The sequence below is a fragment of the Capra hircus genome, chromosome 2, assembly GCF_001704415.2.
Source record: "Capra hircus breed San Clemente chromosome 2, ASM170441v1, whole genome shotgun sequence".
In the NCBI taxonomy this organism is placed as follows: domain Eukaryota; kingdom Metazoa; phylum Chordata; class Mammalia; order Artiodactyla; family Bovidae; genus Capra; species Capra hircus.
Genome location: NC_030809.1, coordinates 115,485,889 through 115,540,286, shown reverse-complemented (window position 1 = coordinate 115,540,286; position 54,398 = coordinate 115,485,889). Strand labels below are relative to the sequence as shown.

Sequence of the window (54,398 nt, the reverse complement as noted above, 5' to 3'; positions counted from 1 at the left end):
TAGTAACAGATCCCAAACCCCAGCATCAGCGCTGGCTCAATGGAATAAGCTGTGGTATAATCTGGACTCTGAGTTGCTACCCACTGGGCCTACAACTTCAGTCTTTTGCGAAGTTCAAAGCTCTCCCAGTATCTTATCAAGGTTGTTTAGAGCAAGATGAAGCTAGAATAGCCTAGCCTCTCTGAAATGAAAGAGAGCTCCCCCCCCCACCTCGCATTTATTTATTTTTATAGCAAGGGTGCAGGTAACCCCCCTCCCACCTTTAAAAAATCAAATAGATGCTTTAGCAGGATGCTGCCTTCCCATGAGCCCTGGAGATTGTTCCTGACTCAGGAAAAGGGTTATTGGCGGCGCTCAAAGACACTAGCTCTAGAAAAAGGATTCATTTCTTTTATTAAGGAGCTAGCTATATTCTGCAGCGGTTGTTTACACTTGGACTTTTCTGCATTTGCTCTCAAGGCTTGTTTCAAATAGGTGAGGCCAACCTGGAGAACAGCAGAGGACGTACCAACCGATATCTGAGATGCACACAACAAGTTGGCTCACAGTGGTCGTGCAAACAGAGAGAAGAGAATACAAAATAAATATGGCACCTCCTCAGAAAAAAAAAAAAAAAAACACAAAAACCGGAATCACAGCGGCGGTCACAGCACAAAGACCTAGCAATTGCAGGCGATACCAAGCAAGCACAGTTCAAAACGAAAGCAAATTCAGAAAGGAGAGGTGTTCCACAAGGTGACTTGCCAGACTAAAAAGTATCTAAGTGAAAATGTTATAATTGACTTTTCAAGTATTCATTCACTCTAGATGATTAAACTGCCATAATCTGTATAAACTATAGAAAAATTATTAAATGTCAACTTTGACATTGTCCTGAAACTTCTGTCACTAGCCGAACATTTTCCCCAAGTTTAAGGAAGCTGCAGAGCCAGGACTATACATTACACTCTTAAGCTAACATGTGCTTTTCTCAATATTTGGCCCACACTTTTCCCAGAGATATTACATTTACAAAATTCTCAAAGAAACCTTTTAGGAGTAAACAAAAGGCACCCGAACCATTCATTATAAAAGCAGAAAAAAATATAAATAACACATTTTAATCAAATAATATAAAGTAAATATTCTGCGGGCATAATTTTTTAAAATTAATAAACTTCTTTTAATTTACTCACCATAAAGAAAAGATTTAAAATGTTCAAGTGCACTTGTTTGATTAATAAAGCATTTTATATTCAATTATTTAGTGCTAATCATTAGGAAGTTTACGTTGTCGAGGCAAAATCACCAGCTCAGACATTAAAAACTACCATTATAAAAATATAGCTACAAGGTCAGTATCAAATTACTCTTACATAGGACAGCTCAAGGGCTGTTTCTATGCGGCACTAGAAACATTTTTTTTTTAAACACCCAAATCCCTCTCAAAGCGCAGAAACCTCAAGAGCAGTGACATGAAGGTAGCTTGAAACACAGGTAAAGTCCTTTCCAAAAAAGAAAACAGGTGGTGTCCACCAGCATATGCTGATCATTAGTTTTAATAGTCTGCGGTAAATTTTTAAAGGTAGAAGTCAATTTGTCGGGCCTTCAGCTCGGTCTTCCTCCAGCTCTTGGGCTTCCTTTTTGGTTTCCCCATCCTTCGCCTCCTGTCTGGAAACCGGAAATTTGTCCTTGTTGTTCTCCTTTTTCCATTTCATTCTCCTGTTCTGGAACCAGATTTTTACCTGTCTCTCGGTGAGGGCTAAGGCATGGGAAACCTCGATTCTTCTCTTCCTGGTCAGATAAGGGTTAAAAAGGAATTCCTTTTCCAACTCTAAGGTTTGGAAACGGCTGTAGGTTTGTCTTCCCCTTCTTCTACCAGGAGCTGCTGATTAAAACAAAGAGAAAAAAAAGAGGAAAATAAACATTAAAAATGTAATGGTGCGTCTGCAGGTTGCTGGGGGTTTCTGAAACAGGTCTAAGGGGTGAAATATACACAACTCTCCTTAGGTCTGATATAATATATAGCATGGGCAGGCAAGAGGGACAGCGAGAACATCCTAGCAATTATTATGACCCCCATCATCTTTTCATGGTTTCTACTTTAAAGAAAAAAAAAGTCTGTACTACTTCATGAATAAAAGTCACTGTAAGCTACACGAAAAGAAAAAGGAGAGGGAGAGAAAAGGGGAGTTTTAAAGCAATTACGTGAGATGAAAGCAGATTTCTCCCCCTCTCCCCGCTTAAAAAAAAAAAAAATTGCATCCCAACCTTGTGGTCTCATCCAGGGAAACATTTGAGAAGGAGACGAGCTCTGATTTAAGTGGTCTGGGTCCTCGCCAATATTACCACTGGACGATTTACAGTCAGGATATTGTACCAGCTCGGCCTCTTGCTGGGTCGTAAAAATCGGCTGTCTCTGTAAGTTATCGTATCCGTAAAACTTCGCGGGCTCCCCGTGACAGGCAATCCCACCGCAGGGGGGAGGCGGCGGCGGAGGAGGTGGGGCGGCCTGGTAGGCTGCGGCTGGGCTGCCCCCGCCGGGGTGGAAGTAGTCCTGGCCGGGACCCGGGCCGCCCCCACTACTGCAGCCCGGCCCGGCGGGCGGCGGCGATGGGTGCGGGTGCGGGTGCGCGTGCGGGAAGCCGGCGGCGCTGTTGCCATAGAGCTGCAAGGCGGCGGCAGCGGCGTGGCGGCCGCCGACCTCGGGCGCGAAGTGACAGTCGTAGTAAGTGGGATTGATGGCTTCGCCCGCCGCGGCCGCCGCCGCGGCCGCCGCCTTGTACTTGGAGTACAGCGGGTTCACGAAGTACGAACTCATCGAGGCGGCGGCGGCGGCGGCCAGCGGCCGGGGGCCAAGGTAGGGCGGCCCCGGGCGGGCGGGCGGCGCGGAGCTGGCAGGGAGCGCGCCTCAGCGCCACCGCACTGCCGCGGGGGCCTCTGGGGCGGCTGCTCGCGCCACTGGGGCCGCCGGGCTACGTTGCTGCTGCCACCCGCCGGCCCGCCGCTTCTGAGACCCCCGCAACCGCGGGCACTCCGCTACTGGGCGCTCATGCTCCTCTCTCGCGCCCGCCGCCTCGACCTCGCGCCGCCTCCCTCGCGGGTCGCAGGGCCTCACCCAGCCCCCGCGTTCCACTGCCCGCCCGGCCTCTCCCGGCGCGCGCCGGCTTGGCCGCAATAAACTCGCCAACACCCGGGTGACCTGCCCCGCTGCCTCCACTCTTTCCTCTCAGGCACCAGGCGGCCCTGAGCGCACCGGGACAACAAAAAAAAGTGCGCCCGGCCCACGGAGACACTCTTTGGCTTCGGTTTACAAACCCCCGCTCTGGAGGGAAAAGGAAAAAAAACACCCTCTGCCCGCCGCCACCTCTCACCTCGCCCCCCCCGCAGCCCCCTCCCACCGCTCTCGCCGCCGCTGCCGAGGCTGCCGCCCCGGTGCGCCCCGGCGAGGCATTTTCGCACCACGCCACTGCCGGGAGAGGGAGCGAGATGGACGCGAGATAACCGCGCGGAGGGATCCGCGCGGAGGCGACATCACTGCACCCGACGGGACGCCTCACGCTGGCGCGGAGATGCCTCCGCCAGCCTTAAAGGGGGCCCATAAAACCGCACTGCCAAGGGCTCGCCGTGCCCCCGGGGCCCAGGGAATGCGGGCCATGGCCGGCAGGGCGGGGGCACCGCAGAGCCTTACACTTGGGGGTGGGGGAGCGGGGAGGCAGAGAGGCCACTCCCAGGAGACTGTGGAGCAAATGACTCCCTTCCCGGCCCCTGGAGTAACCCCTCAGAGGTTGGCCGTGGCTTTTGCGCCTCTGGACACGCGGGCGCAGCCCAGGGAACGAGGACAAGCCGTGTAGACGATCCGGACTGAATATTTGAGTTAGGTCCTATCCAAGTGGCTTGATTAAAGGCCACAAAGGTGACCTCAATACCAAAGTGCATTATCAAAGTGAATCTAAGTAAGCCCTTCTTTTCCAGCCGAGCGGGCCTTGTGGAAATGAGATGTACATTTACCCTTGACGCACTGCACGCCTGGCTGAGGCTCCCAGGTTAATTGATACTTAATGGAAATCATGCCCATGAATATAGTTTCCATCATTTCACCCTTGATAGACGTCAGTACCAGGCGCAGGGGGCAGCCTGAAGAATGTGGGGAGGGGGAACATTAGCGTTGCTGAGGGAGTAAATAGAAAAGCAGAGAGAAATGTTCCATGCCGCTAAGGAGGACTCACGCTGGGAGGCTGGTATTTTCTCCGGCAGGACGTGCGGCTCTGGGTCTCAGCCCCTTCGTGGAGAGGACCTCGGCAGGCGGTGGCCCCGGGCGGAGGTCGGGGAGCTGACCCCCGGGAGCCCCCCAAGGAGCCTCCGGGCCTGCGTTCGGAACATGCCGGTTGCAAGCAGCTGCAGGCGGCGCCCATCTAACGATTCTAGTTCATGCAACAAGCCTGTGAAGTCAGTGCCGAGAACAGGCGCCGTGTTCAACTTAAAAAGTTAACTAATTTTTCCAAAGGTAAAGAAAGAAAAGTCAATCTATGAAGGACAAGGAAGAGAAACGTCCCATGTCATGTGGGCAAATCGAGTGTGAATCGGAAAAATATTCCTGATTTTAGAAACTGGCTCTGAAGCCTCTTGGCTTTACACCACCAATTCGCCTTCTCTTTCCCCTTCTTCTTCCCCCCACCTCTACTCCTGTGTTGATGATGTTCAATGTCCAATAAATGTAATAGGTCTCTGCTGAGTGTGTTTTCCTTTGCCTACTCTGCCTTTTTCGTGGGTCTTTGGGTGACCCTTTTTCTTGGGATAATCCATTGTTGTTGAGGGCGCCAGGCCCACGGGAGCCGACCTCAGAAACACTCTCTCAGCCCACCTAGGACGCCCCCGCTAAAACTTAAACACACCTTGCTGGCTTTTCACGCCAAATGAGAATGTCTAAACCCCCCCCTCCCCCCGAGAGCTCCCAAAGGCGTAGCAGGCGACTGATTTCAACTACCTCTTGCCCCTTGTGGGGTGGCCCAGCTCGTGGTTGAGATCCTGAGGTTAGTCCGGGTGGACAGAATATTATTATTCTGCAAATGGAGAAAATAAGGTTGAGACGGAAAGGCATAACAAGATAATGTTTTATTTCTACAGGGAATAGCTGAAAATAGCGAAGGTAAACGGATTGCTAATGAATCTGCAGATTATAAAGGCATATCTTATTTTTAAATTAGTAGGGAGTGCAAGGAGGCTTTTGCTGTGTGAGTGGTGATGGGTCCGGTTTTTGTTGTTGTTATTGTTGTTTTCTGCCAGTTATCACCAGGTTAAAAACTTCCTTTAAATCCCTAAGTGAACGAAATGATTCGGACAGTTAAGGGTTTGTACTCCAATCTTGCAAATACTCAATTAAAAGAGTAACTATTTTCAATAAAGCCTTGAAACAAACTTTGTAATCGTGCCTTTTAATTTCACTGTTTGGCGTGTGTGTGTGTGTGTGTGTGCGCGCGCGCGCGTGTTTAAACCCTCAATAGTGGATTTTGGAATGGAATGGGGGGAAAGAAGAGAGAGCCCAGATCTCAATAATACAAAGCACTTTCTAGAACTTTGTGATTCCTGAGGGGGCGAAAAAGAAACACAAACACCAAATTCATTTCTACACACATTCTGGCCTAATTACGAAAACATTGTAAGACAACATTTCCTCTTGGGACAAAACAGTTTTATTTTTTTTCCTTCAAGCATTCCGTTTATAATCTGAATGGGAACACAGTGCGATTAACTTCGTAAACGTATGCTTTTACACTTTTCTGTTTTGATACAATGCATTAACGTAACGTTTTCAACTGTGCTATAGTCCAAATTTTCTGAAATCCTAAGCCAAATTTTATACGTAATAAAGACTTCTAGAGAATGTAATAGTGCACATTGATTCTTTTTGGTTAAATTTATCCTAATTTGGAATCTAACATAGGATTGTATCCTTAATCAAGCCCTTCTTCCGCCGCAACGCCAGCTTTACGATCACAAAATGGAGCAACGGCGCTCTCTAGTGGCCAAATGCCACCTCTAACCGAACGAGCTTAACTTCTCTTTATTCAACTCAAACCAATTCCAATCTTGTTCTTTAGTTTGACTGGGGCTTGGATCGCTGACACTAATAATGCTTTCATCTCTTTGACTGTCGACAAGTCAAGTGCAGAAAACAGGGGCTCCTGAATGCCAAAGATATTTCTGCTGCCGAGAGCTTCCAGTAGTGTCTTTTTCAAAAACTTCCAGCCCTTATTTGCCAGATACAGTAAGTCCCCATTCTGTAATCGCCCACAATTACAGGATGGGCTAGATTCAACGAGATCAGAACTTTCTAAATATCAACTGCTGTAGGCCTCTTTTTTTTTTTTTTTAACAGTGGAACCATGGACTTCGAAAGCTAAGAAACTATATAAGTTAAATTGGTTCATTTTTTTTTAAAGCTGTTACATGTAGCATTAGATCCTGAATGTTTGCTACTTTGTAATTTTAATGCTTAAGGCCCATTTCACTGGACAATGGGGGTGGGGATAGAAGGCAAATTAGAAACTTTTTTGATTTATCTCTGAATGCCTGTCTGGAAAGGCCCCGTTGGGCTGTGTTCATTGGAATGTCTAAGCACAATAAATGAGATATTAAATTTATATCAAAAATCACAGAGTGAAATGAATTAGCTAAGCATTCCATTTGAGTTTTTTTTTTTAAAAGCGAAGACGTTAATCAGTTTAGGTGTTTCCTAAGAGGCTAATCTTTTTTCTCATTTTCAAAAATGCTTTCCTCCAATTCAGCTGTAACGATTAATTTATCTATAAGCAAACAGATAATTTCCAACAATATTTTTGCTCCGTGTTTGGAGTGGAGGGCTACATATTTTTGTGAAAGGTCATTTAAGTGGTAACTTCATCTCTTTCCGTCGACCATGCGGCTGGGAGATGCTCGGCCTAAGTAAATGACCCAAGAGCACTAACTCTCCCACCCCCAAATAACAGACATATTTTCCTTTTTTAAAAAGAAGGAGCTGGATGGCGGCCATAGTAAAATATTATTGAGAGCCACCCACTGGCTTCTTCTATACCCAGCTTATTTTAAAAATCAGAATTGTATTGTCTCCTCCCTACTACCATTTTTATTTCCTAGGTGCTCACACCTCATCCGGGGTTCCCCAGCCCGTCTTCTTAGTCCAACGGGGTCCTGTTTATATTTTATTGTCCAGATTTTAAGAGACCCAGTTTTGTCTGCATTTTTCCTTTCCTCCCACAAACACAAACATCAAAATGAGATACTTTCAAAGCGAAGCGCCGGGCCTGTTGTAAACTCATTACCTCCAGACGTCTCGCCGACTCGATGGCTTTATGACACCTTGGCTCTTCCTGTTTTCAAAGAGCCCAAGGTATCGGGTTGGCCGCAGGGGCGGGGGTACGCAGCACCTTCTGCCGGATCTGGGCCTTGGATTTCCCTCCCTGCCCCCCTCTGCTTTTCCTTCAAGTCCCCTCTTTCATCCGGATCCCCCCAAAACTCTGCCATCGCCCCCGCCTTCCGCCCAGCCCAGGCCGCCCGGCGCCGCCGCCTCTCGGGCCTGCAAAGGCCGTGTTGGGCCCAAATCCTCACTTACAATGACCTTCATTTTAGCCTCTGAATGCGACCCTCAGAGGGCCGAGCTGGGGGCTAAACACACAGAAACTGGGTGGGGGAGGGGGGAGCGGGGTGGGGATAGCTGCGGAGGAGAGCCTTGACCATTTTGATCTTCTAAGGTCACTTCGGGGCTCCTGTGGGGAGGGGCGGAAGCTCATAGCCTAACCGGCTCAGCCCTCCCGGAGCCAGCCAGCCCCGCGCAACTGGAGGAGTTGCCCCAGGGTGCTGAGTTGGCCTTTCCCTGGTTGCGTGGTGGGGGGGGGGGGCGGGGAGGGGAGCGGGGGTGTTAACGGCTGCGACTCCGTGAACAGAGGGAGATACGGGGTGCGGTATGTCAAAGCCCCAGAAAGACGGTCCCTTGGTTTCTGGGGTCCATGGGCTCTGCCGGTTCTGCTGCAATGCTGACACTGGGTCCAGGGTCCAGAGTTCGCCGAGGCACTGGAAGCAGGCTGGGACAGGACCGCCGAGGGCTCCCCCGGGGTAGGGGTGGGGGGGAGCTGTGCTCTATGCTGCAGTCTGCCCAACCAAAGCGAAACTCAGAGGCACATCAGAGACCTCTCAGGTGGAAGGGCCATGGATTTTTAGAAGTATCCTTCCCAGAGATGGGGAAGAAGTCCCATACGGGTGATATTTTGCAAAGAGGCAGAGAAAGCAAGCACACAGTGTTCAGGGCCAGCGTCTGGGCTCCATTTGATCAGGTCAGCATTTATTGGTAGGAAGCGGTAGCATTTACAACTGGTCCTCAGGCAGGAACCGGGAGGGCCTACACCCGCGGCCGCCCACGCGAGCCAAACCCTCCCAGGGAGAGTGCGGCTCCTCCAGTGCACTGAGAAGAAACCCCTGACCCACCGGAGGCCCTGGGCTCCTCTCTTGGCCTCATTCCAGATCTCAGTGGAGGGCCCACGGCCTCCCTGAGGAAAAGGGGCTTTCATAACCGGTGGGCAACACGGCCAGGGCTCGGCCCGAGCGGGCCTCCGCACCGTCGTCGCTGCCTTCGCTCTCGGAAATTGGGTGCGCTTTGCCCCCGCTTGAGCAGCGCTAAGCAGCGCTCGGGGCTAAACTACAGCACTTTTCAGAAATATAGGAGACATTTACACAGGAGAGGACTCCTCAAACCAGCGTGCACTCACAAAATATGGCATTTCCTAAGGAACCAACGGAACAGGAAAAGAGGGGAGCAGGATAGGGCAAAACCCCAAAGCCACTTGGTTTCTCCAACACATAAGCGAGCAAATACAGAGTCCCCCAAATTACCTCACAGAAACCAACCACACAGTCACTTCTACATAAAATGGGGTGGGGGGAATGTCCGAATGGCTGGAGAAGTTCTGGAAATCAAGCACCCACAAAGAAAAAAACCCCACTGCCATTGCAAAGCAGAGCAGTCCTGCCAGCGCGCGCCGGGTCAGTCTCCCTTGGGGCATTTCTCCTTGCTCATCTTTTTCATTTTCATCCTACGATTCTGGAACCAGATTTTGACCTGTCTCTCTGTAAGGTTCAGAATCCTTGCCACCTCATAGCGCCGGTCCCGAGTGAGGTACATGTTGAAGAGGAATTCCTTCTCCAGCTCAAGCGTCTGGTATTTGGTGTAGGGACAGCGCTTTTTCCGGGTGGAGCGAGCGTGGATCCAGTTTGCTGCGGGGTTGTCTATGAAGAGGGGGGTTTGAAGAAGGGGAGCGAGGGGCGGAGGGGAGGCAGGGAGAGACAACGGGGTGGGGGAGAGACGAAATCGTTAAATTAATTTCACCAAGGATGGCAGCTTTTCACAACTTGGGGGGGAATTATCATAAAAAGCCTTAATGCCCGCGCTCTGTTTACCGTACAAACCGCGTGCCCAGGGTAGGTGGTTATGGGACGCTTTTTTTATGGATGCGTGTAGCTCGCCCAGGCTAGGGTAGGCGTCTAGACGTTTTTATAGGTTAGTAAAACTATCAGTTTTGCACATTCGAGCCTTACAGGTTTCAGCAATAAATCAGGGGGCAATTTCTTTTGCACTTACTTGGGTCAAGTTGCTGCTGCGGCGCCTGCGAATGCTGCTTCTCTTCCTCCTTCAGCGGACAGCCCGGGCTCGGGTGGTCGCTGCAAGCTGAGGGCTCCGATGAGCCGCCTGCCCCGGACCCGGATCCGATCCCCGCCCCGGGCCCGGTTCCCCCAGCCGCCGCCGCTGCCACCTTGTCCCGTAGGAACGAGTTGCATGAGAACTCGGGGCCGCCGCTCCCCTGGGACTCTCGGGCCGCGGAGCACTCAGTCCTTTTGGAGGAGGAAGACGAGGAAGTGGAGGAGGTGGAGGTGGTGGCGGCGGCGACGGCGGGGGTCGGGGCCGCTCCGCTTTCAGGCTTAATCCCGTAGTGGCGCCCGTTAGGTGGGCCGCTGGGGCCGGGGCTGGGACCGGGGCCCGGGCCACCGCCGCTACCGCCGCCGCCGCCGCCGCCGCCGCCGCCCGCACCGCCCGGGAAGCCGGGCAGCGGCTCCATCCAGGAGCGCATGTAGCGGCCGGGCTCGGAGGCGGAAGCGGCCAGGGGCGGCGGGGGCACGTATGGGTGGTAAAGGCCGCTCATCGCCGCCGCCGCCGGGGGCTGGGCGGGCACCGCGGACCACGAGGCGGAGAACACGGCCGATTTGGGGGCAAAACTACACGAGGCGAACTCGGCGGCGGCGGCGGCCGGGCTGTCGGCCACACCTGCGGGCCTGCCCTGCGTGCCAGGCCCTGGAGGTCCGAAGCGTCCGGCGAACACCTCGTCTCCCTCATGGCCTATGAGAGAGTCCACGTAGTAGTTGCTGAGGGTGCCACTGGAGGACATTTTGAGGCGCCCCGCGCTCCCACCCAAGGTTACACTGCCCGCCGCGGCGCCGCTCCCCGCCGGCGCCCGAGCCGCCGACTAGTTCGCAGGCTGCAGCCTCCACCATTGGTCGCGCGGCCCACGTGATCATATTTACCAATACCAGGAGTAAATCAGTCCGCTAAACTGGGGGCTGCTGTGATTTAAAAAAAAAAAATCATCATCAACATAAGAGCAGCAATTAGAGCCCACGGGTCCCGGCCCGTGAGCCGAGCTCGGCCCGGCCTGACTCGGCCAACCCGGTGGCGACTGGGACCACGCGCCCCGACCGCGGCCGCAGGAGGCGCTGGGGACTATTTGTTCGCCTCTTCTTGCCGCCCTCGGTCTTGCAGTCCGGACTGGGGCTGCCTCCTCAAGCGTCTGGGCTCCGAGCTCCCGGCCGCGACTTCTGGGCGCACCGAGCACTTGGCAGAGCCCAGAGCGGCCGGGGGCGGGGAGCGCGAGCCTGCACGGCCAGAGGCAGGCCGGCCTTCCGAGGCGGCCCCCTGGCGCCCAAGGGGAGTTCTCCCGGTGCTTCTCTCCCGGCCCCAGCCCACCCCTGCCTACGCACACCCACACCCACACACGCTCTCTCACAGCTTGTCGTGTTGTTTAAAACAGGTGGAAGACCTCTGTAATGATATTATGCCTTTCAATAAAAATTTTATGAGGTGTATTTGATTATAGATTAATGTGTCCCTAATAAAACGGACGGATGGAGCAGCTCGAAAGGCCCCCCTCCCCCTACCACACTCACACACGCCCGCGCAGACACACACCCCCGACGTGAGGCTGAGCACACGCTGAGGCCGGAGGGTTGAGCTGGGGCGGCCTGGCCCTCGGGCTGGGCGCGGCCGGCGGCCACCGCCCGGGCTCTGTCTGCCTTCGGAAGTGTCCGCAAGCTGGCAGTCAGCACTGCGCGGACCTTGGCGGCCAGGGTGCCTTGTCTTCTCCGGGACTTCTGGAAAGGTCCTGGAAGAGAACATGCCATAGGGCAGAACCCAAATGGCAGCGCAGGCCCGCACCCCGCTGCTGCCCCGACCCTGCCTCAAGAATGGCCATCGGAACAGCATTTCCCTGGGCCAGGCCGCTCCCCTTGGTTCTCACTTGGATGCCTCCAAGTGAATTCCAGACATCTCTAAAAAATGCCCTGGTCCTTGGGCTAGTCTTACGAATTCTTTTCTTTCTTCCTCTCTCTCCTCCCCACTTTTTTCCCCCCAGTCTCCAAAGGTAAGGCTAGGCAGCCTTGAATCTGAGGGAAATGCCCATTGTCACTCCCAAATCCATGGTACAAAGCCTCGGAAGCCCGGCTGGGAGCCGAGACAAAAAGCAGTCGGGCGTCGGCGACTGGAGGATATATTCCTCGCCCTACAAGTTGCCCAGAACACCCTTGCGGGGCACCCAGCCCACCTTGAGCCCCTGAAAGGAAGGGGGGAAATGGCTACTTATGGTCTGATTGATTGCCTTTGCCAAAGGCTTTCTGATTTTATTCCAGAGGAGCTGCCTCTGCCTGTAGCCCAGACTTTCCTCTGAGACATGACCCCTTGTCAACAACGAATGGTGCTCCCCACATCGCTGGAGGTAAACTGAGAAGCTAAAATTGCCTTCCTTCTCCTGCCCAACCAGTGGAGGTCTGGGCAGATCTATTCCAGTGTTCCCAACCTGGCACTGATGCCATCCATCTTCCACCCTAAGAAATGGCTCCCCTAAAGCTTTCTCTCTTGGACCTGGAAAATAATCTGTTTTCGGCAGGAAGTTTAAAACTCTGAATAATTACTGAGTCTCCCAAGGACTCTTGGTAGAGGGTTTTAAGGCTGAGACCTCCTTAAAGAGATTGTTTTTAGAGGAAAAGTGGGGGGGGGGCACAAAAAGGATTTGTCATTTTCATTTGTCCTTTGACAAATCCAATCCAAGGATTTGTCAAGGAAGCTGCTTGAGTCTACTGGAGACCTTTTGAAACCACAGTACAACCTGGGGTAACGAATTCTCTGTCAGCTCATCCCCTCAAGGCCTCTCCTCTTCTCCCTGGCAGGACTAGAAAAGGATGGACTCTCGTGGGCTGAGGATCCTGCAACCCATTAGTCAATCTATCTATCTATCCATCTATCTATATGCACACTCATACACCGAGAAAAGACAGCTGGAGTTTTCTGTGCCATGGTAACAACTGGAACATTGGACTTCATGGAAAGTCATGTTCATCTGCAAATTCTTTGGGTCACCTTTCGTACATTTTCTTGCCTCCCAGATACAATGGCTCCAACCAGCAGTTTGTAATTAAATGCAGGGAGAATTAACTGGTGAAAACCTTTCCTTCCTTTAATTTTTTTTTTTTCATGTAGGCCACCAAAAGGTAATGACTGAACATAAAATCCTTCCACAAGGAAACCAGGGCAAAGTGGGATGAGAAAACTCACTCATCCTTGGCTTCACTGTGGCCTGGCTATCTTGTGCTTGGGATAGGGGTAGGGATAAGAACAGGGGAGCAGAAATGGATCCGATGCAATGCTAAGCTGCTGCTTGTCTTTGCTCCTGTAATGCAGGCCCCGCGGCTTCCAGGTGGGGCAAGACTGATTTCGACCTAGTCCCTGACGATGGTACACCAGCTAGAAATCACCAAGACTCCACTGAAAGCATTAAAAATAACACAACCGAAACGAAAGAAAGGAAGACACACAAGTGGGGAGCTGCGAGGAAAATGCGGTTTGGGCACAGGTTTACTTACCAGGCTCAGGCTACAGGAAAGTTCACATCCACTGACAAATCAATTATGTTACTATCATGAGGGGAGGGGAAGACAGGACCCTCCTTCTTCCCAACTAGGAAAACAGCAGGCACAGCCTGGATTATCACTCCCCCACCACTGCCAAATTTCGGCACTAAAGGCCCCCTTCAGCTTTTCTCTCCCATATTCCTCCCCCTACTCTCTACCACCCCCGCAACTGCCCCAAACAAGCAGTTTAACAGGAAGATAATCTCTCCAAAGTCTTTCATCTCCATCACAACATATTTCCATTTCAGAAAGCAGAGGGAGTGCACTCGTTTCCAGAGTTTATTGCATTTTACATGCGACCAGAACATGCACAGAAAGGACAGGTTGCTGTTGTACTTCTACCAAACCACAGATGCACCACAAGGATAAGGCTACAAGGCAAAGTCAGTCAATATTCCATCTCACCAAGGACAACTGCTAAACTCATTTGCAAAAAGATACATTGTAATGTGCTTTTTTAGTCCCCCTCCCCCCAAAGCTTGTGGGTTTTAATCTTTTTAAATATATATGTAATTTAAGTACTTTTAAGTACTGGATGTATTCAAAACGCCATGAGCTCATGGACTAACCACACACACAGACCTTTTGTGTTAGGAAAAACATGAAAAAGTCACATTGCTGGATGGACGAGTGGATTGATGGATGCTCTACAGTTCCAATAAGTTAAGAGCCAAATGAAAATGCGCAGTAATAGTTACCCTGCATTACGATGAAAAAAAATAATAAATTACACGTGCTAGTTTTTTATATATATATATATATATATACTCATAGGGATTACAGATCACTTGCAGCACGAACAGAATGACCCCAAAGTCACATTCTAGCAGGAAAAAAAAAAATTCAAAAAACAAAGAGCATTGAAGGTTTTGTTTCCGCCTTCCCAGTCCTCCAGCACTCGGCCCTGGAACTCGGCGCCCGTCTCCGATCCTAGCCTCTGACAGGCCTCGGACCTAAGAGAAGGTGAGGTTGGCGGTCAGTTCTCGGATCCGGTTCTCTCGGCTCATCTTCTTGAGTTTCATTCGGCGGTTTTGAAACCAAATCTTGACCTGCCTGTCGGTGAGGTTAACGCTCTTACTGATCTCTAGGCGGCGCTCGCGGGTGAGGTACATATTGAACAAGAACTCTTTTTCTAATTCCAGCGTTTGGTGCTTAGTGTAAGGGCACCTCTTCTTTCTGCCACTCTTTGCAGTGAGCCAATTGCTGGTTGGAGTATCAGACTTGATTTCCTCTAACAAAATTAAGGGGAGAAGAAGAAAAAAAATCAAGAATTTTTTTTTCTCTCAATCTGTTCAAATTTACCCTTGGCCATGACCCCGCTGGCAGCCAGGCCGCTTTGGGAAATGCTTGCATTAAACATTACTCACATGAGGCGGGCCCTGAAAGATATTTGTAAATGATGCCAGGTTAGTTAAAGTACCCAAAATGACACAAATGGGTGGGTATTCTTGCTGTCTGTGTCAGCGTTCTCTCTCTCTACTTTCTGACCTGCACAAAATATTAGTACAATAGTAAACTTTCAGGATCTCACCAGCAACGTTCTAAATGATCATCTCACAACAGGGCTCGAGTGGAAGAAGCAAACCACAGTCTGACAAGCCTACGAATCCCACTGCTGCCTCAGATCCCCAAACCTGCCACTTCTTCCCCACTTCTCCCAGGCAGGCGGGGAGCCCCACAGCCAGACTTAGAGATACCAATTCTCTTTCAAAAGATACCAGAGGAACCGAGTACACCTTCTCCACCCTGCCTGGGCATCGTTTTATGCCCCAGAACTTCCTGAATTCTTGTGCTTTCTTGTTCCCACACAAAAGCATTCTCCCAGAAATGAGAAATGTAGCTCCTTGCTGTGGCCCAACTCTGAGCACTAGGGCAGAGGATCAGGGGCAGAAAAGCCAGAGCCCCTGGCTCTCTGCCCTATCCAGCCCTAAGGCTGGCCCTGCCGGGTGGGCCATGCACATTCCATTCTCCCTCCCTTCTGCCTTTGCCCCCTTTGCAAAAGGACTGCAAAGCTTTCGGCACTTTCCCCAGACAAAGCCAAGGTTACCTATCCCCGCAGAGGCAGGGAGCCCTGTTCTCCAGTCCAAGCACCAACTGGTCCAGCCATTTCATTCCCCTTGCTGTCCCCAAGCTCGCAGGATGCGGGGTTCATACACTTGAACACGAACACGGTACCTTGGACCACCTTAAAATCATCATTGAGTGAAAGGCATGGCTGGGACTGCAAATCTGAGCGGGAGAAAGGAGGTTCTGGGGCCGCGTTTACCAGCGGCAGGTCTCATTTGCGCTCTTTTGTTGCATTTCAGGTCTAGCTCAGGAAAAATAAACCCGGCAAGCCTTTCCTCTGCCCGGGCGCCATCAGCTTGGGGCCAGGACTAGCCAGGAGGGTCAGGGCAGCGCGGTAGAAGAGGAAACCATCTCGGGATTAAGATTGCCCCTCTAAAAGACGGGAGGAGAGGCACCTGCCAGTCGGGGCCCCAGGCTGCCGGTTCAGCACTGGGGACCCGGGTGTTCCCTCTCTCTGCCGGTTCCGGGGCTGCGCGCCCCGCTGGGGTGACAACTCTGCTCATACCGACCTTTGCTTTCCTTCTCCTGTACTTCGGGACTGGACACGGAGACCTCTGCCAGGCAGCTCCTCTCTTCCGGAAGACCGCCCTTGGCTTCAGGGCTCTCCACCTGGGAGACTTTGGTGGGCTCCTGGCCACTCGCTGGCTCGTTCATCTTCTTTTCCATCTGCAGCTGGGCGGCCGAGAGCTGCGGCTTGGCCGCGCCGCGAGGGTTGAGCTGGAGCATGACTGTGGAGCTGCCTTCGGGGCTGTTATTGTACTCTTGGGTTTTCCCGGTGGCGTAGGTCTGACTCAGTCTAAAATATCCAGGGACAGGAACCTCGGGGTTCTCAACGGGACAGGACTCAGGGACCAGCCTCTGGTACGAAGGGACCTCAGCAGAAATGAGTTTGTTGCGCTTATCAGAATACATGCAGCAATTGGATTCTTCCTTAATGTTGGTGGTGAAGGAGCAAGTGGGGACTTGCTGTGTAACAGGTTGCTCTATTCGACAAGATCTGTTCGGGTCTGTCCAACTGTCTACTTGAGGTATATAAGGATGCACATTCATACCCATATTTTGGTGGTTCACTTCTCTTTTGGCCAGAGACGGGAGCAGTCCACAGGTTTGCATTCCATAGGTCCCCATGTCTGCGCTAGGTGGTGGCATGTACATGCTGGCGCTGCTCGAATAAAAACTGTCACTCCTGCAGGCACTGATCAAGGAATCTACTAAAAAAGTATTAGCAGCAGGAGAGCTGTTGGGAAAGGACATTTTGGGGAGGAATTTGAAGAAGAGAGATTGTGTCCTTTGTAGGCTGACATCTCTAGGAAAACATTCCCCGTGTAATTGTGGATGCCTCTGCCGACCACATGACAACCAAGCCAATGAGATTTGAAAATGGCCTTGAGCCGCAGCCTCCTCGCAGGTCACGTGCTCCAGAGCCCGGCCAGCCGGCCGCGTAAGCGCGGACAACAGCGACATCTACTACGCGCCCGCGATAGTGCGCGCTGGAGACAACCGGCGCAGCGCTCTCCGCCGCCCGCCGGGCTCCTGGGGCTCGCTCTGCCCGCCCGCCCCACTCGCGTCCCCCACTCCAGCCTCTGGGCCCGCGGGCGGAAGGAAAGGCTCGGCCCGAGGGGTCTCCGGGAGGACACACGCGGGGAGGGACGCCCGGGCGCCGTGGCGCCAGCACACAGAAGCATTCCCCGCACACACCCAGGCAGAAGGCGCCCGAGAGGGCCGGGGCCAGGGCGGTGGGTGGGGGCCCAGCCTGGTTCATTTTGTCCCGGACAGCCTGGGAAGGTGAGTTGGACTCCCCAGACTCTGAGACAGCCCACCCCAGGAGTCCACAGGAAAGAGCTCTGGCGCCTTAGACGCGTCAAGATATCCTGGGGAGTGGAGTCGAGAAGGGCCGCGAGGGCCGAGAGGCCACGCAGCTGACCGGCCCCGCGGAGCCCCGAGGACTGGCCCGGCCCCGGCACTGTCCCCTGCCTCGGCCCGCCAGCCCGCCCCAGCTCCCGGCGCCTCTGCGCCCCGGTGGGCTACTCGAGCCTTCGGCTCTTCAGGGAACCACACCCCGACCTCTGCGGGCCGGGCCGCTGGGAGCTTTCAGCCTGGAGACAGTCCCTCGCCAGCAGCGCGGCATCCGCGAAAGCGTCCCCCTATCCCCGGTTCTCAGCGGAAGAACTAAACCAACTAAACCGAGGTTTCCCTCCCCACACGCCCTGAAAATAGAGGGCAAAGAGGAAGGAAGGAAGAAGAGAGAAAAGAATGTTTTCTAGGAAGGGGAAACTCTCACCCTCTGACTCCAGAAGTTTTAGAAAACTGACTGGGCCGAACAGGAGAGAGTGATGCAAAGGTGTCATATGGTTCTTCTGCAAAGAAAAATGTTTTCCTTTTATGGATTTTGTAAAAGCATTGGTTTTTGACAAGTGCAAGGTACAAAAGGTTGTGGAATTTATTAATACATATTAAGAAGAATCAGGGCGATCAATAAAATTCTCATCTACATTCTTGGGCTACTTGGTAATTTTCTTGCTTCTGAAGGTTTTTAAAGAGTTATACCCGCTGTTGCCACACACGGGAAGATATTTTATTAACAAATCAATCGGGACTTTGTAAAGGATAAGATTAATAGTTAAGATTTAGCATAATGGCGTTCGCTTTATGAATTATTGAAAATTATACTATTGATTTTTCCCCCTCGCTACTAACCAAGAAGGTCAATTTTTGTTTTAATACAAATTGTCAAATATTAAAAGCCATACTTTTTGTCAGAAGTTGAGTTTTACAGTTTGGGGCAATTCCTAAAATTATTTGAGAAGGTTCTGTTTGGATAAGGGAAGGGAGGGAAAAAAGGAGGTGAGAGAACCTTAGTCTTCTGTTTCCTTTGGTGAGGGAAAGTTCTATAAAAAGGATTTGGTCTGGGGTTGTGGTCGACCTCATTAAAAGAACAACCACCATCACCACCATGGAAACTCCGAGTTTTATGAGAAACTTCTTCAACAACTTCCTCCCTCGTTCTCTGTTGCAGGCGGTGAGCAGTCCTTCGGAAGCCGCGGCCTCGGGGCAGCAGCAGGGAGCTTTAAACTTGATTTCCAAAGGTTTGCCTTGGGTGAGGGGCCCGGCCAGGGCACTGGAGCCGTTCTCAGGCTTCCTGGATCCCCTTTCCTGCATCCGAGAGAGGAGAAGGGCCCCGGAAACTCTGATCGTAAACCAGTTCTCTGTCTGGGGAGGCGTCCGTGTTTTCTTCTCCCCACACTCCTGTCACGGGGGCGGGCCTTGGATTTCAGGCCCAGAGACTGAACTTGTGGCCAAACTGGGTTTCTGCCTTGCCTTTGGTTTTTTGGGGGAGCCCGATGCTCAGCCTGCTGGAGCCCGCTCGCTCCTTCACAAAAACCTTTTCCAGCAAACCCTTTGTCCACCCCTCCCCAAAAGGAATCTCCCCTGGCCTGGTGGAAAAAGTCGATGGACATTATTTTCAGCCTTGGGACCGCTTCGGCTGTCCCCTCACAGTGCCCTCGCCCAAACAATAACCCCTTTTAAAAAAACTCCTCAGTGGCAATGAGACAGACCTTTTAAACCTTTACGCAGCTGTTCAAATACAACATCATTGTCAGGTTAAAAGCCTGGCGCCTCTAACTGCTCCGGCTGCGGGATGCCGGCTAAGGAAGCGGAGGTTTAAACATTACCTTCGGTAGGGGTGGCTGTTTTTAGACTTGGGGGTGGGGAAGTGAGGAAGGCAGGGGAAAAAACCCAACTTTTGATTCAAGTCTGCTAAGGTCCTATTCAAAGCTAACAGCCACGGACTAGCACCCCGAAAATTGCCTTCTCTCAAGGCGGAGATCATGATCTCAGCCACAGCTAAGCGTGCCCAAGGCTGGACAAAGTGCCCACTGCACACGCTCTCGGCAGGCGCCCTGACGCCAGCCTGGCGCTCCACCACTGTCCTCCCTTTGCATGTCGGCCAAGGGAGCTGCCCGGAACTCCGCTGTCCAGGTCTCCCTATCCTACAAGAGAGGCAAGAGTGTTCAATCTAATCGCAAATTTTATGCCCATCAAATGTCCTTTCATAATCTTTATTTATACGTGAAGAAAACATCCAAGCTAAAAACCAGCAATTCCTCACCGAAGGGATATATCTGCCGTTAACCAGGACCTCTGCCTCCTGAATTTGGGGAGCCTTTCTGTTTCAGCTCCCTGCGCCTTCAGGCTCAGTCACTCCCACACTGGATTTGGTTTTAAATAGGTCATCGTCACTCACCGGAGGGGTGTATCAGAGACACATTTTGAATCTACTATCACAAAATTCTATTTATTCTTTTTCAAATTTTTATCTTCAGACCAGCTCTTTGAGGCCAGAAATTGCCAATATTTTGGAGGGATTTTATTATAAAAAATCAAGCAAAATAGAAACAATACAAGGAAGAGAATGATCTGAACCTGGGAGGATGGAAACTTTGCTTAAGACCCTAAGGCTAAGATAAAGCAAATGGAATGAAAAGGCTGGGTTTTCAAGGCCAGGCTTTATTTTGCTTACAAGTATTTAATGTAGCTACATAGCTGCTGTTTTTGATCATCTTTAGATCAGTTGGAGCAGTTACCATTAATAATAAATCAATATTGTACCATAAAGGAGATGAATATCCAGTTGTATCAAGACATCTTTCTCCCTGGCACACTTCTTTCCAGAGAAAAATTAAAAGGGTCGCTTCAGCAAGAAATTAGCATTTGTAATCAAGAAGTGACTTGCATCTGCTCTTCCTGTCACTGGGAAGAAGGGCAACGGCCCTGGGCCTGGGTGGACCTGGGGATCCACTGATTTTAGGCCCTGAGTGACCTCTCAGAGATGTGCCACTTTTGGGGGGCAGAGTGGATGGGCACAAATTTTAAAAGCTCCTTCCTCCAAGCACCCTTCTGGGTTGCACCGTGCACCTCTCAGCCAATGTGTAAAGAACTCAAAAGGGCAACCGGGGTGGCCAGGGAAGCCGCCACCAATGCAAAGACGGGTCTAGGGAGACACTGCAAAAGGACCAGCAGCCTAGGAGCCTCCTCCCTTTGCAGACACAAAAGACTCCTACTTCTCCCAATCTCCCTTCCCTTCAAGCTCTGAGACCTCAGTGACTCAAGATGCTGGGGCCATGCTCCATGAGCCCCACATACCCTGAATGGTCCCAGAAAGGTCAGGTCTGCAGCCTGGAGAAGTCCTGGTTCAATTCACCAATCCCCCCGTCTTTTTTAGACTCAACTTGGGCGCTGCCGAGAGGAAAGGGACTACAGATTGCGGAGCACTCGTGGTCTAGGAGAGGCTGCCAGCCAAGGCCAAGGGGCCCTCCAAGGCCACAAGCGCCCCCGCTGGAGCTGGCTAAAGATGGACACAACGACATTTGGGGAGGAGGACTCTCACCCCACTTGGACTGAGGCCCAGGTTAGGCCCCGGGAAATGTCGATTCACAATAGCTAAGCTGGACCCACAGTCAGACAGGCAGGAGCCAGGGTGCCCGCGGGGAACATCAATGCCTCTGGCTGGCGCCTCCCATGGGGTGGGGAGACTCATGGCCCCCAGCCTCCACTGAAGCCGATGCCAGCTTCCAGGGGTGGACCCAGAATCTTTAGTCCGGGGCCTGGAGGGAGGGGGCAAAGACAGCGAAGTTGAGGAGGTCCTCACTAATTCCGGGGTTGCGTGTGCTTTACAATGAACTTCAGCAAAGAAGGGACTGCCACCCTTCATTTTGGAACTTCTCTTTCAGTCCTTGGATGGTGGCACAGGCCCTCCGCAATGTCAGGGGCTTTCGGGGTGGGAATGGGGTTGAGGAGAGCATACAGAAAGAAAACTGCTTTCAGGAGCTTATGCCAAAATCAAACTCCACGCTCAAGGCCAGCAGACAGCTGGGAAGGGTGGCCAGGGTTCTGTCAAACGCAAAGCCCCGTTTGCTTCAAATGCATACACCATTCCAGGACACCTTGAAGTACAAACGTATCCCGGGGCTGTCTACCGCTCCCGCCGCCACACTAGCTCAGTATGGCCGGGAGCCCTAACTCAGTTCTGCCTGCGCCTCCCGGTCACTACCGGTCACCACCGGTAGCCCCGACCGCCAGGCACTACCGGGGGTGGGGGTGGGGGTCCCTGGCGCAGAACGACCCGCTAGGTCTCGACGCGTCTCATTTTTCTGAGACCACACTCAGCTAAGTTGCCGGCGCCCTGATCTGTCTTAAACAAAAGCCTTTTAATCACCCCAGGCGGTCGGAGAGCGTGCAAGGCGGACGCGGTTTTAGGCAGGGGTGGTCCTACCTTCCTATCGCTCTCCACACGCAAACCAAGAAAATTGATTTCCATAATTTAACTTGCAGTGGCATGGCTTATTTTTTTGAAATGCACACATTTGTCTTTTAAAAACCTCTCTTCGACACCACCAGGTTATACCGAAGTATTCTTTACAACAGCTTTATCTATAAGAAGACAACGATTAGGTGATCTCTTATTTCAGGAATCTGCTCGCGTTCCTCTGTCTTTATACAACTTCCCAACCTCATGGCTGCTGAGAACAATCAGCAAGCAAACACCTTAGCGGTTTCTAGCCGGTTAAGATTGCATATTAGAATCCAGTATCCGAAAGATACGGTACCGCGGCCTCTCCGACAAATGAGGCTTCTGGAACGTGAGCACGCCCCCGTGTGGCTCTCCAAGGCCATGCAAACGCGAAATGGTATCTCTAGGTTCGGCTTGACTAAGGTGGTGCACATACAAGCTGCTACATTTAGACGCAGCATTTAAAAAAGAACAAGCCAGCGAGCAAGAGAGAGAGATGGAGAGAGAAGAAAATAAACCAGTTTTAGCCTCCTGGAATGATCCATTACTAGGGCACTGACATTGTAACGGATGCCTAGGATTCCAAACAAAGGAGTCCCCTTCTGAACGAAATTGTTCAATTGTAGGCTTTGTTTCTATCGCATCCTTAACCAAACGTTGAGGGACGCTTTTGGAAACAATATAAATATATTTTCTCTTGTTCCATATCATAGAAAGTACAGTAACTTATTTGACAGGGTGACTTCTTTTTTTTCCCAAATATAACGAAGTAAGTCTGTAATAGAACTTTCTTTTTCAAATGCCTACTTTCAAAATCGCGTTTCTTCATTAGAGCTAATGGACTATCTATGACTCCCCCCCGCCCCAGCAAAAAAAAAAAAAACAACAAAAAACAACCAGCACTTCCTAGCTGTAGTAAAAGCATGCTGGTAGACATTTTAATATAACCAGTATTTTTAAAAGAAGTCAATTGGTACTGAATTACACAAATGTTTGAAGGGAAATTAAGGTTATTGATCCTGAAATTAGGAATTCGCTTAGATTTATGGGGAGCCCTCGATATGATTCTGTGTGGTCATAAATGTGTGTGGGGCTCTGGATGTGTGTGAGCATGTGTGTGTGAGAGTGGGTGGTAGTTGAATATCACAGAAGAACCTTAAGGCGCCTAATTATTCAGAAAGGTTAAAGGTGATGACCTTGACATTTTGGAAGTTCAAAGGCATACACTTATGCACTTATGTTTTTCCTTCCTTCCAAAAGCTTTGATAATTAAAAAAAATTCTGCATTTGGAAATGCATGCCTCCTTGGAAGATGCATGGGGTGCTGTATAGCTCATGGATTTATTTTTTGACTTTGGACTTATGAGAGGTTAAGAGTCATAAGATTCACTTTACTCTTTTCAGAGAAAGAGAAGCTTTTCTCACTCTTCCAGTTTATGGCACATTGCGGAAATCTCTTTTGGGCCCACCAGAAGGTGTATAATATAACCCAATTACGCTGTTTAGAACTTTGGCTTTTATGGTGTTGTCTAGACAGTTCAAGGTTTTGTAAACAGCCTGGCCTGGCCCTGCAACATAAAGTGCGATGCAGCCTCCACCACATTCTTTAACTTGAAGCGGTATTTACTGTGAGAAGTGGTCTGCAGTCCTGGGCCCTATTTCCAAGGCGGGGCAGTGAGGGAGACCTTCTCTGCTCCAGGTCCCTGTGACACCAGCAAGGACCCAGGCCCTCTCCACCCCTGATACCGTCCCTTTAGAAAATTAGTTTTGTTTCAATGAAAGGTTCTAGTTTTTATTTCTTCTTTTAAGGGACCCTAACTCCTTGACATCTTATTAAGAGTGAATTTGGATCTCCTACCCAGTTTTTTTTTCTTTTCTTTTTTTTTTTTCAAAAGGAATTCCAAGTTTATGACCCTGGGTGTAGGATAGGGTGAGGTGGGCAAGAAGACTTGTTTCTTAGGTCCTGCTGTCCCAGCCTCATTGCCTGGATAAGGCAGCACCAGCATGGCTGGGTCACATCTTCAATTCAGAAAGTCATCCCTAAAGTGATTTTTAATGCCAGTGTAGCTTAGAAGGGATAGGAGAGAACAAGTCTTATCTTAGCGGGATTATAAAGCTTTTCATTTGATTTTCAGTTGCTTGGGGGAGAAGGTTCTGGCCACAAAAATATCCTAATCAGGCACTAAACTTCTTCAAAGAGGAAAATTCATACAGTGTATTGAAGCTATAACCTTCATTTTACTAGAAACCATTTATTCACACAAAAGACAGTGACTCATGCCTTGATACGATAGACCAAAGGTACATTTCCCAGAGTTTAAATAATCTGCATTCACCAAGGGGAAAAGATGCAGTCCCTTAAACTCAGAACAAAAACAAGTGCCTTCCAGCCCCTCGGCCTAACTCTCTACAGATCCCACAGCGTCCCCACGGGAGCTCAGAGAGAGGGAAGAACAACAGCACATTGGCGGTAAAATTGTAAAGGGACGTTTGCATTTACCATTTTCCCCTTATTAGGATCCGTTCGGCCAAGTCCCCGACCTCGTCCGCAGGCTGCAGTGGTCGCTGGGAGGTCCCGAGTTGACCGTGGGAAGGCATCGTGGAGTTCCACAGAGAAGAGGCGTCATTAAACCCAAGGACATTGGGCCTGCTCAGGGCAGGCTGGTGGGGAGGAGAGTGGGTGCGTGGGGTTCAGGGGAGAGGGGTGCGCCTGGAGCTCTCAAAATAAGGGGTTTCCAGTGAAATACTGCAGACGGTCTCTGTTCAGTTTCTTTTCTTTCATCCTGCGATTCTGGAACCAGATTTTGACTTGCCGGTCAGTAAGGTTGAGCATCCGAGAGAGTTGGAGTCTTTTCTCTTTGTTTATGTACACGTTAAAGAAAAACTCGCGTTCCAGTTCGCGGATCTGGTACTTGGTGTAGGGACAGCGCTTTTTCCGAGACCGCTGGGGGGCCACTGCAAGTTAAAGAGACCAAGGGGTAAGAGAGGCCACTGCCTGCCCACCCCTGGCTACCCGCTCGGGCCGCGCAAAGGCCAGGCCTCGGCCGGTTGGGGACGTCCCTGCTGCGGCTGAAAGGCCCTGCCTGCGTCGTGGGGGATGATATATGGGCGGGCACAGGAGAGAGTGCGGGCGTGGACCTGTGTTCACGCCCCGACACACACACACACACACACACACACACACACACACACAGCCTGGCATCGAGGTGGGAAGCAGAGAGCGAGAGCGAGGCAGGCTCTGAGCTGGACTCAGAAGGGAGAGAAACACGAGCGTGCCGGGCATCTACTCGACTCCAGCCAGCAGCGTGCGTCAGGCAGAGGCTTGGATAAAGTCCAGTTTAAGGATCAAACTCTCCCCAACACCCCACTCCTTTAAAAGCAGGAGGCTCGAGTGTCCACACTCACAAATTGGCTTGAAATCTCCCCTCCCTTTCTACCTCCCTCCACGGTCTCTAGGACCACCCCCCCCACGCACAAAACTGGGGGAAAGCTCTCTGCAGCGATTAATGTCGTCCTCGAAGTCTACCTTAAGCCCACCTAAATTGGTTTCCTATCGTAAACACGCTTTACAACGGCCAGGGAAATCTTATAGGATGTATAAACCCCTTCGAACGCTTATAAAGTAGCACATAAAACGGCGCAAGCAGAGGGAGGCCCCCGCCGCCCCCCCGCGCCCGCGGCCCCAAGCCCAGCCGCCCGCCCCGCGTCCGGTGCCTACCTGTGCCTCCGCTCTTCTCAGCCCCCGCCTCCCCCGGGGGCACCTCGCCGTCGCCGCCTTCCGCCGCCCCCTTGGGCTCCGAGCCGGGGGTCGTCTTGGCACAGGGACTTCCCCCGCCGCCACTGGCCGCCGTCTTGGGGTCGCTCTTGTCGGCGGCGCCCTCGGGCTGCGGCGGCGCGGGCGGCGGAGGGGGCTGCGGCCCGGCGAACGGGGGCCCGGGCGCAGCCTCGTAGAACTGGTCGAAGCCCTGAGGCAGGATGCCGTTGCGGCCCACGGCGCTATAGAAGTTGGAGGCGGCGCCCGCCGGGCCGTGTGGCGGCCCGGGCGCGGCGCACACCGGCTCGGGCGCCTTGAAGAGCACGTCCGGCCGGCGGCCCGCGGGCGGGAGCAGCTCGCGCTGCATGGCCGCCTCCTCGGCCGCAGCCGCCGCCGCCGCCGCCGCAGCAGCCGCCGCGTAGTAGGGAGCGTAGCCCCCGGCGCCGCCACCGCCGCCCCCGCCGGGGCCGCCCCCGCCGCCGCCTCCCCCTGCGCCGCCGCTGCCGCCGCCGCCGCGGTATGGCCACTTGGCGCGCTCCAGGCCGTAGTCGCGGAAGGCCACTTCGCGCACGGGTTGGACGTGCGGCGCCAGGTTGGAAGAGTAGGGGAAAGTCATCTGGCAGGACGACGGTTGCGACAGGAACGACGGCTTGCTGGCGAAGTCCGACGGGGCCACATAGTAGGCGCAGCCGGGCAGGTACATGCTGGCTGCGCTCGGGCCGCACTCGTCAAAGTCGTTCATGGCTCCGCGGCGTGCGCGCCGGCGAGCCCTGGGCCGCTCCCCGCGCCGCCAACCTGAGCCATCGATTGCACAAGAGGCTTGGGCCAGGATCAACTAAGCAAAAATCCCCACCGGGCGCTGACGTGCAATTCATCTTGATTGATTCTGGTGGTAATTATGTCACGTGACGCCATGGAGAGAAATGTCCTTATATCTATATCAGTGCTCGCCAACACGCCCCGGGACGGCTCCTGGCGCCGAGACGCGCGCGCGCTGGGGGCAGATCGGCCTCCCTCTCCAGCCAGCTCTCCCTGGGAGCCCCCTGACCAGGCTGTGCAGCAGGCCGGTCACCTGTGCGCCGCCGGCGGCTGCCACTGCTGGGTGCATCTGCCACCGCCCGGCTGGGCCGCCCGCCCGCGCCTGCCCGCGCCGCTTTAAGTACGCGGACTGAGGCCGGCAAGGAGGAGGAGGAGGGAGGGGGAGGAAGGGGGAGGAAGGGGGAAGGGAAAGAAGCGGAGCGCGGAGGGGGAGCCCCGGCTCCAGGCACAGGGGACTAGGTGTGAGGGTGTGAGGGTCCCACCCCCTACACCCCTTCCTGCAGCCGCTCCCTCCCCCGTGACGCCGCCACCCTCTTCAGTTTGCCCGTCAGGAGCTTGTTGCTTCTAGTTCAAGGCGCGTAATTGCGCCGCTCTCGGGGAGCCAGGAGCCCTGATTTACATATTTCTCTGCCCGGCGCTCACGCCGAGCAGAAACTTGGCTCTCTCTACTGCCGACCCGGAGCGCGAATGCCAGCCTCAAAATACTCACGCCAAAAGCCTACCAGGAGCTCACCCGGCTCAGGGTCTCGGTGCCCACTCGGCCCTGTCGCCTTCTCTTCTCTTCCTCCTTCCTTGTCCCCCTTCAGTCTTCTCACTTGCCTGTCTCTCCGGTCCTCTCTGCTCTCACTTCCCCGTCTCCTTTTTGCTTCTTCCTTCCTGTTACTTTACTCCCCTCCTTGCCGCTGGCTCACTCGGTCCCCTGACCCTCTCTCCTCCTTTGCCCCAGCTATGTGTCCCCGCCTCAATCTCTCTCCCTGTCGCCTCTCCGCCTTTTCCCTTGCAGTGCTAAAGCAAGGAGGGAGTTCAGCCAGTGGAGATACCCCGTGGCCCTCCAGAACCTTGGGGGTCTGCTGAACAAAAGGATCTGGAGTCCTACTCTCAGGGTGCCTGGCTTCCCGCTTTTCCGCAATCAAGCAAGCAGAGACAAACCGCCGGTGCTTCCGCCCGTCTCACCCTCTGCCTTCTGGCCTGGATAAGACCAACCAGCCTCACATCCAGCTCCTTCCCTGTGTCGGAGCCCCGCCAAGGCCTACGCATCCGTGCCGCGCCTTCCCTGGGCTTCTGCAGCACCCTAGGGCCCCTGTGGGCTCCCTGGAGGTCCGTTGGCTCTGGGGGTGAGGGGCGGGCTCTCAGCCGCTCTTGCCTCCTGGTTTAAGCCCGTCTTCTCCACTCGATCCTGAGGGCCCCCCATCCACTCTCCCCAAGGCCGCACTCTCCTCGGCGGCGGCTGCGTCCCTCTTTTCTAGCCCGGGGTGTGGGGGGGTAGGGTGGGTCCAGGCGAGGCCTGGGCTCAGCCTCAGGAAAGCCAGCGTTTTCCAAAGGTGAAACCAGTCTCTTAGAAAAAAGCTCCCAAAATCCGAATCCCGGAACTGAGGGCAAGAGGTTGCCTCTCGCTCCCCAGGATTCCTCTGCCAGGCAATCAATCCCAGCATTTGTCCCAGGCCTCAGCCCTGCGCCCGAGACAGGCAGTGCAGGTTGTGAGGCTGGTTCCCTCCCTGGCCCCGGTCGCCGCAGTGCCCGTGCCGTGAGCTCTGCCCACCATGCCGACTGACAGAGAAAAGGCGGGTGATCAGAGCGCATATCTATTTTTCTGACCAATGTTGCCCCCTTCCTCTTTTATCTCCTCCCTCCCATTCTCCCTCCCACTTTCTCTCCTCCGCCCCCTCCCACCTCAGCTTCCCTCCGAACACTGCGCAAACAGGTCGGTGGGGCTGGAGAGCAAGAATCCCCCCATCCAAGAACTGCCCATCCTTGCATACACCCTCCACACACCTGGCACCCTCGCCCAGATTCCAGCTCGCCCCCTTCTCCTCAGCCTAGACCGCTGGCACACTTGTCTGCCTCCCCATCTCCATCTCCTGCCCAAACCTCTCCCTTTCGGGCTCGGAGTTGACGCCCCAGGATCTCTCTCCTAAAATGGCTCCCCGGACACTGCACATTAGCCCCGCGGCCGCTCAAGACCCAGGGCAGGGGCCGCGGGGTGCCCCCCGGCTGGCTCTTTATGTGTCTGCAAGTGCGCAAGATTCTGGCACCTTCTCTCTGCACGGGTGGGGCGCAAGCAGCCCGCTGCCCCCAAAGTGGAGCCTGCTGACCGTTAAAGAGGGAAATGGGGGAGGACGAACCATTCAAGTTCAACGACATGGCGACGGCGCTCGGGCTGGAGGCGCGCTTTGGCGGGGGAGGGTGCGCCATCTGCAGCGGCTCATGGGTGCACAGGGAAGGGGGCGGCCGGCCCTTCTCTGCGCATTAGCCCGGACCCCCACCCCCCACAACCAAGCCAAGGCGTTCGTTCTTGGCCCAGCCCGCTTCGCCCTTTGGCCCCAGCTTTCTCCTCCATCCTCACCCTGAAACTCAAGGAAAACCGCAGCTCCCGACCCGCGCGTCCGGCTCGAGAACCTACCGTGAAGATCCAGGGGCTGTGGCCTCGTCTTTGCCTGCGCGGCCCCACTCGAAGCGCAGGGAGTGCACCGGCCCCTGTCTTCGCAGCCCGCAGCTCCGCGAGTGGTAGCTTTCCGCGCAGCGCCCGGACGCGATGCGGTAATTTTGAGCCACCCAAGATAAGACACTAACTTGACCTTAACTTTGTCAGGGCGCCCCTGGTATCTGGAGAACGTGAACAGACACTGTCTGGCAGCTCTCGTAAAAACTGACTGGGGAAGAGATTCTGAGTCATTTCATTTATTGCCACTACAGTTCTGCAAGAAAGCTTTTCCTCCCTGCCAAACTTTAATTATTTATGCCCTTTTAGGAAACGAAAGAAGAGGAGAAACGCAGGGGAACACCCAGAGCCTGTCCCTTCCCTGAAAAGTCTTCGGAATGGGCTCCCTAAGTCAAGTGACCGAAGAACAAAAATGTGGGGAGATTACCTTTGTCCAAGGACGGTCGGACAGCCGCTGTGCCCCCCGCCCCCACTAAGTGGGGGGTGGGTGCAGCTGGAAGAGGCGGGGTGAAGGGGCACACCCTCCCCCCACCCCCACAGACATGAATATTTACAACGGTTCTGGGTTTCTCCACCACGCGCCCGCCTCCCGGAAGCCTCCCCAGCCCGCCTCCCTTGGGGAGAGCCCCCAGGCCTTAAAAGCGTCTCTTGGCCGGCCCTCTGAGCTCTCAGCCGGTTGAATGCCAGACCAAGCCGTTTTTCCTTGTTTAAAAACCTTTTCTTTGGTCAAGAGGCCCGCCTAGACTGCAGCATTTCTGAGGACGCATTTGTCTTTGTGCGAGGGAATGTTAAACACTCAGATTTCAGCATTTTGCTGGGGTATTTTTTTCAGATTTCATCGTGCTTCCAAATCCCTGCTGGGACTTAGGTTAGGAGGGGAGAAAGGGCACCACCGCCTTTTATATTCATGTGGATCAGCAAAAGGGATGGATTTGAAAAACACTACTGAAGCTCCAATCAACAGACAAAATTTTACACTTAGAATAATTTCAATCTGTTTGGGGAGTGGTCTTCACGAATATCTCCTTCCACCCTACATCCAGGCTAAAGTGAAAGAACACAATGATATAATGGCGTATATTGCAGAGAAAATGGTCTCCCTGTGTGGCCATAGGGCCTTGGTCTAAGTCTGGTTCCCTGGCCCTTTACCCAGCCGGCCATACCTGAGTTCCGAGTATGCCCTCTGCCTTTGTTTGGTTATTTTGAAGGGGGCAAACCTTACCGGACTCAGAGAGATTCAGTTCTGATACCATTGCTTCCCTGAGCCCTATCAGCATTTCTAAATAATAGGGCCTGCCTCAGCAGCTTCTTGCTTCATTTTTTCCTTTTTTAAAAGGAGCTGTTTAAAATATATTTCATCAGATTTGCTTCAGAGAAGGGGAGTTGGAACCGTTGAATGCTCAAAATTAGAGACTTAATGTTTTTCTAATTCTTCCACTTGCTAAAAGCTAGTAATTCTCTAGTTTCCATCTCTGAGCTAGCAGGGAGCTGGGGTCTGCAAGAGCTCAGAATACTGAGCAGGCCCCAGGTTTCCTGGCCTGGTTTAGAGGCTCTGAAGACCTAGAGGGTGCTGGGTCCACATTTCCCAAGGGAGGCTGCTGGGCTCCTGGCAGAGGGACCAGTATGGAGGATTTCCACAGGACATAGGCTAGTCACAAGAAGCCTGACTGGAAAAACATGGCAGGGAGAGACGTTTTGTATTGAAGTCCAAGGAACCTCATATCTTGGCAGCCCCCTGATAACAGAAAGCTTCAAAGTTTGAGAATTTAGGCAAAATGCAGAAGTCCCGGCTAGCAACAAGCTGAGGGTTCTCTTAGTGTGTGGGACACGCTGAAAGCTGCTCATGGTTCCCCTGCCTTAGTATTTTATATATTTTGTTCATAGGCTTTATACACCATTTCCCGACTGACTTGGAAGCCATTTTCTCATTTAATGAACAGTCAAGTCGACACCCATAGTGAAACAGCAACCAGGAAAGAAAAACGAATTTGGTGACCTGAAAAACATTAGAAGAGAATCTGAAACATTTTGAAAAACCGACATCAGTCCCGTGACAGCTTGCCTGGGACTTGGATATTTATTTCCACTGAAAACATTTCTGTATGTCTGATACATACAAGCTATTGTTTTTGACAAAATAAACAAAACACATACAAAAATTATTAGATAGCAGAGAAAATGGAATTCATCTAAACATCAACTGAGGTCAGTTGGGCTGAGGCTCAGAGTGCCCCATGAGGTGTCCATTCCAGATCTTGTACTGAAGATTCTTGGTCTTGCACTGAGAATAAACATCATCGTACTTTGAGTAAAAATTTTCAACTCTTTGGCTGTCGTGCATCTCACTAGAAGAGAGGGAGCTATTTCTCTGAAGGAGGTGGAGAAGGGGCAGAGATGATAGAAGGAGCTTGGGGGGCCCTTAGGGTCACTGAAATCAAGGTAGGACACCCCAACACATCCAGGACATCTCTACCTGGCATTCAGCAACCCCAGCCTCCACCGAACAAGCCTGACAGGGCCCATAATCTCTCAGGCTCTGCTGAAGCAGGTCAGACGTGGCTTCAGAAAGAGCACAGCAATGGGGCCCCTGATGAAGCTGGTGGGCAGTGAAGAGGATGAGGAGAGGGAACTTCTGCTTCTCTCTGCTTGGCTGAGAGAAGAGATGGGGCTGAGGATCTGAAGGGCCTCCTTTCTAACCCTCCTGATTTCTGGTTGGTGGGAGAGAGTTAACCTCTCCCTGCAGTGACTCATTACCATAATTCAAGAAAGAAAGACAGACCAGTGGACACCTTTTCCCACCTCCCCAGAAAAGCCTTATGGACAGGCAGAATGTAGGACCCCCCCCCTTTCCTGGCTCACTCCCATCTCCCCCTGGATGTTTCCCCTCCTCCTGTGCAACTCAGCCTCAAAGCCAACTAGGAGCTTGCCTCACCAGAGTTCAGCTCTGGGGGTCCAGTTACAAAGTGGAGGGCTCTGGCATAGGTATGTGTGAGGACGTGGGAGAAATGGGGATTTTACCAGTCCGTCTGGAGATTGCCGTTTGCTGTGGAGCCCCAGCCTCCCTCATCCCATCCATGGGAAGGAAGTGCCCAATCCATTCAGCCCAGCTGGAGGGGCCAGCCCAGCCTGGATTCCGAGGTGTCTCTGGAGTTTGTCTGGCCACCACGCCCCCTTACTCCTTTTTCCTTCTGAAGGTCTAAGGCGGCCACTGTTCTCCCAAGGGAGAACGGTGCCCTTTCCTTCCTCCAGAGTCAAGATCCTGGCTTTGCCACAAGGAGTTTGGCTGCAAAGAGACAGAACTGTGCTGTCAGCCCTTTCTACTCTGCCGGGAAGGTCTTCCTAAATTCAGTTTCACTCTGAGCCCTAGTTAGGTGCCTGCTGGATGCAGAAAGGGCTGGGGAGGAGGGGATAGGAAGACGAATCAGGTGAAAGCAGAAATGCTAGTACAAGGGTGCTAAAGTGAATCCGGGGGATAGTACCCCAGCTAAGAGTTAGGACAGGTGACCCTAGACTTCCACTCTGGAAACCTCAAGGCCGAGGCTGCCACTTCTGCAGGTTTCTCTGAGAAAGGGGGAAAGCAGGGACGCTTAACTGGCCAGGTTTCCAAACAAATCTCCTGCAGGCTTCTGGGGCTGCTGTCTGAGAGGGAGGGTACCTGGAACCAGTGGAGAAGGAGCAGAAGAAAAAGCCCCATCCCCTGTCTTCCTTCACGGCCAGGCCTTGAAAAAAAGGCAGGCCCAGCTCGGCGGGGACACACCCGGGGCTAGTACAATGCCAGCGCCTGCTCTCGCAGCACCACGCGCTTCTTCTTCATACGCCGGTTCTGGAACCAAATTTTGACTTGCTGGTCGCTGAGGTTTAGCCTGTTGGACAATTCCTTGCGCTTCTGCCGGTTGATGAATTCGTTGAGAAGGAATTCGTTCTCCAATTCCGCAATCTGCTGCTTTGTGTAGGGTTTCCGCTTCTTTCGGGCCCTCCCCGGGGCCGCCCCCCACGGCAGGCCTGCAACACAGCCCCCACCCAAGTCAGCTCAGCCCGCTCCCAGTTGCCTGCCCGCCCCTGGCGGCTTCCCTCCCTCTGCACACTCTCCCCAGCACCCCACCTCCCACCCCGGCCCGGGGAGCTTTGCTCGGGGAGCCTGGCCACCCTTTACCGTCGGGCAGCGAAGGTCGCAGGCAGGAGGCGACGCCGGCCTGCATTGTCATGTTCAAGTTGAGCGGGCCTTTGGCGTCGTCCTTGAAACCGGCGGAGGAGGGTGTCCCCTCGAGCAGGGTTGAAGAGCCTGGCGCGACGCGGCCCATACCCGTGTAGTCGTATTTGGCCGCTTTGAGAGCAGCGGCCGCAGGGGCCAGACTAGACTCCGGGATGAAGGGCGGCCGCGCGCGGCCACGCTCCTCCGGCCCCGCGGCCGCGTCGGGAGTGTAAAACTTGGCCTGTTCTTCGGATCCGTCTTTGGCGCCCAGGGGCTGCAGGCCGAGAGGCCCAGAGCCAGCCAGGTAGGGCTGGGGAAAGCTGCCGAAGGCGGTGGCACCAGCAGGCTGCGCTGGGGCGCAGGAGGCGGGCGTGGTGGCCCAGGGCAGCGCGCTGCGTGGGTACGAGATAGGGGGAAGCGCGGCCAACTGGCCGCCATTCGGTCGCAGGTTGGAGAAGTAGAAGGAGTCGGGCGACTGCAGATTCAGAAGCGAGCCCACATAGCCCGCTCTGTAGAGACTGCGCTCACACATCTCCAACAAAGGGCTTGAGCTGCGCTCGCAGCAGTATTTAGTTACAACCGGGAATAAGAGGGACAGGCTCAGACGATTGGACGAAACTTCGCCTGCAGGTTCTTCAAAGCCGGTCATTTCAGCACCGCCTACATCCCCCGACCCGTTTCCCTCCCCCCCGCCCCCATTCAGGGTATTAAGATAACACCCGCAATATTCGATGGCGAAGGACGAGGTTGCCAGGCCGAGCCAAGTCATACTGAACGAAGATGGAAGCCTCTTCGAGTTTTCTGGACAATTTCAGGAGCTGGGGGGCATTGGGCATCGGGTACCTCTGCCTTAATGTCCCTTGGGACTCTTCTTGGTCTTCACTGGCTTTGCACTCCCGTTTTCTGCTGGCTACTTGGGTCAGGCTTGCTTCTACCAGCTTTCACTTGCAGCTGAGGCCTTTTCCAGTAGGGTGCACTTCCTGGCTTGTCCAGAGAGCCCTTGCTCTGGTAAGGCCATCCTCGGTCCGTAGGCCTTAGCAAAGCTAGTCCTACCCCGTCCCTCCCCACCTCATCCCTCTGGACTGGACTGTGCACAGGTGACCTGGCAGTGAAAACCCAGGGCTGCCTGAGCCCCACGTCCCAGGCTGCAGGCACAGTTTGCTGATAGAGAAATGCATCACAAATTCTGCCCAAGTTTGGCGCCCAAGAAGGAGGCTTCACATCACTCCTGGTGCACTTCACCATGGCCCAGCCTTCTACTCCTAGTACAGTCAGCATCCAGGTCCGTGGAGAGTGCTGGCCTGAGGACCCGGGCTGCTTGATTGGACAATCGTTGCCAAAGGCTACATTCTTTTAATAGCCAGCAGTTCACCTTGGCGATTACACCCAGCAAACCAGAGTTCCAAGGTGTTCATTCATTCCGTGGCGTGCAGTAGAGCGAGCTGCCCTGACCTGGTGTTGAAGAACAGAAGACCAGAGCCACCGACCGGGAACAGCGGGGCACACCGAGGCACACCGAGGCCGCGGACTAACTGCGTTCCTCTGCTCCGCGCCTCCAGGGGCGCGCGGGCCGCTGGCGGGTTCGGAGGTCTGGCGAACAGGGAGGCGGGCGGCAGCGCTCCCTTGCTGGGAGCAATGAGGCAGCCCCCAGCCGCAGTTCCTCCAGTCCAGTGTGGCCAGAGGGCGCAGGATCCTCCTTTCTTGCCTCCGGTCCCAAGACCCCCAGCGACCTGCCTCCGCCCCAGCCTGCAGCCCGCCTCGCGGTCCCCGAGCCAAGCTGGAATTGGTTAGACCGCCAGCTCCGGCACGGAGACCACACAGGCGCCGCCGGAGGGCAAGGCTGACCACCGCGCTGCGACTTTATTGTGTGAGTTATGGCGACCAATTGGGCGGCTCTGGGGAACGCAATCGGCCTCTTCCCCTCGCTCTGGGGCGGGGGTAGGGGGTGGGGGTTGGGGGGTGGCAAGTCTGGGCTCCTCAGGGCTCCGTCAGAGTTTCCTTAGGAGCTCAGAAACAGAGACATATTCCATTCCCTTGTCCTTTCGTGGGGGGTGTAGGCACGCGCTGCAACCTCAGTTCCTGGGGACTTAGGAAGCCTAGGCTCTCAGGGAAACTCGCCCTGCTTTCGAGGAGCTACAACCTCCCTAAGTCTGAAAGTTCCAGTTCCAGGGGGTGCTTGCAGTCTTTTGTCTTCCTATCTCAGTACCATTTCCAGGTCCAGGGGTGTCTACCTCGGACATTTAGGCGGATGCTTGCTGCGGTTTGCCCAACGGGACTAGAGGTATAAAGGAATCAAGAGAGAAATAGAAAAGACGAAGAACTAGACTCTTCTTTTTCCTTGGCTGAGATGATGCCCAGCTGCCCCATCTCGTCTCCTGGGCTTATGATTTCCTAGGTCCAGCAGACACAGTTTTATGTTAGAGCTGGCAGGCTGGGGACAGGGAGGGAGGGAGGCAGGGAGGCAGGGAGGCAGGGAGGCAGGGAGGGAGGGAGGGCGGCGAAGTGGGAGGATGCCAGAGGCTTGGCTGGTGAACTGCAGAATGGGAAAGGAGGATATATGGTCTCGGAGTTACACGGCGAGCTCTGCCAATGCCGCCTACTGCCCAGGAGATGGCGAGCGAGCTCCACGCCTGGCGAGGCGCCGCCGCACGGTCAAGATCAACAGTGAAGGACGGCTCAGCCGGCCTGGGGTCGCCAGCCTTTGCGGTCACGGCCCGCGGCCAGGCGCAGCCGAGCCTCTCGAAAGGCCGGAGATGGTAGCGGCAAGGCTGGCCGGGACGGCGGAGCCAAAGGGATCCGGATGGCTGCCAGAGACTGGGAAGGGTCGCGGCCGCCCCTTTGTCTGGCGGCAAGTCCCAGCGCCGAAGTCTCCTTCGCCTCTTGGATCGCGCGTAGACGCGCGGGCCTTGATTCTCCACCGGCGGCGCTCGAAACCTGCCAGGTTTTGGAGGCGCTCTGCCGGTGCCCTTTCAGTCTCCACCCGCAGCAAAGGCCTCTCTCCGAAGCTTCCTCCATTCGCCTCGTGGGTCTCACTACCAGCCCTCCGGCCGTTGATCGGCTCCGCTCCTCAATTCGGAATATAAAAGGAATACATATAAATAACAAAGTCTTCATCTGTTATTGATTTAGCCGTCAATTCAAATTCCACCGGAGAGCGTTTCAACGCAGTTTTCATCTTCAGCAATCCTGTTTCTCTTAGGAGGGGAAAATTGACCGGCAAACTACAGATGAAAGGAAAACCTCGAGGCAATCCTCCCTACCATCCATGGCAGGAAACCTGAGAAATGGACCTGGGAGATGGGGTACGGTTCTGGAGTCTGGAATTTACAAAAAGAAAAGAAGTGGAGAGGAACGACAGTGGAGAAGGGAAACAGGCCCGTTTTAAATAAAAGCACATCTTGTGAGAAAAAGAGAAATATGTTAGTGACTCTAACTGAAGTGGAACGTCGGGGCGGTGTGGCCCCATTTTCAGGAGTTATTTCTTGAGAGATTGAATCGTGGTCACTTTTCCTTTTCTCTCTGTCTCTGCTCCTGCCTGTTTATCTGTCTCTCAGTTAAAAAGAAGTTGCCTGCTCGCAGTCGGTTGCAAGATACGGGAGAAAAAAAAAAAAAAATCAAGCCGAGGCGGAGAAAACGAAAGTAGCTCTAAACTTTGGGTCTCGGTGTTTTCTCTGGCAGATCCATAGGGGAATTCTCCCACTAGAAGAGTTTACATATTGTGTGAGGTTTTAAACAACTATATTTAACTCGCATACCAAAAAGTTAGCAGCCATTGAAATCATTGCGCCCGGGCGCTAACAACGAGGAGGCATCCAGTTCCTTAGCGGCCATTTCCCTGAGTGGCAAAAAGCCCTCAGAAATAAAGTTCCTAGTGCCTAAAAATTGCGTCTAGAGGTTTAGGGTGTATAATTATGGTTTCAGCCTTCAACTTCTGTATGCACACTGCCGGGAGAAAGCGATAAGGGATAAGCTTGAAATGTTTCTTTTTCAGTTTCCAAATATGGATTTGACTAATTTCAAGACCTTCCTAGAATAGATATTTATAACAGCCTTTCTAGGAAGAAAATCGCCAACCCGAGCACATATATATTATATTGGTTTAAAAAATAAAGCCATTTGAATAAACTGATAATTTTCTTTTGAAAGAGAAGTCGAATTTTATTGGGGAATTTTTTAAAGCTGGTCTGGTAGAAAAATATAATTTTAGACACCACAAATTATATCCTAATTTAAAGATATCACTATTTATGTTAAAGCCACGGGAAAAGGAGGGGGAAAGGGTGATGGAAGTGCAGAGCCTGGAGGCTTGAGAGACCAGAACTGGTGCTGCATTTCCTTCATCTACAAGGAACCATGGCATTTGGGATAACACGATTTTATAATAAATAAGAACAGTTTCTAGAGGCAACAAGAGCTTGGAAAAAGAAAACTAATGTATAAAGACTCAGAAGAAACAAGAGAGTTCTGTTTATTTGCATCTCCCTAGGAGTAAAAAGTGATTTTTTAAATGCCTGAAGCACTGCCCATGCGTCTCAGTTCACAGACATTGCATCTACAAAAATAATCTGTTGTATAAATATGCAGCACTTTAAAAGTAGTTATTTATCATCGTTTTCAGAGACATCTTTTATTTTTTTCTTCCTGGACTTCAGAGCTCCACATTTCCCACATTTGTCAGATGCTTTAAGCTCCGAAAGAGCCCAATACATTTGTTCAGTCAAATTCTTCACTGGGTTCTGGATTAAAGTTCCCACCCATGGCCACATCGATTCAAACCTCTTTAAGGGAACTGAGAAGATGGCCTCAATTCTAGCCCCACAAATTGGAGGCCAAGGAGAGGGAATGCATTTATACCATCCATGGGTCACTCTGCGAATTGCAGACATTTAAATATCTGTGTCTAGAAAAATGAAGGCATCCATGAAGACACATTATTTCCAAATTAAAGATTATAAAACACAAATCTACAGGGCATATTGTACATATACAACAGCAAACGGCCCAATGTCGGAAAGATTGTCTTCACTCCACTATTGATACAAACCCTATTTAATAAGGCAGCTGCTTTAAAAGCCATCACAGTACCTCCAGCCTCCTGTTTTCAGACTTTCCCAATGACCCTAGAATACTGCTTGCCCAGAGCTGTTTCCATTTGCCCCAGGGTGACTGCTGAGAGCTAATGATTCAATTACCCATCACAGGATATGAATGACTGCAAATCCAAATCCTTTTGCCCTAATGGATTATGAAGATAGTAAGTGCTGGAAACAGGCATAAAGAGCTATTTAAAAAAATAAAACCCTAAAATCAGAATGGCACTTCTGAAATTCATTTGGAGGGATTATTCAAAAATACTTCAAGTCCTTTATACTGGCCTGGAGGGAGAAACAGAACATTAAAAAGTCATAAAAAATAAACCTAGACAAGAGCAAAATCAATAATAAGAAAGAAACAGAAATACAAAAGTTGGGCAGCAAAAGGTTTTAGAGCCAGATAAGGGGAAAAGAGAAAAACAATTCACAAAATTTGCCATCACTGGCAGGGGACTGGGGGAATTAAATACATATTCAAGTCTTTCCAAAAGTCTTTTGGAGGCAACTGAAAGCATTTAAACTCTGTGGCCAATCTGGCCCACATCAGGAGACAGTGTCTTTGAGCTTGGAGACGATTTTCTTGTCTTTCACTCTTCGGTTCTGAAACCAAATGGTCACTTGTCTCTCGGATAGATTCGTGGCAGCCGAGATTCGCCGCCGCTTGTCCTTGTTAATGAACTTGTTAACGGCGTACTCGTTCTCCAGTTCTTTGAGCTGCAGTTTGGTGTAGGGCACCCTCTTCTTTCTCCCCCGACGGTAGACACACATGTCTGGCTGATTTAGAGCCACATCCCCTGGTATTAAAAAAAAAAAAAAACAGCACGGGAAAAATTAGATGGGAATATGTGGAGCACAAAGCTGGGGACTTTGTGTGTAGACTTGGAGAGGGTATAGAGAATGAAGAAAGCCAGGCTGTTTATACTTTATTATTATTTATACAGACACATTATTTACACATTATTAAAGAAAGATTATTTACACTTCAAAGTGAAGGCCAATTTGATGGATCATCATGGTTTCTCACACCGGCATCTTAACAAGCCTGCGATTTTATGGGGTGGTTGTTGGGGGCTCTCATAAGGACAGTTTCTGCAAATGCTGGTTGCAAACATATGAACATACATAGACTTAAGAAAAAGCCCAGGCTGTTTGTTGAGACTTTGATTTCTTGTGTTCCTTGGAGCTTGTGAGCTCCCGGAAGCTTTAGTGGCATTCTGGGGCATTCATGTCCTTGGAAAGTGGGGCTCAACTTTATGACACCTCTTTGGGGAGGAGGGGCCAAGGCCTAAGCAAAGGGCAGCAAAAACCTTCAACTTTTGGAGAAAAATAGGCCTATGCCCACACACAGGAAGAAAAGGGTTGTGAGAGAGGCAGTTTAAATCAAGGGATGAATTCACAGATTTCAGACAAACTGTTCCACGGGGTTTAACCGCGGTTGGGGGAGTAGAACAGACACTCAACTCCCAGTAGGGGCGCAGACTCCCAGTCATTTCTTTTCCTTCTTTCTCTCTTCCTCTACCTCCCTCCCTGCATTTCTTCCCCTTGCCCTTCTCCCTTTCCCAACGTCCCTACCTGGAAAGGATGACTTCCAAAAGTGAGAGCCCTGTGGCTGGTCCTTGGCGCAGTACACCTGGCTGTTCCACCCGTTGGCCAGTGTCCAAGACTGGTAGCCTTCCATGGAGATGTACGCCTCGTGCCGAGGCTCCCCGGAGCTGAAGGTAGACACCATGTCGATGTAGCCGGGCACATGCTGGTAGGGGCTTGTGTAGCCCTGGTAGAAAGACACCTCCTTGGCTCGCGCGGGCACCTCGTTGGCTGGTACGCTGCTGCTTGCCAGGCCCGACACGTCCATGTACTTCTCCACCGGGAAGCCTCCCAGCGAGGCGTGCGGCGACGACTTGAGAGCATTCTGCTGTAAGCCCACGCCGTGCGACATGCGGCAGCTATAGTAGCCGTTGCCGAAGTGGTAGCCGTAACCCAGGGCCGGGGCGCCCGGGGGCGCTGCAGCAGCTGCGCCGGGCGCCGGGCACTCTTTGGCGGAGGGCGCCTCCGGGCGCGCCGCGACCACAGCCGAAGATGACGACGACGAGGCGGAGCCCGCGCGCTCAGAGGTCCCCGGGTACGCGAAGCCTGAGGCCGCCGCCGCCGCCGCAGCCGCCGCCGCCGCCGCGGCCGCAGCGCGCCCAGAGTGTGTGCCCGCGAACACTGGCGCCGAGAGGAAGCCGCGACACTGGCCCGGCGCCGCTGCCGCCACAGAGGAGGAGGACGAGGAGGCCGGGGCCGCCCCGCCGGCCCCGCCGTCCGCCCGCAGCCCGTCCATGTCCCAGCTCGCGGCGCGGCTCATGGCCCGGCCCGGCCCGGCCCCGGCCCCGGCCCCGTGCAGGACACCATGGCGCTGCGCGCCTCCTCCCTCCTCTCCTTTCTCTCCTGTTCTCTCGCTCCCGCCCTCTTCCTCTCGCCCTCTCTCCCTCTGCGAGCCTCCCGCCTCCCGCCCGCCCGCCCTCCAACAGGTTAGCTCATCGCGGGACGTTTATAAAAACGAAGTTCAGGTTGGGAGGGGGCCTGGGCCGGTCGGGGGGCCGCCTCCCTCCCCGAGGGCTCCCGCTCGGGGCCGTGCCATTGGCTGCGCGGGGCCACGTGGGGATGGGGGGCGCAGGAGAGTCTGGCTCCCGGCCCGGGCCCGTGGACCCACCCACCAGGGCCCCTACCCCTCCCCAGCTCTTGTGCAGCCCACCGCCCCTTTCCGCCCGCCCCCGGACCCAGGCGTTTGCGGCGCAGCCACCCCCACGAGCTGATTGCGCGACCGCCCATCCTGGGCCCTGTCTGCGACCGAGGCGGGCGCCGAGGCCTGCGCCTTGTCTCGGACACGGCTGTTTTTGCCACCTCTCCTCGGCTCCCTGAGCTGCACGACTAAATGAAGGCAAAGGACAGAGATGGTCAGAATGATGTGAAAACAGACGGGTTTTGATCCTGTTGCTTAATGCCTGGGATTAGCTGACCTAGACCCCAAACCCGAGGGAGCTAATTTTCCCTACCTTGCGCGTTGTTACGGGGCGAAGGCTTTTAATACAAGTACTCACAGGCGATCCTCCGAATTAAGACCAACTGAAGCACAACCCCCTCTCCCGCCCCAATTTGCACACACTGTCCACCCGGAAAATGCCCACGAAGCCGCCCTGCGGGTGGGGGGCAGACACTTACAAGTAAATCAAGCGGACGAAAGACCGGTCCTCGGAGCGGCGAACCCGAGAAAAGTCCGGAAGCCTGATCCACGCTATTCGCCTCTACAGTCAAGCCAGCCGGGAGTCTCCTGAGCTGGGCTCCCGAGCCCTGGCGCAGCCTCTCCGGGTCCGCAGAAAGACCCTGTGGAGGGCTCCCGGAGAAAGCTACTCTGCCTCCCTCCTGGAAACTTCTGCGCCTCGCCCTGCAGCCGAACTGCCTCATGCATTTTGCAGCCACCACCCACCCCCGCCCGTTACTCACACCAATTAATTGAAAACTTCACTTTCCCAGGGACCTTTGTTTCGCTTTCTTTTCCTAGCTGCCAACTGCAGAGAACCGAGAGGGGCAGACTAAGAGAGTGTTTTTCCCAAGCAAACTTGGGGCTTGTAATGGGAAAAGCCCAAGCAACAGGGTCTGACTTCGAGGGGGTAGAGTGGGCCCCGGACAGCCCTGCCAGGGTGCGGGGATCACAACTCTGAAGCCTTTTCAACACTTCTTCCATTACTCGGCCACAGAACCCCAACCCATCATCCACCATCTTAGCCATTGTCTGGTGTGAGTCTTGTGGCAAATTTAAGGATCCACTTTAGAAGCAACGTTAGATCTAATGAGCCAAGGATATTGGGGTGTGTGGGAGAGCCCTCAGAGTGAGCCCATTTTGTTCTGTAGGATTAGCTCCCCAGGCCAGCCCATTTCCAAGAAAATCGCTTCCATGAGCCTGTGATTGGTGAGGCCAGCTTGTCACCTAGCCCTGCTGTTTCTGAACCAAGACAGGACCTGGATGGGGCAAGCAAAAGAGCCAGGGAGGCCGTCTTGGGCCTGGTCAGACATCGCAGGGTGGGCTGGTGGTGTTGGGAGTGTTGACACGCAAAACGCAGTAACCATAAAAGGCTCAAATAAAGGGGAAAGTTATGAGAGGGGCGCTGGAAAGGAAAAGCAGGAGACTTGACCTTTTTGAAGTCTTAGACATGTTCATGATCAATTTGAGACAGGAGGGGCCTAAGCCTCTGCAGAAAATTGTAGGGAATATAACTCTGCTGGTGAGAACAATTTTGGCTACTTGAGAGAAGGCAGAAGTTAGCAAGAGAAGCTGGATTTTTGTTTGTTTGTTTGTTTAATACCAGCCAGAGCCAGGTAACAAGGTTGCTGACTTTTTGGAAGAGTTTGGCTAGGGTCTCTTTACCCAACAATATCATTACCACCCAGTCATGGAGGCTGCCCTGAAATGCTCTTATTTTTCCTTTGTATCCTTTTCTTTTTCTCAGAGAGGGAAAACATGTAGATACTTAAAAAATTTTTTTCTGTGACCTAAACAAATTCGTCAAAATATTTCTAAAACATAACTGGAACCAACGAACTTTCAGCCTCTTAAACCTAAATATCACTGTGATTTTGAGTTCTGGAGTTTCTGTTCCATTTTTATCTGATAAATACATATTAATGACTGATCATATGCTTAAAAATGAGGAAAATGAGACTAAGATGAGAAGGAAAGACTTGTCCAGTTTTTCTGATTTCAGACAGCCCCTCATTTTTGGCTTAATTGTCCACCCAGCAAAGTAAGTTGTTCAGGACTGGAAGCAAAGTCTGAATTTATGCTCTGTGAAAGACACTTCTCAATGGTGGCCATGTCTCTAGTTTCCTTATGGAACTCTGGCAAGACATAGGGTTTCTCTACCAATCCTAGTGAGCGGATATTCAGAGACCAGGGAGGTTTTGAACAATAAGTCTAGCCTCTTGCTATTCTGCAGTTGTATTCCCTTCCAGTATAGCCTTCTAGATCCTGGCCCTGGAGGAGGGGATTCCCCTTAGGAAGGAGGTTCTGACTTGACCTTGTGAAGGCCCCCTAAACCCAGAACCCCAGGGCAAGTTCTGCTATTAGGTCATGGGGCTGTGGTTGAGTACCAAGCAAAGAAGTCAGGGCTGCTCTGTTTATGAACTAAGATGACACACAGTTTACAACTCATAGTGGTAGGTAGTGGAGGAATTTTGAGGCTGAACTTGCAGAAACATTTCATTTAGCTTGTATATCCTGTATACCCTGTATCCAAGCTGATTTTAGGTTTAAACTTCATGGGAAATTTTTTCTTTAGCTGGCCAGGAGCACAGACTGTATGTGTATGTTGAGGGGGTGTATTATGTTGGGGCTTTAACAACAGAAATAGTCTTTGTTACATGAAAATCTTTGCAGTCTCTAAAAACTGATGTGCAGTTAGTCATTGAAACCAGTTTTGCCATCTTTCCTGATTTTGGCGAGAAACTCAAGATGGCCCTTCATTGCCCAAAGCCCTGCTCTCCTCTCCACTTGCTCCTTTCCCTCCTTAGCCTGCCCAAACACTCTTTTTTGAGAATTGGTGCTGTTCTGGCAGTCACATCCTCTTTTTTCCTCCTTGTGGCTGATATTTCAGATCATGTCCCTGTCCTGGATTGGGGAATGGGTAGATATAGACTGCAATTTAGATTTATTGAAGAACATAAGTTCCCCCCCCCCCCTTGCCAAGAAAGCATCCAGCTCAATTAATCACTTAACCGGTGGCCATTACAACAATAACCTGGTCCTAACAGAATGGAGTCAGGAACTACTTTGAAAATGTTTTATTTGATGGCCACACCAGAAAGTACAGGACACCACCCTAATTAACATGTAAGAAGCCAAAACTTCAGTGTAGAAATAGTCTTAATTCCAAAGTAAAGTCTTAAATCCAGTGGAACAGGCTGGACAGTTCTTGGTTAAGACCAAGTCTGTGCTCTGCCAACTTTGGAGCTAATTTTCCCTCTGCAGGCAATACCCAGTTTCACTCAGGCTGGAAATATCGAAAAGATTAAAAAAAAAACAAGAAACCCGGGGTAGAGAAAGGGGTCGTTAGCAAAAGTGAGACAGCGGAATCCTGAGTTTAGGCACTTTTTGTGTCTGAGATGTATTCCATTTGAATTTAACACAGGCTTTATTAAATGTAAATTGTTTGCAACAACAACAAAAAACCGCTTCAAACCGAAGTGTTATTTGGTGAAACCAGGTTTACCTCCCGCAGGGCGGTGGGCTCCTCCAGTCCTGGAGGGAATTAAGCCCAGGGAGAGTCTTCCCTCTCACAGAAGCACTAACCTCACTACAAGGGGGACGCCGCAGCGTGGGTGCAGAGCTGGAGGAAGAACCGGATAACTTGTTGCTCCCTCCCTCCCCCGCCCTCTCCGCAAAACAAAAGATGGAACTGCAAACCATCTTCCCGTTTTGTCCAACAACTCAAGGTGTGAGGTTGTCCTTGGAATACTTCTCCAGCAGTATCAGTAACTGAAGTCCAGTAAGTGCTCACTCTGTCGGCCCTTTGAAATGAAAGAAAATAAGTATGTCTCTCTGTCTCTCCTTCCTCCCCCGCATTCCGCAGAGCCCCGCTGTCCCTGTGGGAAATCCACTTGTGGTCATCGACAGAACGAAGGGATGAAGTGTAGGGAAATGCCTAACCACGAAGGGGCGGGGGTTGGGGGGGCCGGGAGGAGGAGAAGGGAAGGAGGCGGAGGAGTAAGTGATGCGGCTTAGCTTCCCGGCTGGACCGCGCGCAGTTCCCCAGGCCCGGCGCTAGATGTCCCTGCAAGTTTTCCTGTCGCGTCGGAGGGCGCGCGGGCTTCAGGCAGGCATTGAGTCGGGTTAGTCCAGGAGTCCAGGGGGAAAGTACCCTCCCAGCCCCCCCGGCGGTCCAGTGGGCGCAGGATTGTAGGAGAAAAGAGGAGAAGAAATAGACGCAGCCAGAGAGGCCCGGGAGGGACAGCGCGAGGCCGGCCTGTAGAGGGACGGCAGCAAAAGTTTGCCAGTTACAGACTCCGCGCTGGAGTCGCCAGACCCAGAATCTTTGCTAATAAACCGAAACCCCGGAGCCGTGGCAGCAGCACTGAGCCTTAGGAAAATGTACCCGGAGATCTAAGCCCTGCACTACCTGTCCTGCTCTCCCCCCTCCACCCAGCGGCCCCTGTCCTGGAGAGGGCTTGCGTCCCGCTGTGGACCTGCCAGTTTTGAGCCCCGTTGGCTGGGAGTCTTCCTCCGAAGTCAGGAGACAGGCCCCAGCGAGGTTTCGGGGGCTCCACGGCATCTCGGGCTCTACGGGCGCCCTCCACCCTTCGGACAGCCTGCACACATTTTTATTACCTTTAGTCGAAAGCCAAAAGTGTTTACCACTTCACCTCGCAGGACCCGCCGCTGCTCAAGAAACAGATATTTAGTCTTGAGGCCTAACAACAATAACAACAACAAATTTAGGCCTCTTTCATGTAAATTCCTCCTTTGGAGCAAAAAGTGCTTTTCAGTCATTTTGGAGAAAGCCCGTCCTGAACCCTCACCCCCAGCGCATCTTAAAAATTCCTGCCAAACTGTGTGGGCATAGGTTGACTTTTTTTTTGTTTGTTTGAGTGAGTGAGCCTTGTGCCTTGGTAGTGAGTAGGGAGTCCTGGTGGCCTGGAGGCTGTGTCTGAAAACCAGGGACTTTTGACAGGCCATACCGGTCTCAGCTTGGACATTCCAGAGGTGCAAGGTTTGGGCATTTCAATAATAACCCTCAACAGAATTGTGTCAGTCTTCTCAATACCTCTATACAGACTAAATGTTTTTGAGGTAGGCCTATATTTAAAGAAGACATATACAAAATAAAAGAACCAACCAAAAATGCTGCCCAAAGCTTTATAATACAGAATAGTTTGGATGTGATCAGTAATAACTTAAATCACAAGCAAGTTGTCTAACCTCCCTGTAGAAAGTTTCTCACCTCTGAAAAAGGGATAGTAACAGAATCAATTTCTATAGTTGTGAGTTTTAGAGGAGCGAATATATGTAAAAAGCACTTGTAATTTCAGAGTAAAAGCTCAATACAGGTCGGCCAGTATTACTACTACTAGTAGATGTGAAATCTAAATAAATTAAGGGACATTAAATATTGGAATGTTCAGTGTCTCCTATGAAACACTGTCTGCTAAACGGAGTTCATGAACAATTATAGATGGCTTTTTGTGTGAAGAGTTTTCCTGACATGGTCTCAAATTTACTTTTCATAATAAACGTGCTAGAATAGCAATATTAGTGTTATTTAAAAGGTGCAAAATAGTTTTCAAAACCACTAATAAATGAAGGTGTCGCCAAGACATGGTGTTCTCCCTTTCCATCAGACTGAGATACAGTTTGCCACAGACTTTGGCACTAGAGCCGAAGGGTCCCAGAGGAGGGGAAGAAGTTGGAGACCCACCCAAAGGGTGAAGGAGGAAGGGGCTGCGCTCAACATCCAGCCACCCAGCGGCGGCTCCTGCGATTGAAAGTAGCTCACAGCCGCTAAAACCGCTAGGAAAACAGACGGGGGCGCCAAACGACAGCAATAAAGACATTCGCGACTTCCGCTTAAGTCGCGCCTCCGTGGATCCCACCCTCTGCCAGGGCCTTGACCCGCCCACGGACCAGAGCCTGGACCGAAGTGTCCCGTTCAGTCCCCAAAGCTAAGTGGGACTAGGGGGTACACTTCCCAAGTTCCTGGGACAGCTCCCCTCCTCTGCCAGAGATTGTGAAACTGGGCACCCGGACTGTGGAGTAGGGAAGGAAAGGTGGGGGCATCCGCTCGGCTGAGCTCGGACCACGTTAATGGCCTGAAAGCTAGCGCGAGAAGGGCTCATAGTGCTCGGAGTCAGGTGGCCTCTGGGGCAGGGGCCGAGGTGGAAGCGGGTGATGTTCTCCTCCGAGCTCCTGACGCCCACTTTGCGTCCCACCTCTCACCTCCCCAGCCACCAGGCAGGTGCTCCAGCTTTCCATTTTTCACCTTTGGGGGTAGAATTCCGTTTATAACCTTAAAGAGGTGGGATTGATTTTCGAAGCAAAGCTCCCGTTTAAGTTGGTGCCAAGGGGAACAGGAGAGAAACTTTTGGCATTGACTGTGTATAAATGTATATAAATACATTTCACACCTCGTCTCCTCTTACATTCCTTACTCCCCCAATGGGTACAAGGTTAAAAGGAAAGCGCCAACAGAGAGATGGGCAAATAGATCTCAGGTTTGCCCCTAACACACCCCCTAGGTTCTGGGTGTGGCGGCAGGGAGGAAAGGGGGGGGGGTCTGGGTTGGGGTCTGGGTTGGCGGTGAGGCGGGGATGCAGGACCCGAGACTAGCGCCCAGATTGCCAGGGTCTCTCCGCCTCTTTGGAAGCTCGCAGGCCGATCTCCCGGTCTAGTCTCTGTCCGCCCTTGTTCCTGCCTGCGGTCGTGGACCTCTCCCCCTGGGCAGCTGGTAGGTGGACTCGCACAGCTAGTTGGGGGTCCGAGCACCGTGGCGCGCAAGCGAGGGAGGAGACGCGCAACGGCCTTGGGTGAAGATTGATCTTCGTTAAAATGGTTGCCTCCAGCGTCATTATGACCATCAAAGTTATCACCAAGAGGCTCAGCCGCCAAGCTCAGGTCGGGAGGAGCAGCGGCAAGGCTAGTCCGCGATTTTTCGCGCGCAGACCCAGCGCAGAGATTATCCGAGGCCACAGGTAAGGGGCTGGGGCTGGAGAAGGGAGGAAGGCGAGAAGGAAGAAGGGCACAGTGGGAAAGAGAGGGCAGGAGGATGGTAGGGAAGGGAACCAAGACTGTTTTTTCTCCTCTTTGACCTCGAAATCCAGAGATTTTGCCGTAAATAATTCGATGTGAGAAGGAGTTGGGGGAAAGCTGGCAAAGTAAAAGTGGAATTGGGGCCGCCCATATGGCACTGTAAATTGCGACTGTGTTTAAAGTTAGCTGTAGAATTCTCCTATGAAATCGTCCAGCCGAGTTCATTTCCCCCAGGGAAAATGCGTAGGCGAGAAGCCTATCCATCAGCAGGATTATAAAAGTGAAAAACCCGGGACTTCAAGTTCAGAACTCACTCTGCAAACGGTGTTAAAAAATCAGAGAGGACCTAATGATTTCCGTTTGGAGGCGCGGGCCCAACGCACCTCCCCAGCCACGTAGCACTGAAGTGCTTTCAAAACTCTAGGAGATTCTCTCTCTCTCCCTTCTGGGGTGGGAGGAGAGCAGCCAGGCTGAGGTGAAGTGGGGAGGGAGAGAACTCGGCGTCCTATTTGTTAAATAAAACACATATTTGGTTCTGAAATTCTAAAGATAAGTAATCCAGACAGGAGCGCAAGGTCTCCTTACGCAACTCTTCCAACATCCTCCCCCTTGTCCGGCCCCCCCCCCCACCCCGCTCCCGCTTGTAAATGTAAAAAAAAAAAAAAAAAACCCACTTCCCGACGATCTACTCTGGAAAATCAAAGCATTATCTATTATTTAACACGTATCTATGTCCGAGGAAAAATGAGGAAGGCGCTGCATGATTAGGACCTAAGGGGCAACCCAGCAAACTGAGAGCGTAATGATGCCCCTAAATGAAGGGGGAAATGTGCCGCGGCGCGCTCTATTAATCAGACTGTCAATTTCACCCCCGAGGCCAAACCCCCGGGCGAGCAGAACCGGCTCTGAGCGGGCAAAGGACCGGAGACTTCCTCCTCACTTCTTGTCTCTTCTCGCCTCCTACCTGGATCTATTTGTCTGCTCTGAAGCCGCCTTCATTACCCACTGACAGGAACGTGTATTTATTTGCTTATAAACCTGTTACAATAAATGATTATTCGAACAGCGTCATTCGTACCTTAATGACGAGAGAGCGCTACTTTTTGATGAATGACATCTCGGGCTCGGAAGGATGTATGGGTCATTTTGACCAGTCATTCCCTCGCTCTGGCATCCCACAATTTTTCCGCCTCCCTCCAAAAGAGATAATAATATTTAGAGGCACTCGCTGGGGCTGAATGAGAATTAGCCCTCGGCGCAGCCCATCATTAGGACGGGACAGCCGGGCCACTGTGACATTTTTTAGAAAGCTGAAATGATGGAAAGAATAAGAAAAGAGATGATTCTGATGGAGAGAGGGCTGCACAGCCCTACGACCGGCAAGAGATTCTCCAATTTGTCGGACTCGGCTGGCAATGCTGTGCTCGAGGCCCTGGAAAATTCGCAGCACCCGGCTCGCCTCAGTCCGCGCCTGCCGTCCGCCCCCCTGCACAGCGCTTTGGGAGACCTCCCTGCCAAGGGCAAATTCGAAATAGACACTTTGTTCAACCTGCAGCACCCGAGCAGCGAAAGCACCGTCTCCTCCGAAATCGCGTCTGCCGCGGAGGGCCGAAAAAAGCCGGGTCATTATTCAGAGGCGGCCGCTGAGGCAGACATGAGCAGCGACGTGGAGGTGGGCTGCTCGGCGCTGCGCTCCCCCGGCGGCCTCGGAGCGGTTCCGCTCAAGGAAAACAATGGCAAAGGTAATCGCGCTGCCCGCGCCGCGCTCCCTAGTCCCATTCTCTCTCTTCCTTCGCTGCCCTACGGGCCCTTCGTGGTGCCTTTGCCCCTCTCCGACCCTCTGCAGCGAGCTGCACCGAGCTGGTTCGGGCGGGGGCGGGACGCAGGCGTGGGACCGTGCCCTCCGGCTCTGCTCCTTGAGCCTCCCAGAGAGACGCAGGCCTATGGCCTGCCCTCGCTCCTAAGCCGGAGAAAAGGTTTTCTGCTTGCGGGTCTAAACGCCCGTGCGAGCCGATAGACCCCGAGCCATCCACTGAGTCTGTCCGGGGGAAGGGTGCCCTGGGCAACTGTTCTGAACTCCGCGGCCTCTGAACCCCGAGGCCGAGCGGAGGAAGCATTCTAAGTAAGTCAAAGGAGCCTCGCTGGGCACCTTTGGGAGACCCTCTTGGGTCAGCGGGAGAAAGTTGAAAAGTAGAGTGCACCCCTCAATGGTTCCGGTTTGAGCTGTTGCTGTCTTTCGAATCTTGAAATATTTTAAACAAAATTCCAAAGCCAGTCAAAGGAAGGTTAGAGGCCGACAGAAAGCTGCCCTGTGGTCTCCAGATGAAGGAAAATCCAGAGCTTCCCAAACTGAGTTTAGATGTAGGGTTTTTCCCTTGGCCAGTTTTCCTCCTGAGTTGAAAATTTCCAATTATTAAAACAAAACTACCGTCCTTAATTGAGTTCCTATTATTTGGTCATGAAGGGCTCCCCAAACTTTATTGATTCCATTAACGGCAGCAATTTGTAAACATGACAGACCCCATCAATTTAGGCAGCGCCTCGCCCTCCTCTCGCGGCTTCCCCCATCCGCCTGCAGCCTCAGCGCGGGGATCTCGGTCCTACAGTGACTCATGCGCTGCCGGCCGTTTGTTTGCCAGGGTTCGCAGAGAGTGGCTCAGCCGCGGGCACCACGACGTCTGCGACAGGCTCCGGCCTCGGCAGCCTGCATGGAGGCGGCGGCGGCGGCGGCAGCGGCGGGGGCGCGGCGCTGGGCGGCTCCGGCTCTGGCGCGGATCAGGTGCGGCGCTACCGCACGGCGTTCACCCGCGAACAGATCGCACGCCTGGAGAAGGAGTTCTACCGGGAGAACTATGTGTCGCGGCCACGCCGGTGCGAGCTAGCCGCTGCACTCAACCTTCCCGAAACCACTATCAAGGTATTGATTCCAGCGCGCGCCTGTTCTAGCCTCCCCCGGGTGTGTGGGTTGATTTTTATTTCTTCTTTTGGAGCGATTAGGTTTAGCTGAGGGCCTGAAAACCCGCGGGGAGAGTCACCAAAGGAATTGGCATGTTTATTTCTCAGTTGCCGTATCCGAAGGGCTAGCCGGTCTGGCTGCCCTGGGAAGGTTCCCGAATGGCGCAGCCCATGCCGCAAATGCTCGCCTCCGCCCAGCGCGTGCCCAGGTGCCCCTAACCCTTCTCCACGGCTCCACTTTCCCCTCGGCGGCAAAGCCAGCTGGTCTTTGTTGCTCTGGCAAGAACCAGAGGTGAAACTTTTCAATTGCTCTTGATCTTGGAGGTTTATTTTTCACATAAATCGTTACAAAGAGAAAGGACAGTGTATTTTTAAAAATCGATTGGGTTCAGAAATAGTTTTCTAAACATTTTTCTCCGGGGCAAAGGGAAAGAAAGCAAACTCCTGGGGGGGAGCAACGAAATTGTCCTTATTAATATCTCTTTAGGTGATTAATTTTATTTTACGTTCAGGAAAGATAGCCGGGAGGTTGGGCGACTTGGTGAACTCTTCAAGGAGGATCTGGCATTCTAAAAAAAGAAAAGAGGAAACTCCATGGGATAGGGGAGGAGTGTAAAAGTCTCTCTTCGGTTTGGTCGGGCTTTCTTTAATTTAGAGTTGTGACGAATGATGTCTTCATTAGATAATGTGTTGGGAGGGGTAGAAAAGTCCCCTTCCCAGTTTAAGAGGATGTTGCTCCCGCCATTCATTTGAAGCAAATGATTCCAACAAAACCATCCCTTCAATATCAGAACCGGACCCATGCCCCTCGGGACAATTCCTCACAGCTCAGAGGACTCAAGACCTCACGCGGCGACTTTTTACAAAAGCTGCGGCGGCAGCTTCTCTTCAAAGGAGCCCTAGAATCCTCGCGCAAATCCTGGGATTGAGAGACGGGTGCTCTGCGAGGCCGGGCAACCGGTGGGTGGCGAGAAAGAGAGGAAAGGTTGGGTTGGGACGAGGAAGCGCAGTCTAAAGCTAGAGAATAGAAGCCCCAGGAGCCGCAGCAGTCGGACACAGGGAAGATTATTTTCGCTGAGGAGTGTGCCTACGGCGCTTTACACCGCCGCTCACACTGTCTCAGCTGGAAGAGAGGACTCGGGCCGGTCGGAGGGGCGTAGGCCAGGCCATTCCAAGGTCTGGGAGGGGCGGGGAGGCCCGGGGCGGGGGCTGGGGCCTCCGGGCGCTCCCTAACTCGGGCCGCGGCGCGGCTCTCCCTGCAGGTATGGTTCCAGAACCGGCGCATGAAGGACAAGCGGCAGCGTCTGGCCATGTCGTGGCCGCACCCGGCAGACCCCAGCTTCTACACCTACATGATGACGCACGCGGCCGCCACCGGAAGCCTTCCCTACCCCTTCCACTCGCACGTGCCGCTGCACTACTACCCTCACGTGGGTGTCACGGCCGCGGCCGCGGCGGCTGCGGCCTCTGGCGCAGCCGCCGCGGCCTCATCGCCCTTCGCCACTTCCATCCGCCCGCTGGACACCTTCCGCGCCCTCTCGCACCCTTACTCGCGGCCCGAGCTGCTGTGCAGCTTCCGCCACCCGGGCCTCTACCAGACGCCCGCGGCTGCCGCCGGGCTCAACAGCGCGGCTTCGGCCGCGGCGGCTGCTGCAGCTGCGGCGGCCGCGGCCTCTTCGGCCGCGGCGGCCGGGGCGCCTCCCAGCGGCGGTTCCGCACCCTGTTCGTGCCTCAGTTGCCACAGCAGTCAGTCGGCCGCAGCCGCAGCCGCCGCCGCCGCCGCCGCTCTGGGCTCCCGGGGTGGCGGCGGGGGCGGCGGGGGTGGCACCGGCAGCGCAGGGGCCGCCGGGGGCTCGGACTTCGGCTGCAGCGCCGCGGCGCCGCGCTCTGAGAGCGGCTTTCTGCCCTACTCAGCCGCTGTGCTAAGCAAGACCGCCGTGAGCCCTCCGGACCAGAGGGACGAGGCGCCGCTCACCAGATAACTACGTCGCTGCCGCCAGGGGGCTGCGCCCGACGCTCCGAGTGTGCCCCGGGAGTCCCCTGAGCGCCCCCCATACCCGCTTTGCGCCCACGTGCCCTCTGCGCTCCGCCTGCTGCTGAGGCTCTCGCCAGGGGGCGCCCCGGCGCGGGAGGCCGCAGGGAACTTGCCCCGAGTTGGGGGGAAAGAGCCAGGTCGAAAGCCCGGCGTGCGTCCCCTCAAATTATTTCTATTTTTGTATTTGCTACCCTGCCGCCTCCCCTCCTTTTAAGTATGTTTCCCGTCGCCCAGACCCCGCTTCCTGCCTCTGTCCCGAGCTCTTGGTTTCCCCAAGACAATCTCCTCGCCCCCGAAACCAGTCCGCTGTGGTCTCGGGCCCAGGCTGAAGCCGTCAGGCCTAGTTTCTCGGCTAAGCCACGTGCCCAAAAGCAACGGAAAACCACAACAAAGAGAGTAGGGAATGGTGTGTGCTAGTGCGGTGTGCGGGAGGGAAATCCACCCCGTTGTTCCCGCTGCTGCTGTGTTTCTTCCATCCTTTCTTTTATTTTCTTTAAACGAGGGTGAGAGGAGGTAGCAGTTTTTCTCTTAGCCTGAGCTTGTTAGGGGCCCTATCCGAGGAGAGCGGAAGCATGGAGGTCTGAGAAGAAGGCCTAGAGGGCTGATGGAGAGTGCGGGCGGCCGCGGCTGTAGAGAGTTGTTTACTGCGTGCAGGGGACACGGATGGTGGGGCTGTGGCCGTGGTCCCAGGAAGGACAAAGCCACGAAACCGAGATGGGAAGAAGCGCAGTCTCTTCGCAGTCTCTCTCTCGGCCCACCACCGGTCTCTTCTGATCTTCGGTTTGGGTTGGAGGCATCTTGCATATTCTTTTGCAAAAAATAATGGTTAATGAGAGTGGCACAGCCAGGCCAGGGGAGGAAAGGCAAACGGAGGGAGGAGGAGGGCAAGACTGAACGATCTCGTAGTATTTGAAGAATCGTTTTCAGCTTAGTTTTCCAACGACTGGGTCCAGTCCATCTGGGAAATACTTGAATCTCTAGATATATATTATTCTGAAGCATTTACTTAGACACTTTTCTAAGTTCAAACTCTATTCCCTTCACCCCCTTCCCTCCTCGCTTTCCTTTTCCTCGGGTAAAATGGTTCTTGGCTTATTTCTCACGCATGTCTATTGCGCCTTCGCCTCTGCAAAGCCACCGCTGGGTTGCTGAGACCGGCTCTGCCAACCCCGGCTACTGGAGGGGTTTCCTTGAACTTGAAGAAAGGCACATCAAAACCCACCAGTGTTAACTGCCACGTCAATTTTGATGCTAATAATGTGCAGATTATGACGAAAATTGCCAATCATGCTCTCTGATGGACCTCCTTTGAATGTGGAATTGGAGAAAAGTTCCCCGCACGGAGACCTGCTGTCAAGTACTAACAACCCGCTAAGGGAAGTCATTAGGAGAGACGGATAAGAGACTCGGTACATAAAACAATGTTCTTGGTGCATAGAATGTATGTTATTTAATGTTATCTCTGTTACCTGAAGTGATTTCGCAGAAGAAAGCCACGTTCTTATCATCTCAATTGCCAATTTTCATTTTGGTAACTTGGACGCCCTGGGTAGA

General features: G+C 53.0%; 7 protein-coding genes across 8 annotated transcripts; 1 reads left to right on the top strand and 6 right to left on the bottom strand.

Annotated features, from left to right (window-relative positions):
• HOXD8 (homeobox D8) lies at positions 377 to 3,483 on the bottom strand. 2 transcript variants are annotated; one of them, XM_018065017.1, is made up of 2 exons: positions 2,251 to 3,483; positions 377 to 1,864 (listed from the first exon to the last, which is right to left on the bottom strand). In XM_018065017.1, the coding sequence occupies exons 1-2, from the start codon at positions 2,798 to 2,800 to the stop codon at positions 1,572 to 1,574; spliced, it is 843 nt and encodes a 280-aa protein (XP_017920506.1). In that variant the 5' UTR covers positions 2,801 to 3,483; the 3' UTR covers positions 377 to 1,571. The 2 variants fall into 2 exon arrangements, with proteins under 2 accessions (XP_017920506.1, XP_013824154.1); XM_013968700.2 differs by having other exon boundaries at positions 377 to 1,867; positions 2,251 to 3,360.
• HOXD9 (homeobox D9) lies at positions 8,297 to 10,926 on the bottom strand. The gene is made up of 2 exons (XM_013968710.2): positions 9,611 to 10,926; positions 8,297 to 9,258 (listed from the first exon to the last, which is right to left on the bottom strand). Exons 1-2 carry the CDS (start codon positions 10,410 to 10,412, stop codon positions 9,017 to 9,019), a joined length of 1,044 nt encoding a protein of 347 aa, XP_013824164.2. The 5' UTR covers positions 10,413 to 10,926; the 3' UTR covers positions 8,297 to 9,016.
• On the bottom strand, positions 13,470 to 16,613 carry HOXD10 (homeobox D10). Its single transcript, XM_005675932.3, has 2 exons — positions 15,780 to 16,613; positions 13,470 to 14,434 (listed from the first exon to the last, which is right to left on the bottom strand). Exons 1-2 carry the CDS (start codon positions 16,522 to 16,524, stop codon positions 14,157 to 14,159), a joined length of 1,023 nt encoding a protein of 340 aa, XP_005675989.1. The 5' UTR covers positions 16,525 to 16,613; the 3' UTR covers positions 13,470 to 14,156.
• On the bottom strand, positions 23,333 to 26,377 carry HOXD11 (homeobox D11). Its single transcript, XM_018065012.1, has 2 exons — positions 25,281 to 26,377; positions 23,333 to 24,517 (listed from the first exon to the last, which is right to left on the bottom strand). Exons 1-2 carry the CDS (start codon positions 26,056 to 26,058, stop codon positions 24,282 to 24,284), a joined length of 1,014 nt encoding a protein of 337 aa, XP_017920501.1. The 5' UTR covers positions 26,059 to 26,377; the 3' UTR covers positions 23,333 to 24,281.
• On the bottom strand, positions 32,558 to 33,518 carry HOXD12 (homeobox D12). The gene is made up of 2 exons (XM_018064967.1): positions 32,948 to 33,518; positions 32,558 to 32,796 (listed from the first exon to the last, which is right to left on the bottom strand). The coding sequence occupies exons 1-2, from the start codon at positions 33,516 to 33,518 to the stop codon at positions 32,558 to 32,560; spliced, it is 810 nt and encodes a 269-aa protein (XP_017920456.1).
• HOXD13 (homeobox D13) lies at positions 38,623 to 40,423 on the bottom strand. Its single transcript, XM_013968277.2, has 2 exons — positions 39,652 to 40,423; positions 38,623 to 38,873 (listed from the first exon to the last, which is right to left on the bottom strand). Exons 1-2 carry the CDS (start codon positions 40,421 to 40,423, stop codon positions 38,623 to 38,625), a joined length of 1,023 nt encoding a protein of 340 aa, XP_013823731.2.
• Positions 48,984 to 52,791, top strand: EVX2 (even-skipped homeobox 2). Its single transcript, XM_018064953.1, has 3 exons — positions 48,984 to 49,596; positions 50,494 to 50,771; positions 52,072 to 52,791. Exons 1-3 carry the CDS (start codon positions 49,170 to 49,172, stop codon positions 52,789 to 52,791), a joined length of 1,425 nt encoding a protein of 474 aa, XP_017920442.1. The 5' UTR covers positions 48,984 to 49,169.

Excerpts from the sequence above, each read along its gene's own strand:
- HOXD13 (XM_013968277.2), bottom strand. The coding sequence starts at position 40,423 with ATGAGCCGCGCCGCGAGCTGGGACATGGACGGGCTGCGGGCGGACGGC. Across the intron at positions 38,874-39,651 it reads TTGGAAGTCATCCTTTCCAG|GGGATGTGGCTCTAAATCAG; the intron begins GTAGGGACGTTG and ends TTTTAATACCAG.
- HOXD10 (XM_005675932.3), bottom strand. The coding sequence starts at position 16,524 with ATGTCCTTTCCCAACAGCTCTCCTGCTGCTAATACTTTTTTAGTAGAT. Across the intron at positions 14,435-15,779 it reads ACAGGAGAAGGAAAGCAAAG|AGGAAATCAAGTCTGATACT; the intron begins GTCGGTATGAGC and ends TAATTTTGTTAG.
- HOXD11 (XM_018065012.1), bottom strand. The coding sequence starts at position 26,058 with ATGAACGACTTTGACGAGTGCGGCCCGAGCGCAGCCAGCATGTACCTG. Across the intron at positions 24,518-25,280 it reads TGAGAAGAGCGGAGGCACAG|TGGCCCCCCAGCGGTCTCGG; the intron begins GTAGGCACCGGA and ends TTTAACTTGCAG.
- HOXD12 (XM_018064967.1), bottom strand. The coding sequence starts at position 33,518 with ATGTGTGAGCGCAGTCTCTACAGAGCGGGCTATGTGGGCTCGCTTCTG. Across the intron at positions 32,797-32,947 it reads GCGACCTTCGCTGCCCGACG|GCCTGCCGTGGGGGGCGGCC; the intron begins GTAAAGGGTGGC and ends GCTGTGTTGCAG.
- HOXD8 (XM_013968700.2), bottom strand. The coding sequence starts at position 2,800 with ATGAGTTCGTACTTCGTGAACCCGCTGTACTCCAAGTACAAGGCGGCG. Across the intron at positions 1,868-2,250 it reads TCCCTGGATGAGACCACAAG|CAGCTCCTGGTAGAAGAAGG; the intron begins GTTGGGATGCAA and ends TGTTTTAATCAG.
- EVX2 (XM_018064953.1), top strand. The coding sequence starts at position 49,170 with ATGATGGAAAGAATAAGAAAAGAGATGATTCTGATGGAGAGAGGGCTG. Across the intron at positions 49,597-50,493 it reads CAAGGAAAACAATGGCAAAG|GGTTCGCAGAGAGTGGCTCA; the intron begins GTAATCGCGCTG and ends TTTGTTTGCCAG. Across the intron at positions 50,772-52,071 it reads TTCCCGAAACCACTATCAAG|GTATGGTTCCAGAACCGGCG; the intron begins GTATTGATTCCA and ends CTCTCCCTGCAG.
- HOXD9 (XM_013968710.2), bottom strand. The coding sequence starts at position 10,412 with ATGTCCTCCAGTGGCACCCTCAGCAACTACTACGTGGACTCTCTCATA. Across the intron at positions 9,259-9,610 it reads GCAGCAGCAACTTGACCCAA|ACAACCCCGCAGCAAACTGG; the intron begins GTAAGTGCAAAA and ends CCCTCTTCATAG.